Source organism: Sander vitreus, chromosome 1 (genome assembly GCF_031162955.1).
Source record: "Sander vitreus isolate 19-12246 chromosome 1, sanVit1, whole genome shotgun sequence".
NCBI lineage: Eukaryota > Metazoa > Chordata > Actinopteri > Perciformes > Percidae > Sander > Sander vitreus.
In genome coordinates this window covers 9,050,586-9,122,674 of record NC_135855.1, presented here as the reverse complement: position 1 = coordinate 9,122,674, position 72,089 = coordinate 9,050,586, and the positions used below count along the sequence as shown (strand labels likewise).

Sequence of the window (72,089 nt, the reverse complement as noted above, 5' to 3'; positions counted from 1 at the left end):
TTTGTATTGAAATCAGAGGCTGCTGCGGTCGGCCGTACGGGTTGAGCAGAGGCTGCATAGTTTGACCAGCGGGCAGCGGCCGCACACCAGGCTGCCAGATGGTGTTGCTAAGAACTTGCAATGTATAACTATTATCAGACCGGCCCTTGCAGCCTCAAAACACTACCGGCCCACCGGGAAAAGTCCAGACTCTCCCGATTGCCACTCCGCTACTGCCTGCCAAACTGAAGAGATGGGTAGAGTAGCCACAAACTGTAAAAACTGCTGTTACTTTGCATAAAAAGGTACTCAAGTAGTAGTAAAACTAGCATTTAAAATTACTTCTTCAGTTACAGTACAAGGTATTCACTACAAAAACTACATGAGCAGTGAACTTAAGAAAAAATAAATTCACACCGGCACACTGCTGTCTTTTTTCTTCCAAGCCTTTTATTGAAAGCGTACATGAATTATTTAAACCGCAGATGATCTCGGGTAAAGGTAAAGCAGTGAACATACACGTGTTTGTTTGTGACAAAACGATCTCATCCTGATTAGATAACATCCCACAATTGTCCCAGTCTGTATATCTCAAGTGTGATCACACAAAATATTACATTAATATGATATATTACATTTTACACCAATAAGTTAATTAGTATTTTGAATTACAGTCTTTGCTTTTTGTCTCCAAAGGCTTATTATATTATGGTTTAACAAATAAAACTAATCCTGATGATAATACACTGTGCTGGTTATGTCAAAGTATAGAGTGTCAATATATTAACAGTGTCTTAAACTTTGAAAAATATACATTATTAAAGTTCTAAGCATTAACAGACACACTAAGATATTGTTCTGTTTTCTGTATTTTAAAACTATTTACCTGTATTTTATTTCTTTTCCAGACTGTGATGGGCATTGTTGCCATGGAGACGTGTGTAAAAGTAGAGAAAGTAATGATTATCTAGAAGATCTCAAGTAATATCAATGTCAAGCCTACTGCTTTCAGTGAGGTACAGCATGTGTTATAAATAACATTACTTTGCACTGTAACATTGGCTCTAACGTTATGTACACTGAAAGGACTCTCTGCACCTCAATTTATAGGGAATATAAAGTAACGTAATGTTAACTTTCATGCCGTCCAGCTATAAAAATCATTACACATTAAAGACTACATTACCAACATTGTCCTGTGGTTAAAATCTCCTTTAGATAGCCCAGCAGGATGATATTCCTGTGGTGGCGGTGATGATGAGGCCAGCCTGTGGTAACTACAGTCCTGAGAGGGGGAATGGTTACCGTGATGGGGAAAATAACCGTTGGGCGTCTAGTCACCCAATTGTCGGTAGCTAGCACTTTAGCAATGAGTCCCAATGCATTGTTCTCTAACCACTAATGTTAACCTTGACACTACTGGTAACGTTACATGCACATTAGTTTACTGTAATGTTAGCTAGCTAGGAAACTATGGAAGCAAATCTGTTTTTAAATAAAGAAATTTAAAAGCCATTTCATTTCTAGCACTGAATATTTATGCATTGAAATTGCGTATCTACATTTTTTGCCTTTTGAATTTTACTCTTCAAATTTTCAACTTTGACAAGTCTCACCTTTTATTTTTCTAAGTTCAAAAATTTAGAATCCAAAATGCAATATACCAAATTCAGATGCAAAGTAATTAAACTAAATTTAATATTTTCAACTTGCTCAAATTCAGCTGCAAAATGTAATGTTTAAAATCCAGTGTTAATGTCCGGGAACCCAAGGAAACGCAATCAATTTTAGAATCTAGATCGGTAGTTTGCTATAGTAGTCAGCTGGAGCTCTCTCAATAGACTCATGGACAAGTTTATTCCCTCAATCGTTTGTTTAAATAACAAAACACAATTATCCATTTTAAGATAAATGGCAACCTGCGCTTATCTGTCTTTCGCAAAAGCTCCACAAGTGAATGCGGGCATAACGTTAAAAGAAGTATTAGTTAATGTACTTAGTAAACGTTACTGATACTTTTTTAAGAGGATGGTAACAACAAAGTGTAAGTATCATTATAAATACCCTTATGTTCAAACCAACAGTGGGCGTGCAACAAGCATAATTATGCTACATAAATTAAATTGCTGCCACTTCTTATAGACTCAACTGCAGAATGAACATCAACAAAGCATACTCAACCTCTCAGTCCTTTTTAACACTTAAGCCTCAGTTATGCTTTCCACATGGATGGTCGCGTGGACACGAGCTGACCCAGAATCGTGCTGAGGAAACATTTGGATCTTTGTATAATCCGTGCAGGTTTCTTCTTGCGACATACCGATATTCTCCCAAACTGTGGGGGGCAGTGTATTGAAAACTCCATCTACAGCATGATTTCATAGAAGAATTTCATTGTTAAAAAAATGGCATCCCAAAAAGAGGAGCTGCTGTACTATTATAACTCCTGCTGTGAAAGAAAATAAAGAGGAGGAGATGGTCCATACAGCCACTGAATACATTTTGAACATTAATACTTAAAATGTTATGGTGATTTTATGTCTACATTTTACCTTTGGTATGTCATTGGGGGTTTGTTTTTTTATATAAGCCATTACAGGTTTCTACTACACCCTCACATGTATTTTACATTAATTCAATGTGAATGTGTGTGAAACAAATAAACATAAACAAATGGGAAACATACTTATGAGATACAAGTGTGAGAGATACATAAAGAAACTAAAGATAGCTTTTAACTTGTGCTTCCTGTCTCCCTTTCAAAGAGAGAGAAAAGCCTTCTCTTTAAGACTGCTTGGCCTAATTTATGCTTAAAACATGACACTGTGGCCGGGTTAGCTCAGTTGGTAGAGCACATATATTGAGGTTTACTCCTCGACGCAGCGGTCGTGGGTTCGTCTCCGACCTGCGGCCCTTTGCTGAATGTCATTCTCCCTCTCTCTCCCCTTTCATGTCTTCATCTGTCCTGTGGAAATAAAGGCCTAAAATACCCCAAAAAATAATATAAACAAAACATTAATCCCACATATTGAGGTTACATTTCAGTCAGATTTAATGATTATAATTAATTATATGATAGACATTACAAGACTAAACTTAACAAAACAATATCTAATAAAATCATTGCATTCAACCTTACCTTCATCATTCAGCTACTCACTCGTGTCCTGGCACGTTGTCAGAGAGACTGTCACTTGCATTCTTGTCTGGCTACACTGTTTATCTATTTTGGGATGGGGGGGGAAAAACGAGAGAGGAGCTGGGATTACATTTCACTGGAATTGTACTTCTTATAATTTCATGTGACAAATAAGAGTTAGCACAGCTGCACTCAGTCAAATCAAGGTCAACACGCACCAGCCACCTGAACGCTCACAGAATATAGAATCTGTCGCAGTTCAATAGAATAACTTTGAAAACGCCAAATTACTTGCTTTAACCAATTTTGTTTGTTACTATTAAAAACTGTCAATTACTTCCACGAGGATGTTCTCAGCAGACAGATCACAGGCAATGACCTTGGCATTTCATATTACTGGCATCTATAGTGAAGTTTAAGCTGCATGCAAAGTTTATGTTATGTTCATTTTAATCATAATTGGCATTATTCTAAACATTCTAAACTTCAGGGACTTCGGTAGATAACAACCAGAACCTCCGAGCTAGCAAGCTATATGTTGAAAACGGTTTAAAAAAGGTTTTGAAGAAAATATGGATTGTGCAACAAGGCAGGCATGCTTGGTTCTTTCAGCGAACGAGTGTAAAGACGTACAAAGAAAATGTTTACGGCATTTACTCTCTAATTGGGACGTTTTGGGACCGATTGGCGGAGATTTGCAACGGACAAAATACACATGGCGATACACTGGTAAATGCAAATTAAGCTTAACCATGTATCCAGCCAATTTATATAGCTCACGTTACTGTATTGTGTGAACAGTTACCTTTATTTAGTATTGTGTGTGTCATTGTTATGTGTCATTTTCTTTTGCGGGCTGCAAAAGAAGTAGTCCTGTACCCTCTCTCTGTCTGCCCCTGAGGGACCTGGTGGTATTAGTCCTCATTTGCCAATCACTCATCAGTTTTTCCATTATCTTACGTGTCTTTTTCCTTTGTCCTGGATCTGTGGTGGCCTCCAGCCATTGATACATTTTTTCTTTTAATATGCCTGTTGTGCTTTTTTGAGGGGGTGTCTTGATCTTATATATATATATATAATTATTATTTTTATATCTACGGATATTTTATTTATTATTATTTATATTTTGGGCAAAAACACTCCTTTAATTCATTAATTATGATATCTAAACCTTTATTCTTCCACTATGGCCAAATACACCTTAACTGTGGAAAAGGATTTTCGTTTATCAATCATGTCCTGTAAGAACAATAAGATCACCCCCACTGAACACTGATAAGGAATGTGTCCTTCTTTGGGACACCATTCCTCAAAACACCTTCCACTTTAGCTTTACAGATCCAGCTTTCTGGATAGTGGCTACCACCCTCTGTGGGAGTCCAACAGCGGTCAGGTCGAGCCACTCACGTGCCAAGCCCACAGCGCCAGGCGCTCTGGATGTGGTTGAAACACCACTCCCCCAAGGCTGTGCACGCAGTAGCAAATAAAAATCTTCCAGCCAGTACATAGGGCGCCAGTGTGGAGCTATCAGAATCAGTGCGTGACCCTGTTCCCTCACCCTGAACAGAGTGTGAGAAATCAAGGCCAGGGGCGGGAATGCATAAAGCAGCTCACACGGCCAGGCGTGCATTCACGCCGAGGAGAGCTTCGCTCTAAGGGAGCCAACATGTGCAGCTGTCGGGAGCGCAAACCTCCCTGACGGCTGCATGACTGAAATGTTCCAGCCAGGTTGGAGCTTTGTGCTCATTATATGTCTATTTCTGCTTTGCTTGTGTATCAATACCTGGCTGCTGCAATGAGATGTGTGTAAAAATGCAGAATGAAGAAAATGCAAAAAATTATGCAGGCAACATTAAAATCACACTTATCTGTACTGCATCCAAAGAGTTAGAAAAAACAAATCTTTTTGCATTAGAATCTTTCTAGTCAAAATGGTAGAAGGATGCAATTAGCGGCTGGGACATTGTGGACGAATGGACATGTTTGAGTATAAAGGGAAAGATTTGAGCAACATGTGTGTGTGTGTGTACACGAGTACACATTTCAGCTTATGCAACTTGTTTTGTGAAAGAATATTAATACAGTATAAATTGAAATAAAATGAAAAAATAAATCTTCAGTCTTTCCCTTACCCTTATATTTCCTAATATCTAATATTTCCCTTAGTTTCAGGTAACGTAAGTCAAAGCTGAGCCAAAGCTCTGGTTGCAAAGCAGTTGTAGAGTTTTTGACAGCATCAATAATAATTTAGATTTGTCTTTATTGTCAAATGTTTTGGCCTCTCTGGAGTACATTTTAAAAATGTTCAGACAAGCTTTGTTCCAACTTACCTTCTCTGTGTGTTTGCGCGTCTGTGTTGCCTAATAATGAACGTACAGTGACCGAGACTGGTTACATTGAGGCAAACGTTGCGTGTTGCGTCAAGAAACTTCACTCCGTATGCCTGCGCCTCATCCATCCTTCTCCGTGTGTTCGTGTGTCTTTGTTGCCTAATAACTAGTCTCGCTTTGCCAGACCCTCCTCCAAAGCGCGCTGGAGGAGAGTCTGGCTACTCCACATAGCATTCAAGAATGGGAGGAAAAAATGCTCTGGTTTATTGGCATTTCTTTAAACCTATCACAATCGTCTTTGGCAGTGCTAAGCACAGGAGAAAAGCCGCAGTGCCCCCGCTGCTGTTCACTGGAACGATACGTTGACGCGGTCGCCATTTTAGGATGGACGTGCTGCGCTTCCTAATGCATGTATGTCTATCGAGGCAGAGTTATTACAATTAATATAATAATTTCTCGCTGTATTTCCAACCGATTTTCAAGCAGTTTGCTTTGCTACAGATGCCAGACGTGTATTTATGATACACGATACATAGAAAAATGTAAGGTTTTCATACCAAAATACCTTATCTTGTGTAGATAGTAACAGTGTGTGGCTTTAAGCGTTAATATGATTTAAACAGGTGAGTTACATAAAAATTCAACCCCTGTACAGTTGTCAAGAAGGGGGAAATGATCTATAGAGACCAAAACCGTTTTTTTGTACCAGGCTGTAAACATGTTAAATTCTGCTGCGATTTTTTGACATGGGGTCTATGGGGAATAACTCGCCTCAAGCAGCCAATTGAGGAACTGCAGTTTAGCCCTGGAGCTGCCACACTAAAGCTGAACACACACACACACACACACACACACACACACACACACACACACACACACACGACAAACATCATGTTCAGCATCTTACTGATATATTACTAATTACTTAAATAAAAAATACTTTACAAGCTCGCATTCAGTATCAGGACAGTCACTTAACTTAACGTTAGCTTAAAAGAAGGATTAACATTACCTCTTTTGATTTTAAATTAAACGCGTTCATAACATAAAAAAAATTGTAAAACACCTTTTCCATCTGTAATATGTAATGTAATGTTATCCCCATGTTGATTGGTTTTGGCATTTCTTTCGCATGAACATCTAAAAGCAGCACAAAAGTCGGTGTTATTCTCTGAGTCTTTATAATCAGATGTCTGTCCTAAAATGGCGAAGGCACAGAAGCATCTCACAAGCCAAAGGCAGTATTTACGTCTATGGTTGTTGTCAACTGCCCTTTCTGACACCCGGGTTGCCAGACAACACGCAAAAACTTGCTGCAGCTGTGGTAGAAGCAACTGGATAGTACGGTGGCCCTGAAGTGCAAATCACAAAACACAACGGCAAATATGAAAACACTTCAACAAATCATAAAACAAAACGGCAAATAAGAAAAAACAACAGAAAATAAGAAAACACTTCAACAAATCACAAAACACAACGGCAAATAGAAAAACATGACAGCAAATATGAAAACACTTTCAACAAATCATAAAACACAAGGCAAATAGGAAAACACGACAGCAAATGTGAAAACATTTCAACAAATCATAAAACACAACGGCATTACCTTCCACCGGAAAAGGTAGGGCCTATCTAGCAGAGAACGGACCGTCCTGATTGGACAGATGCACTGTCTGTTAACAGGAAGGAGAGGTGAAAAAACACGGAAAAGCGCCTCACTGTCTATGCTTTTAACAGACGGACTAGCCGTTTCTTATTTCAAAACACTGGACGAAATGGTGAATGAAACTGAACTGTGCTGTTCAATTTATTTATTTTTTGTTGAGATTGAGAAGGTGAATCAGCGTCAGTCTGCTTGCGGGAGGAGAATATTCTGTCAGGAACTTTGCCAGCAACGTGCGAAGGTAGGTAACGTTACCGACACTGATAGGCTTTAATGTAAGCAATAGTCGTTTTCTCTTATTTATCCCATGTCAATAAATTAAAAACTTGTGGGAGTTCATGTTTGTAGTATTCATAACACTTACCGGTAAGGAGAATTGCATTAATTAATCTTAATTACATTAAGCTTACAGTAGCTAACCGTTTACATTAGCTTGTAGTTTACTGCATGTATGTAACATTAGCTCATTGTCCAGTAGACAAATGCAGTGCAAAATATGATCAGCAACTACAAGGTAAACGCTACCAGCTAATGAGCTACCACAGGCAGTATGATATGCAGTAAACTGCAAGTGAGAAAGGGTAAATAGTACTGTAAACACACAAGCTACAAGGCTACAACCAACATAAGAAAAGTCATAACATATCAATGGATAAACACCCACTAACACGGTAAAGGTAGGTGTAAGTGTGTTAAATGGTCAACAGTTGTCAGTTAAGACTATGATGAAGAAACTACACCACTACACAGTTACATGAAGTACCTTCATGTTACAGTATGCTACTTGTGATACAATTCTAATGTTACCAGGACAGGTTGGATAACTACTGGCCTAACCTAAAGCTTTCTCCTTCTGTCTGCAGATAACTACTGGCCTAACCTAAAGGTTGGATAACTACTGGACTAACCTAAAGCTTTCTCCTTCTGTGTGCAGTCTTGAAGCAACACCATCATCGGCAGCGGTGTCTGATCACCCTTCATGTTGAATATACTTGTGTACAGTATACAGTAATGTTTGAATAAATGTTATACTAAAGATACACGTTTTGTTAATGTCTTTTTAGAGCTTGTATACCAACGAGTTATTAAAACAGGTAGCATCTGAATATAATTATTCAGTTAGAAGTTTCCTGTGTCCAGGTCATAATTTGATGGAAAAATAAACATTGAAAAACTGTTGGACAGACGCACTGTCTGTCTTTCACGCTCCCAAATCACCCACAATCCTATGCGTGCGGCTTTGCCGGCTCGTTAAAAAAACCAAAACAATGGCGGACATAAGCAGGAGTTGGAGCGGCATCGCTGATGGCACAATTATCATTTAAATGTAAGTATATGTAGTGTTTGCCGTACATTTGTTATCACCGTTAATGTGTTACATCAATGTAAAGCTGAACGCTTTAATGCTGGTACATATTGCTATTATAATTAGGTAGATACAACCAGAGCTAACGTTAAGCTAACTGAACCTATCATTTAACATTAGGCTGTTAGCTAGCTGGGTTGCTGTCTTTTATGCCATTTGTGTTCATAAAGTTTAATGTCCGGTGGCATTTTCATCTCTTTTTATAAGCCGTTACTGTATATGCGTGACGTTAGCTTCACTAGCAACGTTAAATGAAAGCTAAAATGTATGAGTAGTTTCCCATGTAACTACTCGTAAAGTATAACGTTCCGTTATAGCATTCATAACGGTACATATCGTTTTCTTGTGTTTGCTGTCTTTTAACAGGGGACTAAGGAACAAATGGAGGCTGCACGAGCATCACCAGAAGGGAGAGATGAGGAGGAGAGGGAAAGCAAAAGACAAGCTGGGAGACAGAGGCCAAAGAAAGATAGTAGTCCAGTCATTTTAAGCCAAAATGGGGGTCAACCTTGAACAAATTGCAACAGAAGCAAACTCAACTGATTTTTGTATCCTCAATATGTCCTGAGTAAGGGGGAAAAAGCCCAGAAGAATCCCATTAGGGGAAAGTTTAGAAAAAGACACAAATATAGCCTATAAATATGCCTATTCATTCTTTTTCTCACGTGAATAGGGTAATACATAGAGGCAGGAAGATGTACTTTAAACCAGCCTTTATTAATTATTATTGCAGAGATGGGGAACAGGACCTACCTTTTGTCTTCTGCATTCTCCTTACCCTTGTCTCCTCTTCTTCCCTCAGACTCATCCCCAAGAAAACCAAGCCCCAAACCCCATCTCTGCAATAATAATTAATAAAGGCAGGTTTAAAGTACTTCTTCCTGCCTCTATGTATTAATGCTCATGGATAGCCTAAATGGATTCCATTCAGACATTAACATTATGTCTTTTACTGTAAGATGTCAACAAGATTCAACAAGACATTTTCACCTGGTTATACCTAATGTTTAGATCCGTTGTGGTAGTTATGCAAATTAGCACATACATAATTAGATTATGCACCATTTGCCCATGTTAACAAACATAAAAAAATATAATATAAAGATATATTTTTGTTTGTCTTGATATAAATAATCAACTCAGTAATTTTCAGGGTGATATCTAAAGGTTAAAATGTTTACTCTATTCAAGTGAGAAAAAGAATAAATAGGCTATATTTGGATCTTTCCCCTAATTGGATTCTTCGGGGCTTTTTTTCCTTACTCAGGACATATTGAGGATACAAAATCAGTTGAGTTTGCTTCTGTTGCAATTTGTTCAACCTTTTTTCATAAAATGACTGGACTATAGATTATTTGCTATATTAGAGATTGCCATTCAAAAAATAAATGCATTAAATTAACTGGTCTTTAAGTTTTTGGGTGTGTATATAATATAAACAATTTTTCAGTGTTTATTTTTCCATCAAATTATGACCTGGGGCCTGTTTCACAAAACCAGGATAAGGGATTAAGCCGGGATATTCAAGTTATCCTGGATGAATTTAGCCTTGATTTGGTTGCACAAAAGCAGGTTGAATTAAACCCAGCCAATTAACCATGGAGATTTATTCTTTGCAGCTAGCCTGCTCCAGAGCAGGCTAACAGCCAGGCTAAGATTAATCCTGGAGTCTGATGTGTTAAATCAGCTGCTGCGCTGATCCGAAATAAACGTGTTTAACAATTATTCCGTTGTCTTCTGAATGTGTTCTGCTTTATTTTTATTAACATGCATTACTTGTCACTATTGCGGTCACAAATTTGATTTAAATCCTACTATTGCAGTTGTTTGGATGGTAAGAAATTGTTACACATGGACCGGAGATAAAGTGGGACAATGCAGAGGAAAGGGGCTTTTCCTCTGCTGCTCTCCCCGTGAATATGCCCCGTGCTACATGGAGAGGCGGGGGGAGGCAGGGGGATCCTCCCACACCGTGCAAGGAGACTTTTAGCGTCAATAATGACGACAATGGCACCTGACCAAACGTCCGTATTTTTCGAGATGGGAGCGAGAATGTGTTGGAATGCCACAAAGCTTCTTAATCTTTTTATTTTGGTGCCGTCACGCATCTTGGAGCTTGGGACTGAGAAAAAAACATGAATAATAGGCTATATTGTTTTACAGATATGCTTACAGTGTGTATTGAAGTCACTTACTTCTTTTTCTAGTTTTTGTCCAGTCATGTTTGTTCTGTATGAACATTAATTGTAGAAAGATATTTAGAATTATAGCTTATATAGATTTGGGGATATGGTTGTAAAACATATTCTCTCATTATGAATAAGTGTTTGAAATTAAGCCTAGTCCTTAGGGTAAATTACCCGAGGAACATGAATTCCCTCTGCTCACTTTTAAGGCAAAGTAGGCTAAATAATAAAACATTTTATTTATATAGGCCTAGTGCTTTACAGGCTACTCAAAGACACTTTACAGTACAACCAGCACATTTAACACATAAAAACAGATAGCAATAAAACCAACACAAAACAAGCATAGCCTATTAAAAGCAATTAAAACTTTGTAAAAATGTGGAGTGACTAGTAGGCCCTAAGTAGATCTTTTTAAATCCTTACGCATTGTTTTGTCTGTTAGACTTTTTCTCTCTGTCTGATAACAGCCGTATTTCCCTTTTAGCATATTATATGTTTCACGTCCTCGTAATTTCCATTAATAGCTGCTGCTCAGCGGGTTAAACATATGGCGCACACGTCTTCTCTATTTCTGCATCAGTAAATCTGTGATCGATACCGTGGTCTATTTAAGAAAGCCGTGAACGTGCACTTATCCCAGCTATCTACACCTGGCTTGACATAGCTTCACCTTCTCATCCTGGCTCGGCAAACGTGCAACCGATTAAGCCGCGATGAGCGGACCACACTAAGTCAAGCTGCGCTTTTTCAGTTATCCTGGATTTCTTCATTCTACTTTTGTGCAACAGGCACCTGGACACAGGAAACTTCTAACTGAATAATTATATTCAGATACCTGTTTTAATTGTTTAACTTGTTAGGTATACAAGCTCTAAAAAGACTAACGAAACGTGTATCTTTATTATAACATTTATTCAAACATTACTGTATACTGTACACAAGTATATTCAACATGAAGGGCGATCAGACACCGCTGCCGATGATGGTGTTGCTTCAAGACTGCACACAGAAGGAGAAAGCTTTAGGTTAGTCCAGTAGTTATCAAACCTTTAGGTTAGGCCAGTAGTTATCTGCAGACAGAAGGAGAAAGCTTTAGGTTAGGCCAGTAGTTATCCAACCTGTCCTGGTCATTAGAATTGTATCACAAGTATATTTAAGCATACTGTAACATGAAGGTACTTCATGTAACTGTGTAGTGGTGTAGTTTCTTCATCATAGTCTTAACTGACAACTGTTGACCATTTAACACACTTACACCTACCTTTACCGTGTTAGTGGGTGTTTATCCATTGATATGTTATGACTTTTCTTATGTTGGTTGTAGCCTTGTAGCTTGTGTGTTTACAGTACTATTTACCCTTTCTCACTTGCAGTTTACTGCATATCATACTGCCTGTGTCATTAGCTGGTAGCGTTTACCTTGTAGTTGCTGATCATATTTTGCACTGCATTTGTCTGAAAGCTAGAAGCTACTGGACAATGAGCTAATATTACATACATGCAGTAAACTACAAGCTGATGTAAACGGTTAGCTACTGTAAGCTTAATGTAATTAAGATTAATTAATGCAATTCTCCTTACCGGTAAGTGTTATGAATACTACAAACATGAACTCCCACGAGTTTTTAAATTATTGACATGGGATAAATAAGAGAAAACTATTGCTTACATTAAAGCCTATCAGTGTCGGTAACGTTACCTACCTTCGCACGTTGCTGGCAAAGTTCCTGACAGAATATTCTCCTCCTGCAAGCAGACTGACGCTGATTCACCTTCTCAATCTCAACAAAAAATAAATAAATTGAACAGCACAGTTCAGTTTCATTCACCATTTCGTCCAGTGTTTTGAAATAAGAAACGGCTAGTCCGTCTGTTAAAAGCATAGACAGTGAGGCGCTTTTCCGTGTTTTTTTCACCTCTCCTTCCTGTTAAAAGACAGACAGTGCGTCTGTCCAATCAGGACGGTCCGTTCTCTGCTAGATAGGCCCTACCTTTTCCGGTAGAAGTTAATGCCGTTGTGTTTTATGATTTGTTGAAGTGTTTTTATATTTGCTGTTGTGTTTTCCTATTTGCCGTTTTGTTTTCATATTTGCTGTTGTGTTTGCCTATTTGCCATTTTGTTTTATGATTTGTTGAAGTATTTTCATATTTGCTATCATGTTTTCCTATTTGCCGTTGTGTTTTCCTATTTGCCGTGTTTTATGATTTGTTGAAGTGTTTTCATATTTGCTGTTGTGTTTTCCTATTTGCCGTTGTGTTTTATGATTTGTTGGTGTTTTCCTATTTGCTGTCGTGTTTTCCTATTTGCCGTTTTCTTTTCATATTTGCTGTCATGTTTTCCTATTTGCCGTTTTCTTTTCCTTTTTGCCGTTACGTTTTGTGATTTGTTGAAGTGTTTTCATATTTGCTGTCGTGTTTTCCTTTTTGCCATTATGATTTGTTGAAGTATTTTCATATTTGCTGTCGTGTTTTTCTTTTTGCCATTTTGATTTGTTGAAGTATTTTCATATTTGCTGTCGTGATTTGCACTTCAGGGCCACCCGAAGGACAACACAAGGGTTAACTAAAACAATTGGATATGATTACATATAAATTAGGTTTATTGACCATGAATTCCAAGAATTGTAAAACTTTGTAAAAAAAAAAGTTTGTATTAGTGGTTTATATAATGGTGGAATTGGGGAAAGTGTTCATTTTTTCATTTTGACCCGGGAGGATAACACAAGGGTTAAATGGCCCCATATTTACCAGATCTTCATAGAGCACGTTCGGGATGTGGTGGTGGAACATTGATGCACAGCATGGTCATGGCGCTCACAGGGGCATGTGGTCCGCACCAGTTAAAATGTTCTAGTCTCTAGTGCCTTTACTGTCACCTGGGTAAATAAGTGTATATTATTCTTCTGCTGATCACTTCCTCTTTCCTATATTGTCTTACTTATAAAGTAATTGTAACAAAGCTGTGGATTTACTGACAAAGCTATGACACTTGGCTGGATAAATAAAGCTATTTTTACTGGCGACTATATCTTGTAACACATCTTATCTCTGTAACAAAGAGTCTTCTATTCATTCTGTCGTTCCTTTTGGCATTGCCATTTCTTTCTAGCTGAAAAGCTTAAGTGGCTTAAATTAAGTTCTTGTTAACATTGGACACAGGTATCTAAAGATGTCATGTTGTCTTATCAGTCCTACATCCCACATAAAGGCTTTTCCTTCCCACAGCTCCAACTTAAATTGCATGTGCTTGGATTTCCAGATGCTGTGAAGCAATGAGTGTGAGTATCAAACAACAGAATCACATGACAGAATAAAGACATTTAAGAATTTCAACAGTGATAGTTTTGGAATCACAAGTGAAAAGTTAGAACACTCTTAAAAGAAACCTTTGGCAGACAGCACATTAGAATCAAGACCTTGTAAACTCTAAGTGTCAATGCAAAACTAAAGGAACTACAACACATACACTGTGGCTGAAAAACAAGAAGACTAAACATGTAAAGCTCTGCTTGCTGTGTTAGAAGCTGCAGTCAAACTATGAAGCATGAAAGAGCTCCACAAATCAGTTTATTTTCCTCATGCACAAGCTTTTACCTCAAGGTGGCACTATAGTAAAGGTAAGGAAACAAAAACATTAGGAGTCAGCTTCTGGGGACCATGAACATCCAGAGCACATTTCATGGAAGTCAGGTTACTGTCTGTGGCCTCAGTGCTCAGGGGGCAGAAATTATGTCTAAATATATCTGTGGATATTAAGCTCATTAAAAGTGGACTGAATTACTCTGTTTAGGTCTTCACTTCACCTAAGTGTGTAGACAACTTGGATAAAAGTGTTTTGGTCTCAAAAGCTCTGCAGACAACATCCTGCCGAACTTCAAAACATCCAGATTTGATCATAACAGGGACATCTTCATTCTCAAGCATCTCTCTGCAAACTCTATAGTTATTTTAAAAAAAATACTCCAAGATATTACTTTAAAACAGCCTTGAAATCCTTACTACAGTGAATAAAAATGGGTTTCATGAATCAGTTCACTCAGTGTGGTGTGACGTGGCAGTTCTCACCTCAATCCCTCAGGTGATTTGTTCATTCACAATTCTCCCATCACCATATATAATTCTATATAATTTAATACAGCCATAATAATTTATCAGATTCTGAATGCATTTACCTTTTTCCAGCTAGACATGAAACAGTAGAAGTGCCTTGCGGGTTTACTGCAGACATGTTCTACACATACTAGTAACAACAGTATTAACATAAACAGAAGATGGACTCTGAACTTGACTCACTATAACTCAAACAGTGCAAATCAAACCCTGGGAATACAGACTGTGATACAAACCTAAATCAGTCTGACATGATTTTTCCAAATACATGTGGCAACCAGGATTCAATAAAGGGAGAGGAAACAGATATATGTGGCAAGCCAGGAGGCCTGGGAGCTCAGGTATGGCTGTGTGTGTGTGTGTGTGTGTGTGTGTGTGTGTGTGTGTGTGTGTGTGTGTGTGTGTGTGTGTGTGTGTGTGTGTGTGTGTCCGCTGTAAGCTTGTGTTCTGCAGTTAGAGCTCTTCAGCCATCTGCAGCAGAGAGTTGATAGCAGCGTCTTTGTTGCCTTGCTGTGCGTCCAGCACAGTGCGAACCACCTCCTTATCTAGGTTGGGGAACATGTCCTGCAGAGCCTTCAGGTCCTCCTCACTGCACACTGGCCCCTGGCCCCCAACAGCTGGTACGGTTGCTGGCATTGCCATGGGCACCATGCCCTGGTTGTAGACTGCAGGCACTCCTAAACACAGGACACACTGCTGATGTAAGAGCCATCTTAACTGTAGCAGTAACAGTGTTTGAAAATAAACATGAAAACATGCATAAGTACCCAAATATTGTGACGTAAATTTCTAGTTTACAAATAGGGATGCTAATTTACAGTTTTTTTTCAAGACCGTTTCCGACCCTCGTTAATCGATCATTAACCGTTGACAAGCAGGCAACGGAGTCCCAGTTCACAGGTCCGGATTGCTCAACATACTTTCTGCATTCCGTGGACAGTTGCAGACTTTTACTGGTCGTGCAGCCACGATGTTCTGTGCATTGTCGTGGACCCATGTAGCTACTTTCCTGGAACGGCTTGCTTGACTGACACAAATCCACAGCAGTATGTCTGAGCCTGTCTCACGTTAGGTTGTCAGCTGTGTGTCTGCCTGGCATACTTTGTATGTAGGACGGCCAATTTAACCCGCCAGTCCTCATTGATGTATTGGCATGTGTGACGTAGCTTTCCACTGTGAGCACCGTCCAGCAGAGAGAACAGAAAACAGCAGCTTAAAACGCAACTAGCTAGTGCAAAGTTAGCACTAGCAAGTTAACTAGCAGTTAGGAAATATAGTATAGCCTATTTTTCTTTAACAATGCAAAAAAGTTTTAATAACTTTTCTATTTTGTATTAATAATATTGTTTTTAACTATTTAACTGATAGTATTATTTGGTTAAAATTCCTATTGTTGGCTAATGGTTAAACAGTTAATTATTAACATCTCTATTTACAAGCCTAAGCTGTGATAAACCTTATGACATCCCTATGATATCTTCAGGGTTAATTTCAAAGACTTGACAAATCTCCAACGCAACGTGCTGACGTGCTACGGTAAGTATTGTCTCATTTCTGGTGCTTCCGTGTGACCAGAATGCTAATTTTGCTGCTCTAGCTGAACTTTGTTTTATTCTTCATTATAGTGGTTAATTACCTGAACTAGTTCTACTCAGACACTCGTATCTCTCTTACAGCGACTGTCTCGTTAATCTCACAGTTGTTTACACGGTATTAGCTCTGTTAGCTACTTTAGTTTAGCAATGGCTTCTTTCTCTCCCTCTTCTGCTCTCTCTTGGTCGGTGTGCCAAATGTTTAGCTATTCCTCTGCCTCCTTTAGTGATAATGATACATATAATAAATTAGGTTTATTTGCTACTCTGGAGGCGAGGCTTAGTGAATGACCCGGCTCTGCACAATGGAATCTAAATCGTATGCTTCTTTAGCTAGCCAGCACCCTGTAGCTGGTGCAGTCTGACATAGTGTAGCTTCTGCTAGTAGTTTCCCGGGAGAATGGGTGACTGTCCGAAGGAAGCATAGCTCTAAACCGAGGCCCAGGGATGCATATGACTGTGGTTGCTCTAAGCCGAAGCCCATGGTTAACCACCAAACCCTTCATGTTTCTAACAGTTTCTCTCATGGTCTCTCCCCACTCACCCACAGTGACACACCCGCTGAGGAGCCAACTCTGGTTATTGGCATCTCCATTCTGAGAAAAGAGAAGTAGTGGCACCAGCAACCATAGTCAAATGTAGCCCTGAGGCCAGGGCGGGCGATGTTGAATTCTATTTAAAAACTGCTGGCTAAGGATAAAGGTAAATGCGGTAAGATTGTTATTCATGTCGGTGGCACCCAATTACACCAATCGGAGGTCAGTAAAATTAATGTTGAGTCTGTGTGTGCATACACAAAGACAATGTCGGACACTGTAAATTTCTCTGGACTCCTGCCAAACTTGATTAGCGAAGACATGTACAGCCGCATGTCATAATTCCACCGCTGGCTGTCATGGTGGTGCACAGTAAATTATGTGGGCTTCGTAGATAATTGGCAGACTTTCTGAGAAAAAACCTGGTCTGATTAGGGGAAACGTCAAATCAAATGAATACAAAGAAAGTTACTTTATGAACTTGATTTTAAGATTTGTAATTATTTATTTACTGTAAACAAAAGAAAAATGTGTGAATCTGTCATTATTGCACAATTCCTCCAAGTACCTAACTAAAAAACTAAAAATCCCTCTCCTTACTAGAGTCAATATAGTGTTTAGTAACTCCTAAATAATGTTGATTACTCACTATATATATATATATATATATATATATATATATATATATATATATATATATATATATATATATATATTTATTTAAAATGTTGATGTACTCAATGTCCAGTGATCACCGGTTAATGAGACAGCGTTTGCAGCACCTTGCAGCAGTTCCAGTGTGGCTGCTTTCTCTGTGTGGTATGTGTATGGTGAAACTACTGTCTCCCTCGACAGCAACGAGACAGGTCAACCGTAGTACGTCTTTAAGACCCGAGTCCTCTACGATGCTGACAGGTCTGTAGTTAGTTGCCACCCGTTTAGCCCGCTAGCGGGTAGCATCACGTTAACTGTACTACTATGCTTAGCTCCGTAGGTGGTAGCTCGTGCTTCGGTGATATTTTAATTCGGCTTTACACAACGTGTATATGGCTTTCGACTTGTCTACGAGCCGTCCAGGAGTTTTGGAAAATAAAAAGCTCCATTCAGAGTTATTGCTGCTGTCTTTCTCCATCATGCCTGCAGCCTGCAGTAGAAGGATGTGTTAGGAGGAAGTGGCAGCTTGATAAGTAACGGTGCTGCAAAGGGTCAAAATAGTAGCCTGTTAGGCACGACGCAAAGCCGAGTGAAGTGTAAAATAAATTAATAAAAAATGAATCGCGTCGCGTTGGCCCTTAATCGCATCGCGATTAACGCGTTAACGCTGACAGCCCTAATAAAAACCTAATAAAAATTAAAACCACCACTGCAATTGTAGAACTAAATGGGAGAATTAAAGGTGGACTTTTAAATATCAGATCTCTGTCATCTAAAACTGTACTAGTAAACAATTTGATATCAGATAATCATATTGATCTATTTTGTCTTACAGAAACATGGCTGTCGCATGAAAAATATGCTAGCTTAAATTAATCTACTCCTCTCAGTCATATTAATACTTATATTCCTCGAGGCTCTGGCCATCTTGGACTCAAACCTATTCATCAAGCCTAAACCTCAACTAAATTATAATTCGTTTGAAAGCCTTGTTCTGAGTCTTTTTCACTTAACTTGGAAAACATTACAGCCAATTTGATTTGTTATTGTGTACTGCGCTCCAGGTCCGTATTCTGAATTTTTATCTGAATTATTTTATCAAGTTTAGTCCTTAAATCAGACAGAAAATGTCTTCCAGAAAATATGGAGGGTGATGATGCCAAAACTTTCTTCGAGAGTTGGCTCCCAGACATCCTTGGGAGTGAGAACTTCCCTACTCCGCTGCGGATCGAGCAAGCGTATCGCATACCGGCCAACTCACTCAACTCTACGAACCCCACTTCAGCTCCCAGACCATTGATTGCAAAATTCTTGAACTTCAAAGAAAAAGTGCGGGTGATGAACGTGGCATGGAAAAAGAACAAGGTGCCATACGGCAACCGACAGGTTACGTTTTTTTCTGACTTCTCCACTGATGTGCAGCACCAGAGGAAAGCCTACAATGTGTTGAAACAGACGCTACACTCCATGGGATTCCAGTACGGGCTACAGTATCCTGCCAAGCTTCGAGTCAAATACCGCGGAAAAGACATTCTTTTTCAGACCCCTCAGGACGTGGATGCGTTCCTGCAGACTATAGACAGTGGCAATCCCCAGGAGGGACCTGATTAGAAGATATGGTCTTCTTGAGCCTTGAATTTCAAGGTGAGGAGGGCAACTTTAGCAGCGCAATTTAGTCTGTGACGTCTCTATAATTTTACGGTTGACTGATTGAATAGGCTATCCTAGCCTGCATATTCAATATAATAGTCTGTCGATTAAATATTATAAGGAGTGAGCTATTTGAGTTTTTCCCCCATTGGGAATGATTTTGGTTATAACATACAACAATTTACTTTTACAGAAAGATTTAATAAGGGTTGTTAAATATTTGAAGCTAGTAGTCAGCGATAAAAGGGTGTAACGTGAGCTAGCACTGTTTATTTTGCTCCTTTCATGGGAGCTCCAAGCCTAGGAAGGTGACATTTGTTTAGTTTGGACTGTATAGAAGGCAGTCAGTATGTTGGATGTTAACTTTTAAAAGTTTTGCATATTCTGGCAAAATGTTCTACTATATTGTGGTTAGTGCTTTTTTGTGTCTTTCAGTTTCTTTTTTACCCTGCTTTCCATTTTTTGTTATATTGAAATTACATGCGATGTCACAGGAACTCTTGTCCAACTCGGTGCCCCCTGATAGAATATCCTCTAAGTTATTTCATGACGAGTAATCAGATATGTAAAATATCATCATGGAATGTTTGTGGCCTGGGTGGATTGGTTAAACTATAACAAGTTATGACTAGACTTAAACACTTGGGTTCTAAAATTGATTCCTTCAGGAAACACACTTAGTGTCAGCTGAGGTTATTAGACTGAGAAGAAGATGGCAGGGATGGGTCTATGCAGCTAAATTTTCATCTCATGCTAGGGGTGTGGCTATTTTAATCCACAAATCCATCCCCATTCAGATTAACACTACCAGTTTAGACCCCTGGGCTCTCTGTCCTCCGCAGAGGACAGAGAGGTTCTGGATAGACCACTGGAACTGGATGAGTTGTACAAAGCCCTAGCTAATATGCAAACAGGGAAAGCAGACGGTCCAGTGACGATGTGGGGCTATTTTAATTCCAAAGGCCAAGGAAACGTCATCAGGATGCATAGTATCCTGGATCCATGAAATAACTGGACATTAAAAATAAAAATCTGCCTGCCTCTATGGGAATTTAACATATGGGTGTACTCACTTTTGTTGTCAGCGGTTTAGACTACACAGCGAACTCCAAAAACCAGCGATGAAAAAAGTAGGCCTATCTATCATATCTGTGTGAATGCGTGCATATAAACCGGTGGTTCTCAACCTTTTTTGTGCCAGCGCCCAGAATATTAATGATTACGCCCTAATATAGGCCTCTTATTGTTATTACTATTGTTATCAAAAAAATCATATCATTGAATGACCAACAACATGTATTTGTTTCCCAGGTATCAAAAAGCCATGTGAATAGAAATTATATATATTTACAGGTTGTTTTTTTAAATGCAACCATTTGACATTCAGTTTAAATAACAGCAGCCAATCAGAACGACTAGATATGCAACATTCAAACTATAATTAGGTATTATCAAAAGGCCTGCTGCATGTCCCTGGTGTGAACCTCAGCACCTTTATAAGATGACTGTAATTTGAATGTCCTTTTTTGTTTGTGAAGTGACCTTGGGTGTCATGAAAGGCGCTTTAAATAAAATGTATTATTATTACAGACCTGCCAACCTTGAAGAAATTGTATGAGTACAACCCCCCCACTCCCGGGCCCCCGCACGCAGCAATCACCCGAAAGCTTTTCACTCCACTTACACGCTGTGGCTCAGCGGCAGAATCAACGTCATAGATGTAGATTGCATAGAAACTGAAACCGGAGAAATGCCAGATGCAACAAAATGCGTACATAGAGAGCAGCGAATCATACAAGCGTACTTAAGGGTCAAAATGTGTGCCAAGTACGAAAAATGCGTACATGTTGGCAGGTCTGTTATTATTATTACAAACCCTAACAATAGCCAGTCAGAAACAGCTAGCAATATAACATTCAAATCTATTTTTCATTCAAATCTAAATCTATAATCGAATTGTTCCAACGGAAAACAAGCTGGCACTTATCAAGGGGTAAAAGCAGAAGGATTACACACACACACACACACACACACACACACACACACACACACACACACAGAAAAGTATTTTGGTGATGACAAACGACTTGAAGAACGACACCTACTGCAGAATGGAAATAAGTTTACAACCTTTGAAAGTTAGCGAGAGCCCTTTGTTGATGCTTAGAAGAGTATAGGTTAGAAGAGTATAGGTTTGCTATCGCCTGTCTTGCAAGTAAATAGCAGTTTGGACAAACGCAACCCCATATCGCGCTGCGTTTTGAGGTGGTGTGAGAATCCTGTAGCCTGCAGTAAGCAGTACAACATCACTGCCTCTATCGCTTCCACAAGAACGTTTTAAAACACCAAACACAAGCCCTGAACTGCCCGGGAGTTTGTGAAACAGCTAAATGTTTGCCAAACAAAGCAGCACAGTCGATATCTTTTGATCATCTCTTTTCTTTCTCTCTTTCTCCGTGAAATGAAGCTGCCTTCAGGTGCAGTAGGAAACGTTGTGTTCTATAAACGATCTGACGAATTTTTTTTACTGTGAAATATAAAGTCTACTTGTGCTACAGTGGGGGGTTAAAGAACACAAGGACGTCGCGGCGATTGCTTTTTTGTTTTTTAAATCTGAACGCAGCTTCACGTAGTACAGAGCTCATTTAAGAGGGTTAGGGTTAGGGATCTGACGTTCCGTTTCCGTGAAGGCAGCACGGAGCTGCGCCAAACAAAGCTGACAGAAGCACAGAAGAGCTATGATACCCGTCTCGTCCAGTCGCAGTGCTTTGAACTGGCAGGTTTTAATGTTGCAGACCACTGTTTTTTAGTAGTTTAAATTGATTACATTGACAAACATGTAATGTTATTGTGAATCTTTGGTTTAAACTAGCTTTCAAACCAACGTCCCCCAAGGGCACCTCAACGCCCCCCTTTCCAAAATATTGCTTCCAGCGCCCCCCATCATCTTCTGAACGCCCCCTGGGGGGCGGTACCGCCCCTGTTGAGAAACACTGATATAAACTAAAATGTTATTTATACAGCAGGGAAAATAAATACTGAACGCGTCAACATTTTTCTCAGTAAAGATATTTCTGATGGGGCTATCGGCATGACAGTTTCACCAGATGTCCGTAACAATCCAAGTAATCCACACAGATATCAAAACAAATAAGTCCATAAATTAAGTGAAATGACACAGGGAAAAAGCATGCCTTTTTACACCCCTTTTTCTTCGTGTTAAATATTTATTCCCATTATCATTCCACTTTATTACACATAACTTTTGTCATGGACAAAATTTACAAACATGTTTTGATTTCTTTGTATGTGTGGATTACTTGGGTTGTTACTGACATCTGGTGAAAATGTCATTCCAATAGCCCCATCGGAAATATATTTACTGGGAAAAAATGTTGACGCGTTCAATACTTATTTTCCCCATGTATTATTACCAATACATGCATAATCAAACTGTCTGTTAAAACAAGGAGCTCGATGCACCAGGATCGGTTTTCTAGATGACAATGTATGTTTATTTTAAAACAACCAGAGAGAAGCACGTGACCGGCGGCCGCTATGCTTGCAAGAGACTGAGCTCCTACACTCGCCTCCGTATTTCATTAAATAACCAGGTCTATTACTTTTTCTTCGACGCCAAATCATTTTATCTGTTGTCACGGTGACTCTGTGAAACGCCTGTAAGCACGAAAGAGCGGGTCTCGTTGTTGCCTGGGCTGTCTACTCGTTTGGAGAAATTCGCTAGCATGTCTGCGGCTAATGGAGTGGTGGCTAATGTGAACACCATCCATCTTCGGCCGCTTATCCGGTATCGGGTCGCGAGGGTAGCAGCTCCAGCAGGGGACTCCAAACTTCCCTTTCCCGAGCCACATTAACCAGCTCCGACTGGGGGATCCCGAGGCGTTCCCAGGCCAGGTTGGAGATATAATCCCTCCACCTAGTCCTGGGTCTTCCCCGAGGCCTCCTCCCAGCTGGACGTGCCTCTTTACCAGGGGGCATCCTTACCAGTGATCCTTAATGTGAACACGTTCTCTAATATGGAGGAATTAATCGACCGGGTCTTGGAGAAGCAGCTAAGTGTGACCTACAACGCACTGAAGGAAGTGCTGGCCGAAATGAATGCCTCATAGCAACACATCGGGGCAGAAACTGAGAAGCAGGAAAAAATGGTATGTGAGCCGGACCAATCTGACTGCATCACACTCAAGATCCAGCGGCTTCGGCTGCCTGAAGGGATACAACATGAGTTGGCACTGCACGCTGAATGCAACTCGGACTCGTTCATCTGCCGGGCTGCCCTGGGAACGACCCGCGGGGGGAGAGAGTTTGCCTTCGCTGCAGCCGTGTTTTCTGGCTGGAATTAGAAGAGAAGAGGACGCACGGGAGGTCCCCTGTACCGGCCACTGTACCGAGATTGACTGGAGGACGCTGTGTGTAAGTTTTGAAGCCGAGCTTTAAAGGGACACTTAACCAGACTGAAAATACATGATAAATACTGCCTGGTCAGGTTACAGTTTATTTGTTAACAATTAAGCTAGATGGAAAGAACATGAGGGATACGGTCTGTTCAGCTCATAGTCTGCTTATTGCTCCAACTAGATTGGTCTGTTTTTCACACAGCTTAGTCCAGAAATAGTTTGAAGGTGTTTATAATATTGTTCATGTTTAACATAAGAATTCACTAGACCTGTTTCAATTAACCTGTGACTTAAGACAGGTTAAGGTGTAGTTTTGAGCTGGAGTTTTGCGCAAACTGTGTTTGATGTGGTCACACATTTTACAAATGGGGGAGGGGGTCTGCGGTCTCAGAGGGTTAGGGGATTTATTTTACTTTATATGTTTTTGTCACACCTTGCTCAGAGTTCAACCTTTGCTACAGATTTGTCAGCAAAATCCGGTAGGGTACTTAAGACACTTATGCGTTTCAATTTTGAAGATGGCTAAGCTCTCAATCCTTACAGTTACCATCAGGGGGCTAAACGGGCCGATCAAACGAGCTAAATTCCTGGATTATTTAAGAAGTAAAAACATAGACGTGGCACTTATACAAGAGACACTTACGTAAAAGAGATGTAAATCGTCTACAAAATAAATACTTTAAGGTTGATTTTGTGCTCAGTGAGCTTAAGGCAATGTTCCACACGGTAACAATAGAACCTGTTGCGGTTATGGACATTTCGGTTGCCTGTTTGTATATTTCTGTTGCCGTTTGCTGTCGTGTATATTTATTCTGTATATTTCTGTTCCATTGTGTGAATTTATCCTGTTTTGTGTATTCTGTTCTCTGTGTATATTTCAGTTTCCTGTTTTATTTTGATAGTCTAGTTTTCTGTCTTGTCTTGTCCAGTTTTACTTCCTGTGTTTACCCTGTCTCTCCTAATGTGTTTCACCTGCTGTGTCACCTGCCCCTCGTTACCTCATTACCCAGTATTTAGCCCTTGTGTTTCCCTTGTCTCTTGTCAGATTGTTTTGTGTCCATTTTGTGTCTGTTTCGTGTCCTGTTCCTGTCAGTTGTGTGTTTTTCAGCGTGTTTTAATCTGGTGCATTTTCTTTGGATCCCTATGTTCTTTGGATTTCTTTTTGTCTTGGTTTTTGTATAGTTTTTTTTGCCTGTTGAAGCCTCAGGACTCCCTTGCTTTATTTTTGTGTTTTTGTTCAGGAAACCCTCGTGTCCAACCTTCTGCCTGCCTGCCTGCCCTCTCCCTGCGTTTGGGTCCTTTAATCCCTGGGAACCACAACAGAACAATCTGACCAACATGGACCCAGCAGGATTCAAGCCTCTCCTGCATCCACTGGAGCCTGATGGTGAGCGGATTAGTTCTTTTTTCCGTTCCCTTTACAAGATGGATCCCACCTTCGCCTGGCACCTCATGATGGTTCACTGGGAGGAGGTGGAGCAGGACCTCTGCCTTCCTGAGCCTAGAGAGTCACCCACCAGCCTGCCTCCTCCCCAGTCGGCAAACACCTCGGCCATTGGTGCATGGTTTGTCGGTCTGCCTGCTCCTTTGCCGGCTTCCCCAGAAACCACTCTGATGCCACCTGGTCAGCGTGTGTCCCCAAACTCCCTAGTGTCCCCGAGCTCACTAGTGTCCCCAGGCTCTCCAGTGTCCCCGAGCTGCCCAGTGTCCCCAGGCTCCCCAGTGTCCCCGAGCTGCCCAGTGTCCCCCAGCTTTCTAGTGTCCCCGAGCTTTCTAGTGTCCCCAGGCTCTCCTGTGTCCCCAAGCTGCCCAGTGTCCCAGCACTGCCCAGCGTCCCCGAGCTTTCTAGTGTCCCCAGGCTCTCCAGTGTCCCAGCACTGCCCAGCGTCCCCAAGCTTTCTAGTGTCCCCAGGCTCTCCAGTGTCTCTGAGCTGCCCAGTGTCCCAGCACTGCCAAGTGTCCCCTAGCTTTCTAGTGTCCCCAGGCTTTCTAGTGTCCCCGAGCTTTCTAGTGTTGCCAGCCGGGGATCTGGGGGGCTGCTAGCCGCTCCCTTGAATCCCGGCTGGCTAGCAGCTCCCTTGAATCCCGGCTGGCTAGCAGCTCCCTTGAATCCCGGCTGGCTAGCAGCCTCCCAGAATCCCGGCTGGCTAGCAGCCTCCCAGAATCCCGGCTGATGTCCATCCGCCCTGAACCGGTTATGACCACTTCCCCAGTGACTCTGTCGGTCTTGGGCGCCCCTGAGACCGCCCCTGTGACCGCCCCTGTGATGCTGCCGGTCTCCGGCGTCCCTTAGACCGCCCCTGTGACCCTGCCGGTCTCCAACACCCCTGAGACTTTGCCGATCTCCGGCTCCCCTGAGACCACCTTTGAGCCTTTTTGCCCAGTCAGCGGTCAGACCCATTCCTGCCCCTCGTGTCCTGTCGGCACCCCTGTCGACCTCTGTTCTTGTTGCCAGGTTGGCTGACTCCAGCCCTGCTGACCTGCCACCTGGCCCCGGCCCAGCTGCTCCTTTGCCTGCGCAGCCTCCCAAGGGGCTCTGACTTGGCCGACCTGCTCGGCCCCAGGAAGGGTGCTTCCCTCGTCGTCCTGTTTGGTCGCCAGAAGGGATTCGGCTGCGGCGACGGCCGCCCAAGTGCCCTCGACGTCCTGCCCGGCCGGCCGAGTGCCCTCGATGTACAGTTCGGCCACCTGAGGGGTTTCGCCTCCGCCACCGGCCGCCTGAAGGATTCTGCCCTCGCCGCCGGCCGCCTGAAGGATTCTGCCTTCGCCGCCGGCCGCCTGAAGGATTCTGCCTTCGCCGCCGGCCGCCTGAAGGATTTAGCCCTTGTGTTTCCCTTGTCTCTGTCAGATTGTTTTATGTCTGTTCATGTCCTGTTCCTGTCAGTTGTGTGTTTTTCAACGTGTTTTAGCCTGGTGCCTTTTCTTTGGATCCATTTGTTCTTTGGATTCCTTTTTGACTTGGTTTTTGTATAGTTTTTTGCCTGTTGAAGCCTCAGGACTCCCTTGGTTTATTTTTGTGTTTTTATATTATTTATTATGATTTTTTGCGGTACATCTCTGACCTTGAGGACTCTGTCCCAAAAATTCTTAAGATCTTTAACAAATTTGGCTCAATCTCTGGCTATAAAACCAACTGGAATAAATCTAATCTTCTTCTGCTGAACAACAGACAGGTAACGGATCAGCTATTAGTGATACAATACCAACCCAAAGCAAAATTACATATTTGGGCATCACCATTCACGCATCGCTACAGCGAGTTGTCCAGGACAACTGTGAAACTATACTAAGTGTTCAAAGAGATCTGGCCAATTGGTCTGCACTGCCGGCATCGCTACGGTCCAGGATTGCTGTCATTAAAATGAACATAGTTCATCGTGTGAATTTCTAAAGTACAATGATCCCCTTACCCCCACCAATACATTTCTGAAAGAAACTTGATGGTGGCCCTCCCCAACCTTAAAGTGTACCACAGAGCTTTTCAGCTACTGGCCCTCAGAGTGTGGATGGACGCTTCATCTGGGAGTACCATGGGGAAACAGTCTTGAGATGCACCCAATCATTAAATGGCTTGTTGATTCTCTGGTGAGAGGATTAGTTTCCAGGAGTTATGCTAAACTGATGCAAGTATCTGTAGAAGAACTCCCAATATTAAAGAAATGGGAGCGAGAGCTGAGCCCGGAGGGGAACGTAATTAATTGGGAGACAGTTTGGGACAACATTTCCCACTGTTCCCAGAATCCAAATCACCAGCAGATCCACTTCAACATATGCCATAGGACATATTGGACTCCTCAGAAGAGATACATATCTAAAGCCATTCCTACTCCCTATTGCACGTTCTGCCAACTTGAACAAACTGGAACTTTCCTGCACATGGTCTTGGAGTGTGAACAGGTGCATGAGTTCTGGAATAAAACAACATCAATAATATCTGATGTGATAGGATGTCGTATTCCTACTGACCCGATTGTTTTGTTACTTAATGACGACTCTAAATACACCTACTTGGGAGACAAAAAAAAATTTGGCTAGCTGGATCAACCGCGACCAAGAAAATGATAGCTCAGCGCTGGGTCCCCCCCCCCACTCGCTTTGTTTAAAACAGTGGTGACACCATGTCTCTACCTTACAATGATTTTGGTACACCAAACGTAGATTTGCGCTCTGGAGTCCGGCTGATAAACTTTGCCATGAGACTCTGAATATCCAGATCATCCAAAATGAGACACTTCACCGGAGACAAAGTACCGGCGCACTGTAACAGCTCAGCGGGCTCTCTCTGTCACTTTTTGGATGATTTCTGTGTTGGACACTGTGTGGAAACGGGGGGCTCGGGGCTCGGTGGATAAACACACTGTTTTGGGAAAATAACTGATGTTGCATTTCCATACTGTATGAGCGCATAGGGAGCGCAGGACCCCCCCCATCCTCCCCTCCTCTCAGAAGGTAATTTCTCACCGAACAAACACATCAGGCGGGAACTCCTGCCTTCCATTAAGACCGGTTATTACTGCCATATTCACCCCGTCAGGTCTCGGTGCTGCTGATTCGCATGACTCCATGAACAGAAGCATTGTGTGGAAGCGTCGCTGTACGTTCAGAAACTTAGAAAGTTGGTGTGTCACTGGTCTCCACACACGCTTCATATATGGTCCTACCCGCACAGAGCTACATGTGAGCGGGCAGATCAAGATTCAAAATACTTTATTATTCCCACAACAGGGAAATTCAACCTGTCCTGTGTATGCAACCAGTCTATCAGAGATAAATCCAGTTCATGTCCATCAAAACTATCAGGTTTAATCAAGAATGAGAACATGGGTCCATACTTCTGAAATTCCTGAAATCGTGTTGTAAACTTCGACTTAACCCTGCTGATGTATTCAAATATTTCAGCGTTGCTGATGCTGTGTGGACAGCTTTCTTAAGTGTCTTGAAGTAGCGGAAAGTGGTGGTGGCAATGTCGCTTGAAAAAACTGTGCGTTGTACACCAAAACTGTTTGCCCTTACTGTAATGTAATGTCCTTGAGAAAATGGAGTTTGCAGTTCGAATAGTCTTGGCCTTTTTCAGCCAGGAAGCAGGGCTCGACAGTAACGGTTGCCCGGTTGCCATTGGCAACCAGATTGAGTCAATTGTTTCGTGGCCTCTGGTAGCCCCCTTTGGCAACCACCTGTTCAATATTTGTGTTTTTTTTATATATAAAAACAAATCAAAACTTACAAAACTGTAAAATCCTATTTCAAAAGAAGTCAATATTTTATTTGGTTAAAGTTTAAACACTACGTTCGTGCGCAACACAACATTTCAGCTGTTGTGTGACCGCTTTCCACACACGCCCGTTTGCCGTGAAAAGGCAATTTTCTGTTCACGTTAACGGCGCATGTTAAAAGCCGTTGCTTATATGTCACTGGTGCCCGGTATCTACAGGACGGAATAGCAACGCGGATTTTGGTGCCTCATTATGGTGCCACCTAAATGTCTGTGCTGCTCTCTCATGCTCGTGATATGCACACATTGCTGCATATCACGCTAGTAAACATTAATAACACGTTACACAGCAGGTAGCGTTAGCCTACCATGAGCTACAGTAGTAACTGGATTAAACACGGTTAAAATGCTGACAGCTAAATGGTGTAAAAGTGAGACTGTATTTCACTGTAGAGGATTCCAAAACCGGTGACGTACAACAGTCTGCCGCTAAAGCTATGAGCTAAAAGACACAAACTAGCACTTGGTTACTGCTGTTGTCTAAATGTTGCGTTTACTGGTAAACTGGTAAACCTTGTGGTGCATTAAAAGTTATTGTAAAATACACTTTTCGCATCTGTTTTTGTATTTTAACAGCAATTTACCAGTGAAAGTAATTATTGTTAAAAGTTATTGTTATTACACGTTTAATCATTTAAATTCCCCCCTTTTTTGTGCTGATATGAAAACTGATCCGCTCCGTGACTCAAAACCGTGATCCGATCCGTGAGTTTTGTGATCTGTTGCACCCCTATTTGAGAGGGATGGGAAATTATATTGCAAGCCATTATCTCATGGTTTCATTATTTAAATGTGTGGTATAGTTACATAACAAATGAATTGCTCCAAATACAGGCAGTTTAAAACATGGCAACCAAAAGCTGATGCCTAGTTGCCAAGCCCGCAACCACTTCAAAAGGTTAGCGTTGAGCCCTGCCAGGAAGGCCTTAATAGCATCAAAGCAGCCGACAAACCACTCCACAACCTTTCTGCAGCTTAGCCACCTGACAGCTGAGTGGAGAGGGACATCTTTGTATGCGCAAAGATGTCAGTTGATTTCCTCAAGCAGAGACTGGAACTGTCGGTGTGTTAGAGCAGATCACTTAACTATGAAGTTAACAACTTTTTCACAAAGATTTTCTTGGTGTATTATGCAGTGAAGTTTCACGATGGGTTAACCAACTTGTTGCTGATTAATGTGACGGCTCCCCACTGTTTCCTGACCATGATGGGGGCGCCATCTGTTGCTCTTGCTAATGTCAATCCCTCGCTCCTCAAAATGCTCCAGATCCAAATCTCTGGCTATGTCCTCACCTTTTGTTGTTTCAGGCATTGGCTTTAAGCAACAGAGCTCCTCTCTTACAGTCACATCAACATATCTTGCCATGACTGCCAAACATGGTATGTCATTTACATTCACACACTCATCAAATGCGACGCTAAATACCATGGTTTCTTTCAAGCTTATGTTTTCTGCCATTTTATCGATACTTCTGGCTGACATGGGAATGTCTTTTATTCTTGATTTTATTGTCTCTTTGTTTGGTAAGCCATCAACAAAAACACCTGAGATACAGATGTAAGCCTCCTTAATATATTCTCCATCAGCATATAGGCTTTCCCTGTTTTGCAATGCAATTAGCAACGTGATAGCTTGCTTTGGTAGCATGATTTCAGGCCATGGCGAGTACTTTGACGGTGTCAGCTTGCTTCTTATATCTGGACATGGCACATTTGATGGATTCAGCCTACATTCTTGAAAATGTTCTCATGTTTGGCCTCAAAATGACGTTTGATGTTCGGGAACATTATCAAGACATAAGGTGCACACAGCACGCTATCAGTACTGTACTGTCAGTACACATTACTGACAAGAACTGAACATAGAGATTATATTCTCCTGTATTTAGTTTCTCTGCATTGGCTTCTTGTAAAATCCAAAATTGAATTTAAAATCCTTCTCCTGACCTTTAAAGCCCTTAATGGTCAGGCACCATCATAGTACCCCCACTAGAACACTGCGGTCCCAGAATGCACAGTTACTTGTGGTTCCCAGAGTCTCCAAAAGTAGAGCCAGAACCTTCAGCTATCAGGCTCCTCTCCTGTGGAACCAGATGGCCGCCCACCAAGAGCCTAGGTCTGCCTGAGGTTTCTTCAGTAAATGCTTGCTCTTGTGGGAATTGTTAGGTCTACTAGTGTAGTAGTATACTATACTAATTAAATAAGGTTAAATTGAATCTTCCAGAACAACTGTGTGTGTGTGTGTGTGTGTGTGTGTGTGTGTGTGTGTGTGTGTGTGTGTGTGTGTGTGTGTGTGTGTGTGTGTGTGTGTGTGTGTGTGTGTGTGTGTGTCTGACCTGCAATGGGCACATATCCTACTCCTTGCTGATACACAGAGGGCATTAGGACCACAGGCTGAGTCATCATCCCTGCTGGTAAGGACTGAAACAAAGACATAGAGAGAAGAGTCAAGCTTCACTGCTTGTACTGAATGTGTTTTTACCATAACATATCTAAAAGGGACACATGTTGGACTTCATTTCCTGCATTCTGATGATTTTATTCTTCATACATTTTTGATGGAAATGTCTTTTTATGTAAAGTAAAAAAGAAATCTGAATATAATGGAATATAACGCAGTAAGGCTCTCAGACATTCTGTATTGTTTTCTAATATTCATTCTCCTGTAGATCAACTTGTCTCATTCATTCATGTTCTGCTGAGTCAGCACGCGTTATTATGGAACCCACGCAACTTCTAGGCAAGACCCGCCCTTCAAGAGCATTCACACACTACTATTAGCCAGGCGTCCATGCTTATGCAAGGTAACGTAACCCGATCCCCTGATCAATCAGCTATCCTAACCTTAACCACTCAAGGTCAATGCCTAACCCAAACCAATCAAGCTGCTTCATAGGGCGGGACTTGCCTAGAAGTTACGTAGGATCCATAATAAAGCAGTCAGCACACATATAGGCATGATTTACTCTTCCCTTTTCTTTTGTGTCTTTTATTGGAGGAAGTAACCTCTTTAAATGAGAATGTGGCGCCTGTTCACATCAATGATAACGCAATTTCATTTATATACCCCTGGACATAAATAGCTCATATTAGTTTTAGCAAGATTTCTGCTATTCAAAACTTTCTGCACAGTTAAAACATTTCCCACATATCTGTGTTCTCTCAGATTTCGAGAATAAAGTCGTAGTGTATGAAATGTCATCACTGCACTGCATTTAACAAACTAATAAGGATAATTTGGTCACGGATAACATCTCTTGCCTGCGTCCAGGCGCCGTCTTACTCCCTCTTCCTCTTCTTGCAGTTCTTGTACTCATAGAACTGAACATCCAGTAACTATTTTCCGTTTTGTGATTTATTTATTTTGCTGTGACGGCAGAACGTTACCAGCAGAAAGAGTGTTTCTGGTGTTTCTGTGTTTAAGTGTTTTTGGCAACTTCAGTAATATCTGCTGCCTAACTGTGTGTCCAATGAGGACACACAGTGTCGCTCAGAGGAACAACGTTGACCTTCAGAGGCACAGCAGCCTTCAGTGGTGTTGATTGGGTATAACTTGTTACGTGTAATCAACCAGATAGTGCTGTGGGCGGGACATTGAGTAAGACAGAGTGGTAACTACAGACAGAGAGAGGCTGCATACACTAACACTGATTTTCACACACACAACATTATGACCAGTGAGATTTACATGTGTCGGACTTTTAAAGTAAACCTACTTACAGCAAAAGACATCACCAGGTTGATCATGCCCTCCTTGTCGTCACCCTGCCTGCCACTTAGGCTGAACCACTCATCCACCACACTGCCCTCCCTCAGACCTTCAGGGATGGTGACATGAGTCCATGCTATCCTGTCGTCCATGGAGAATGCTCTCTGGATGGCACATCAGCAAAAACATGGAAACAGACTACATGCTCATGAGATGCAACACATGCAAAAAGGTAGAAATAAAACACACAGATTTTTCATGGGGCTGTTGGCAGCAGTTAGTTGTCTGGAACAGAACATGTCTCTTAAACCTGACTGTCGTGTCCTTAGACGCTGTGGTTAATAGAGTGGATGTGTTTTAGTTTATTAAAGCCAGTTACTGTTGGAAAAAAAGAGTACTAAAATATTGTACTCAAGTAAAAGTATTTATTGAACTATATTGGTTCACTAAAGCCATTTACATGATTTTTAATAAATTATTAATCAATAGTCCAAGTGTCCTGTAACCTTTACATTTACATTATAGTTCATTACATTAAGATGATGTCCAAAGGGACTTCCAATAAGTGCATTCAGCCATTTTTACTTTTAGGATAGGTCTACTCTTATGTAATATATGTTATGACTTTCCTCAACAATTAAATATATTAAAAGCCAAATAGTAGATTAGAATAATAATTTAAAAAAAAACGGCAATTCTGACAGATCAACAGTCCCCACAAACATACTGTACGTAATTAGCAGGTCAGATGAACTCTGTGGCCTCTGCAACCTCCTCACCTCATCAAAGATCTCCAGGTAGAAGGAGTCCACCCCAGGAGGCACTGTGCACTGGATCACCTTGTTCCAGCGCGGGTTCTTGGCTCCATTGTGAGCAGTTGGTGTTTCGTAAACTGCATAGCCCAGTCGGACCCTACAGTACGGATCCATCCGAGTCATACCATAGTTTTTAGCCAGCTTGGCCTATACAGCAAAAAAAACAAGGTGGCTTCAGTCAGGTGATAACGTTCAATAAGGCTACTGTCACAGTTGCCCGTGTATGGAGGAGCCTACACATTATTAAGCTATATTACATGATACAGAAGTTCTTGGGATAAGGCCCATTAACCTTTTAGCCGTTTAAAAAGTGCATTGTGATTTATTTTTAATCCCAACCAGTTGTAATGTTTACACATATTGATTTTTAACCGATTCACTCCGATTGATACATAACTATCACTTAGTGATATTCAAATTCCACTACTACCGCAACACGTTGGAATGTTTCTCTAAAGCCGTAGCTGCCCCCTTAACAGTCCCCTGTCCCTTTACAGATTTAGGGAGTCTAGGCAGCTGCATGATAAAAGGAATGTTTTAATAATAATAATAATAATACATTTTATTTAAAGGCGCCTTTCTCGGCACTCAAGGACACCGTACAGGGATACATAAGACATTTAAAAGCAGCAAAAAATATAAATTAAAAAAGAACAAAATAGAAACAACAGAAAGAGGCAGAGCAATTGGCATCAAGTGGAATAGGCAGTTTTAAATAGATGTGTTTTGAGTTGCAATTTGAAATGGGGGAATGAATCAATGTTTCTGAGTTGGGGTGTTAATGTATTCCAGAGACGGGGAGCAGAGCAGCTGAATGGTCTGCTCCCCATGGTGGTGAGACGGGCGGAGGGGACAGGCAGGTGTATGGAGGAAAAGGATCTGAGGGAGCGGGAGGGAGTGGGACGCTGGAGGAGATCAGATATATGGGGGAGCGAGGTTGTGGATGGCCTTGAATGTAAACAAGAGGACTTTGAATTGGATACGGAACTGGACCGGGAGCCAGTGGAGCTGTTGGAGGACAGGAGTGATGTGGTGGATGGAGGGGGTTCGAGTTATGATACAGGTAGCTGAATTCTGGACCAGTTGAAGTTTATGGAAGGATCTGTGAGGGAGGCCAAAGAGGAGAGAGTTACAGTAATTCAGACGGGAAGTGACGAGACTGTAGACAAGGTGGACAGTGTGGGGGGTAAGGGAGGGGCGGAGGCGATTGATGTTTCGTAGGTGGAAGTAGGCAGACCGGGTAATGTGGGGTTGAAAGGATAGTGTGCTGTCAAGGATGACACCCAGACTCTTAACCTTGGGGGAGGGTGAAACGGAGGAGTTATCAATAGTGAGAGATAAAGTGGATTTGGAGAACCTCGGTTTTATTACTGTTTAATTTGAGGAAGTTTTGGGTGAACCAGGTTTTTATTTCAGAGATGCAATCAGTAAGGGAGGTGGGTTGAAGAGTGGACGAGGGTTTGGTGGAGAGGTAGAGCTGGGTGTCATCAGCATAACAGTGGAAGTGAATGTTAAATTTGCGGAAGATATTGCCGAGGGGAAGGAGGTAAATGATGAAAAGTAGGGGCCCCAGGACAGAGCCCTGGGGCACACCTGAAGTGACGGAGGAGGGAATGGATTTAAAAGACTTGAGTTGAATGTACTGAGTGCGTCCAGAGAGGTAAGATGTGAACCAGTCTAACGGAGTGTGGGTAATGCCGATGGAAGATAGCCTGTTGAGGAGGGTGGTGTGACAGTGCAGTGGAGTGGGCGGAAACTGGACTGGAACTGTTCATACAGGTTATTGTGGGATAGGTGTGAATGGAGTTGAGAGGCAACTGTTTTTTCAAGGATTTTGGAGATGAAGGGTAAATTGGATATAGACCGGAAGTTGTTGAAGTTGGAGGGGCCGGCACCAGGTTTTTTCAAAATAAGGGTAATGGCAGCAGTTTTGAGAGATGTAGGGACAGTGCCAGTGGTGAGAGAGGAGTGGGTGATAGCAGAAATGAGGGGGACCAGGGAGGGAAGGCAGGCTTTAACAAGTTGTGTGGGGAGGGGGTCAAGTTAGCAAGTGGATTCCAAAATGAAATAATGAAATAAGGTGTGGTATTTTAGAGATGGAGAGAGTGAGTTTCACTGTAAATGAGAGGAGAAAGTGGTCAGTTATGGGGAGTTCATCAGCTGTAAGGTCAGAAGGGGTGACACCAGAGCAGCAGATTAAGTCCAGAATATGTCCTTTGGAGTGTGTGGGAAAAGTGGTATGTTGCTGACATCCAAAACTCTCTAAGCAGGAGGTGAAGTCTATGGTGAGAGGCAGATTGATATTGTCCATGTGGATAGTTAAATCATCCAGCAGTATTATGTTTGGTGAGAGAGAGGATAAGTGGGTGAGAAAAGCAGCAAAATCATTTAAAAATTCACTGTTCGGTTTAGGGGGGGCGGTAGACAGTAGCAATGATGGTTGGAGTGGGACCAGACAACTTGCAGACAGCAGATTCAAACAAGCTGGAGACAGGCACAGACACCGGCGAGACTTTCAACTTCTTGCAGTAGATTATCGCGAGACCTCCTCCCCGGCCGGAGCCACGGGGTTGACAGATTTAAACAAACCCACTAGGAGTGGATTCATTCAGCTGAAAAAAGTCGTTGGGCTGTTGCCATGTCTCGGTTAAACAAAGAAAGTCGATCGGAGATGAAGTCCTGGATGAGATGTCCCTTGCCTGTCAGTGAGCGGATGTTGAGCAGAGCAGAGCAAAGTTGAGTGAGGTGTTGTCACAGCTAATGGTGGTGCTAGCCGACCGAGCTAGGCGGGCTAACACACTGTGGTCGACAGCCCGGTTGGTGGAGCATGGAGGGCGACGAGAGCTGGACCAGATGGACTTTATTGCTGTTGAGCTGTTGTGGTGGAAATTCCAGCGGAACCCTCGGTGGATGTATCTCCGGCGGGGCTGGAAGGCGATGCCGGGTCAAGGTGGAGAGCCTCCGGCGCAGGTCCAGGCAGGTGACAGCGCAGCCGGAGCAGGTCAATGGCCGAGTACGGCGAGCAGCAGCAGCAAGCTGTGCCAGCGTTCACTTGTCGGCCGTGACAAGCCATGACCAACTTGCATCCTCCGGTCATCAGGCATCACGTCAGACTCCAGCCCCATATAAAACAAAATACGGCGGAAAGATGACAAAATGCGTAGCTATATATAACTATTGAACTTTGCTAATGAACTGAGTACGAAAATCATACAAAATGATCAATGCATTTGCAAAAAAAGAGTAAAATTACTGAAAGTAAACAAGCCAGACAGAGCGGCGTCAATCTTGCCAGTGTCCCCGTTCAATGTTTTGTTCAAGGACTGTCTCTTTTTGGGGGACGGTGAAAACAGGGTAAAGGGGCCTGACCCACTTGAGCATACATCCCAGAGAAATATAGACTCAACTAGGTTTTAAGTGAGCATCTTTTGTTTTGGCGCCATCAATATCTTGCCATAACAAACTTGACAGCTTGAGCGAGAGATACAGTATATGCATCTGGGGAAGACAAAGGAATCTCAGAGTTGGGACGGCACAACACAATAACACATTGTGATTAAACTGTACTGCCTGCCTAAATTCTCCTCAATTGAGATTCTATTAAATGCTTCTTTGTAAGTCAAACGTTTTCCAAACCTTCCTCATGTATGTGAATATCAGTTGTGCTGCTCCTGAGTTTTTCCTTAACACCCACTGTTCTAAACAATCCAGTTTCAACAGTTTGTCTACTATTAGCTCTGCATGTCATTCTGAGCGGTTTTCTATGTCATACCAGGCCATTTTCTATGTATGTTTTTTTAATAGTAAGCGCTGCTCAGTGGCAATGAACATCGCCACTCTCTTTTTACCACAGCTGTTTGCCAAGGTGTATTGATTTGATTGTACTTGTGTGTACCTGAGATCCCAAGAGCAATGCCGGCTGGAGCTGAGCTCCTAGTAGGTCACCCTTGGCGGTAAGGTCGAGGGGGAGGTGACAGATGAAACGCGACTCAAGAAAAAGACCTCAACAGCATAGGATAGGAGCAGGATAGTTCTTCGGTACCATCACCCATGACTGAGCAGCCCTGTTTAGGGACCACACTGCTCACCCCAGTAGGGGAGGGGGCTAGAAAAGATGCCCTAAAAAAAATTGTCTGCCTCATCACCCTCCTGGCTGGATTACCGTGTCCAGTAGGATCTCCTCTATGCGGTCAGAAACAAAGAAAGCTTAATTTTGGTGCCTGGAATGTGCACTCTTCTTGACAATGACAGTGAACTTCCAGAAAGATGGACTGCCTTCGTAGCTAGGGAACTGCGGAGGTTCAACATCAAATTGCAGCCCTTTACGAGACCAAACCCCGATCCAAGCACTGGCATCTGATCGATTACGTTATTGTACATCTCACAAGAGCAATGACAAGCTCAGATGGATGCTGGACAGACCATTGTCTTATCCGATCAACTATGGTCATCAGACTCATGCCCAAAAGAAGAAGAAAGCAAAAACAATTCCGCCCCACCATAAACATTAAGAACCTTAAAATACCAGGCACTATGTGACAGCTTACCACCAGAGTACCCTGATGGCATTGGAGCTCACTGAAAGCCACCATCCTTACCACTGGCCAGAAATGCTGGGTCTTACATCTAAGAATAACAAGGACAGGTTTTAAGTGAGCATCTTTTGTTTTGGCGCCATCAATATCTTGCCATAACAAACTTGACAGCTTGAGCGAGAGATACAGTATATGCATCTGGGGAAGACAAAGGAATCTCAGAGTTGGGGACGGCACAACACAATAACACATTGTGATTAAACTGTACTGCCTGCCTAAATTCTCCTCAATTGAGATTCTATTAAATGCTTCTTTGTAAGTCAAACGTTTTCCAAACCTTCCTCATGTATGTGAATATCAGTTGTGCTGCTCCTGAGTTTTTCCTTAACACCCACTGTTCTAAACAATCCAGTTTCAACAGTTTGTCTACTATTAGCTCTGCATGTCATACTGAGCGGTTTTCTATGTCATACCAGGCCATTTTCTATGTATGTTTTTTTAATAGTAAGCGCTGCTCAGTGGCAATGAACATCGCCACTCTCTTTTTACCACAGCTGTTTGCCAAGGTGTATTGATTTGATTGTACTTGTGTGTACCTGAGATCCCAAGAGCAATGCCGGCTGGAGCTGAGCTCCTAGTAGGTCACCCTTGGCGGTAAGGTCGAGGGAGGTGACAGATGAAAGCGACTCAAGAAAAAAGACCTCAACAGCATAGGATAGGAGCAGGATAGTTCTTCGGTACCATCACCCATGACTGAGCAGCCCTGTTTAGGGACCACACTGCTCACCCCAGTAGGGAGAGGGGCTAGAAAAGATGCCCTAAAAAAAATTGTCTGCCTCATCACCCTCCTGGCTGGATTACCGTGTCCAGTAGGATCTCCTCTATCGCGGTCAGAAACAAAGAAAGCTTAATTTTGGTGCCTGGAATGTGCACTCTTCTTGACAATGACAGTGAACTTCCAGAAAGATGGACTGCCTTCGTAGCTAGGGAACTGCGGAGGTTCAACATCAAATTGCAGCCCTTTACGAGACCAAACCCCGATCCAAGCACTGGCATCTGATCGATTACGTTATTGTACATCTCACAAGAGCAATGACAAGCTCAGATGGATGCTGGACAGACCATTGTCTTATCCGATCAACTATGGTCATCAGACTCATGCCCAAAAGAAGAAGAAAGCAAAAACAATTCCGCCCCACCATAAACATTAAGAACCTTAAAATACCAGGCACTATGTGACAGCTTACCACCAGAGTACCCTGATGGCATTGGAGCTCACTGAAAGCCACCATCCTTACCACTGGCCAGAAATGCTGGGTCTTACATCTAAGAATAACAAGGACTGGTTTGATGATAATGACCAGGCAATTGAAGATCTGATTTTAAAAAAATGGCAGGCCTTTTGTGCATGGCAGAAGGACATCACCTGCCAGACCAAAAGGAAAGCTCACTCCACAGCCAAGGCCTTTGTTCAGCGCAGAGTAAGGGAACTCCAAAACAAATGTCGCAAAAAGCGGTGTCAACCAGTAACCCCGACACGCGCAGAGGCGCGAGGGCCCGTCCATCGCTGCTTGCAACTATAATTAGGGCCCGGACGCCGACAGCGGCGAAGGCCCTATTGAAACTGAAGGAATTATTATCATCATCATCATCATCATCATTATTATTATTGCAAATGAATTGGCTTTTTGACCGGCTTAACAAATTCAAAAACTCACCAAAAATCAAGTCTGGTGAGATTTCATCCGATCAACTTCAAATTTGGTCTGTGCCATCTTAAGACATTAAAGATAAAAAGTTGTTAAAAGAAAAACCTTTCGTCATTGGGCATGGCCGTGGCGTGGCGGCCATTTTGAGTGTTCCCCACCGAAACAGGAAGTGGGTGTAACTTGAGTGTACATTGTCCAACTGGCTCGAAACTTTTCATGACTCGTGAGACTCTAACTCTGAGGACATTTACCGCACAAAATTGACTCAAAGTCATAGCGCCCCCTAGTGGCAACAGGAAGTATGCCCAAAACTATACGTGCTATACTTTAACGAACTCCTAGAGATTTCATCCGATGGACTTCAAATTCGGTCTGTACCATCGCAACAACTTAAAGATGAAAAGTTATTAAAAGAAAAAACTTTTTCGTCAAACGGTGTGGGCGTGGCGTGGGGGGCCATTTTGAGTGTTTAGCGATGAACAAAGAAGTTGTTGTAACTTGACTGTACGTTGTCGTATCTGCCCGAAATTTCTCACCATTGACAAGGGTCCATGTCTGTGGACATCTACAGGCCAGAATTGACTTTTGGTCATAGCGCCCCCGCTGGCAACAGGAAATGCGCCTAATATGACAAACATCATCCGATTTACATGAAACTTGTGTGGTCTACATGTGATACTGAGCCGCCCCCTATACTTTAACCACGCCCACTTACTCAGACCACGCCCCCTTTCATAGCATTTGAACCGTTTAAGGTAGAGTCTTGTGAGGTGTCATTGAACTCAGCAGAGAGTTCCTTTTTAATTGGTGATAGTTTGACCCGCCCCCTAAACTTTAGCCACGCCCCCTTTTCTAACTAATGACCCGTTTAAGGTAGAGTCCTGTGTGAGGTGTCATTGAACTCAGCAGAGAATTCCTTCTTCATTGCTGATGGTTTGGCCCGCCCCCCTATGCTTAGGCCATGCCCCCTTTCTTATGAAAGTGGTGACCCGTTTAAGGTAGAGTCTTATGTGAGGTATCAATGAACTCAGCAGAGACTTCCTTTTTTATTGGTAAAGGTTTGCCACGACCCCTATGCTTTGGCCACGCCCCCTTTTCACAGCTAATGAACCGTATGACGTAGAGTCTTGTGTGAGGTATCATTGAATTCAGCAGGGAGTTCCCTTTTCATTGGTGACGATTTGCAGTGTCTGAGTGCCGTGCAAATGCACGGTCGCAAGGAGCGGCGTCTGCCGGTAACCCCGACACGCGCAGAGGCGCGAGGGCCCGTCCATCGCTGCTTGCAACTATAATTAGGGCCCGGACGCCGACAGCGGCGAAGGCCCTATTGAAACTGAAGGAATTATTATCATCATCATCATCATCATCATTATTATTATTGCAAATGAATTGGCTTTTTGAGGGATGTAACATATTCAAAAACTAACCAAATTTGACGGTCGCATCAAGTCTGGTGAAAATCTACGTATTTTAAGGGTTTCGGGAACAGGCGCGCAAAAATGGCTCGCTAGCGCCCCCTACAAAATTAAAAGAATTTAGCCCCTGCAGTACGTTTAACGTAGACTCACGAAACTTGGTACACATATGTATCATGTCAAGACGCACAGAAAACGTTATGGGAGCCATACCCTAAACCCAACAGCAAGTCCGCCATTTTGAATTGAAAGTTAGTGAATTTTAGAAATTAGTGCGATTTTGACCATTTCCACATGTCGTACTTTAACGAACTCCTCCTAGAGATTTCATCCGATCAACTTCAAATTTGGTCTGTGCCATCTTAAGACGTTAAAGATAAAAAGTTGTTTTCGTCATAGGGCGTGGCCGTGGCGGGGTGGCCATTTTGTACGGTGCGCCGCCGAAACAGGAAGTGGGTGTAACTCGAGTGTACATTGTCCAACTGGCTCGAAACTTTTCATGATTCATAAGACTAACTCTGAGGACATTTACTGGACAAAATTTACTCAAAGTCATAGCGCCCCCTAGTGGCAACAGGAAGAAGGCCTAAAAGTCAAGGTGCTATACTTTAACGAACTCCTCCTAGAGATTTCATCCGATGGACTTCAAACTTGGTCTGTACCATCTCAACACCTTAAAGATGAAAAGTTATAGAAAAACTTTTGAGTGTTTAGCGATGAACGAGAAAGTGGCTGTAACTACAGTGTACATTGTCATATCTGCTTGAAATTTCCCACAATCAACAAGAGTCCAGGCCTGAGGACATCTAGAGGCCAATATTGACTTTTGGTCATAGCGCCCCCCGCTGGCAACAGGAAATCAGCCTTATATGACAAACATCATCCGATTTACATGAAACTTCGAATGTGTGGTCTACTTGTGATACTGAGCCAGCCCCTATACTGTAACCACGCCCACTTAGTCAGGGTACGCCCCCTTTTATGGCTTTTGAACCGTTTAAGGTAGAATCTTGTGTGAGGTATCATTGAACTTAGCATAGAGTTCCGTTTTCATTGGTGATGGTTTAGCCCCCTATGCATAAGCCACGCCCCCATTCATAACATTTTAACCTTTTAAGGTAGAGTCTTGTGTGAGGTATCATTGAACTCAGCAGATAGTTCCTGCTTCATTGGTGATGGTTTGGCCCGCCCCCTATGCTTAAGCCACGCCCCTTTCCATAACTGGTGACCCGTTTAAGGTAGAGTCTTATGTGAGTTATCAATGAACTCAGCAGAGACTTTTTTTTTCATTGGTAAAGGTTTGCCCCGACCCCTATGCTTTGGCCACGCCCGCTTTCAAAGCATAGACTCTTGTGTGAGGTATCATTTAACTCAGTGAGTTCCCTTTTCATTGGTGACGATTTGCGGTGCCTGAGTGCCACGCAAATGCACGGTCGCAAGGAGCAGCGTCCGCCAGTAACCCCGACGCGCACAGAAGAGCGAGGGCCTGTCCAACGCTGTTTGCAGCTTTAATTATTATTATTATTATTATTATAATAATAACACATTCTATAACTAATTATATTCTTTTTTACCAATGTCTACTGTGTATTTGTGGTATTCTGTTGTGTACATTGTTTTTCTTTTGAGCTGCTGTAGCAAAGGAATTTCCCCAGTGTGGTATTAATAATCTTTTCTTAACACCATTTTATCAAAACGTGTTGGTTCCTTGCTTCACAAGGCGCAACAAAAACATTTTGAGTCTGTCATGTCTGCTAGCGAGACAACTTAGACATGCACAAGCCTCCCGGGCCATTCACGGGATCAAAGACAAAACTGGCAAATTAATTGCATCCCCTAAAGAGATTAAAGTGCCCATATTATGCTCATTTTCAGGTTCATAATTGTATTTTGAGGTTGTACCAGAATAGGTTTACATGGTTTAATTTTCAAAAAACACCATATTTTTGTTGTACTGCACATTGCTGCAGCTACTCTTTTCACCCTGTGTGTTGAGCTCTCTGTTTTAGCTACAGAGTGAGGCATCACACTTCTATCCCATCTCTGTTGGGAGTCGCACATGCGCAGTAGCTAGGTAAGGACTACTAGCTAGCTACTACTACTAGATAGCTAGCGGTGCTAGCTGGTGGCGCTAGAAGCAGCACTAGCAGACGAGGGACATGTAAGTAGTTATATACAATTTCTTTTGTAGATTAGGGTGAACTTTTGTGTGTTGTAGCAGTGTTTTGCCATTGAGAACAAGGTGGCTAACCGCTAGCCAAACACCAAATGTTTCAGCCGATGACGTAGATAGCCTTGCCGATTTTGAACAGAGACTGAAGATACATTCAGAAACCCGTATCTCACTCAAAACAGCATGGATGTTTTTTTCCAAGTTTGTATACGTGTGGAAGCACCAGAGACACAAAATAACACCCCAAATCCCAGAAAAAACCCCTGAAAATCCTCAGTAAAGTGATGTCCAACAGACTGTGCGATGACATTCACAAACTAATACACCCGGAACAATCAGGATTTGTGCCTGGTCAGCATATCTACGCAAAACTGGATTACCATCATCTACATGTCTGTCAACCCCAAGCCTCCATTATCACCAATGGGGAAATATCGCAGCCGTTTAATTTACAAAGGCAAGGCTGTTCTTGCTCTCCACACCTATTCAATCTATGCATTGAAGTGCTTTCCTATCTAATTAGGGCAAACCTGAATTATAAACCTATTCAACTTTATGCCAAAGACCACCACCTGTCACTTTTCGCAGACGACATAACATTATACATATTGCACCCCACCCTCCTGCATATAATTAAAGAATTTGGTAGCTTGTCGGGATACACCATTAATTGGGGTTAAAGCGAATTGCTTCCAATATCAGATGAGACAGATTTTGAATTCTTACGTACAATGACCTTTAAGATTCTGGATGATCAAATTAAATGCCTAGGTATTATTGTGACACGAAAATATAGTAATCTGTTAAAGTCCAACTGGGATACTAAGATTCAGCAGTTGCGTCATAACACTGACTTCTGGAGTACTTTAATAGGTCACGTTAATGCGATAAAAATGGTGACGCTCCCCAGATTCCTCTACATTTTTCAGTGCCTACTGGTTTATATACCAATATATTACTTCAAGAAACTGGAGTCCATGGAGGCAAATCCAAACCTTTCTCAAGTTGCCCAAAGTCTACCTAGATAGCCCTATTGGCAAAAACATGCCTTTTCTCCGAGTTTAAATGAGCCAACTTTTTCTGCCTGGAAAGATAAAAAAATATATAGTCACAATTGGTGACCTATATATTGGAGGGAAATTAGCATCTTTTACCAACTGCGTCAGTCTCATTCCCTACCAGCATCACATTTTTTCAGATACCTCCAAATAAGAAACTACGTTAGAGCTCATCTCCCGGGTTACGAAAACAAACCTATAAACACCATACACACGTGCCTTATACGTCATAACGCTAACAGTAAGGGGTTATTCTCGTTTCTATACTCACTTTTGCTAGCCCATGTAACCCTATCTGATACTAAAATAAAGAAAGCTTGGGAAGAAGAAATGGGAGTTGAAATCACTATACCTGGAGTGCAATTCTTCCAATGATCCAATCCAAAAGTTCTATAAACACCAGACACAGGCTTATACAATTCAAGATTGTGCACAGGCTCCACTTTACAAAATCAAGGCTCCATACTATATACCCTAACGTCTCACTCCTGTGTGATAAGTGTAAACAGAACACAGGTACGCTACTCCACCAGCTATGGCTTTGCCCTAAGCTCCACACCTTCTGGTCATTAATATTTGACTACATCTCAAAGGCTTATGACAAACCTATTAGACCAGATCAATTTCTTGCCTTGTTCGGCCTATCGGTGACTTCCAAACTGGATAACCACATTGTCCAAGCCATCTCACTTTGTACATTGCTAGCGAAACGCCTCATTTTACAACAATGGAAATCTGAATTTATCCCCACATTCCACCAACGGTTGAGAGAACTGGGCAATGTAATCCATATAGAAGGCCTTTGATATAAGCTTGCTAATCAAGAGAAGGTTTTTTCTATAAGTATGGAAATCGCTTCTTGACAAATCGTCGATAACCCAGCAGTCGTGAATTGATTTACACACCTCATGTGCCTGACTATCACCTCTATGTACCTCACTATCTGTCATATCAAGTTGTTGCCCACAGTGTATTGCCACTTTTTCTCTTTTTCCTGAATTACTGTTGTTGCCATGTTAGTTCAGTTTTGTTATTTATTTAAACTTTTTTCTGCCCTTCTCTCTCAATCCCAGTATAACATCCATTAGTTTTAAGTGTATGTGTATGCATGTCTATCTACACTGTGTGTGTATGTATGTCTGTAAGTTTACGAGTATACATGTATGTGGATGTATGTATGTATGTATTCGTCTATATATTATGTGTGTGTGAGCGTGTGTATGTATGCGAGTATGTGGCTATGCATGCATATATGGGTACATCTAAGGGGGAGGGGGTCTTCCCGTTACAATTTAACTACTCCTTTTTGGTTTTGGTTGCTGCCCGTTTCATTACTGGTTCTGTAATGGTTTGCTTGCTTATCTCAGGGTTTGTACACCTTTTCCAAGGTCAAATTCAAGCACTTTTCAAGCACTTTCAATGTCCATTTTAAAACTTTTTCATAGTCAAAATTATTTAGTGTTTTTATCACATTAAAAGAGATAATGCTATTAACAGCCAAAATTGTGTTTCGTAAAGCAGAAGGATAAGATATTTAAGCAAAACAAGTTTTATTTTTCAAAATATATCACTGTCTAAGTAGACTTTGCTTGCCATCTAACCTGCCTGAGTCAATGTAAAAACAATTACCCCAAACAAAATCACTCAACAGGTTCACTTCCAGGAAAACAGTTGCTGCACCCTCTTGATTTTGCTCAAAGTTTATGCTACCCTTAATGTCAGTCTTTTCACACTTTTTTTTCCAAATCTAGGGCATGCCGTACAAACTTGTAATGGTTCAGTCATATTGACAGGTTTGTCTTCTACCCTACAAAGTTTGGGCTGCCTATGAATAATATTTTACATTATATTAATGTCCAAATATTGCTTCCCAGATAATGTGATTTTCAGTCTGTAAAACTGAAGTAATTTCAAGGGCTGAAAATGTGAAGACATAGATTTGAACAGAAATATTTTACAGGCCTTGGTTTTGGGACACATTCTTGATATAGACAAGGTTTGAACAAAATCTGAGACAGTGCAACAACAACAATCTGTAATTCCATTTTAAACCTGAAGAGACTGACAGGCACCTGCTTGATACATAGCCTATATTAATTATAATATATATATATATATATATATATATATATATATATATATATATATATATATATATATATATATATATATTTCATTGCCAAGACATGTACATTTATCTACTGGAATAGAGCAGTATAACTATTGCATAAGGCCACCCTCAACCTTACAGTAGGCTACTTGTATGACACTTGTGATGTAACTTTGGCTATGTTCACTGCATATTCCACAAATGAACGTGCCATAACAGACATGCAATACCAACATTACATTATCACACCAAGTACTCTCAGTCACTTAGCCTGCGAATTCCTAGCTAGCAGTTACTAGCGTAAACAAATAGGCACTAACGTGTACAGTAGGCTACTTCAGTTGGCTTACTCGAAAAGTCTGGCTTACCCTTCATGTGACTCGAGAGCGCAGACTTGCCCATTGTGAAAAGCTGCACATCTTTTTTGCAGACTTTACAAGAGGCAACTCGTGGGGTTTGTCCCCGTTTAATCCATAATTTGTATTTTTCATTTTCCAGCCAAAGTTCATTGAAACAACAACAACCGCCCGGCGATATTACGAATCCCACTATGGCCACGCCAAGACCCGCCCTTCAATAGCATTTATTGGCCAGGTGTCCATGCTTACGCAAGGTAACGTAACCCCATTTGTTCAGGTTCTATCCCCTGACCAACCGTCTATCCTAACCTTAACCACTAAAGTTCAAATGCCTAACCCCAACTAATCGAGCTGCTTCGTAGGGCAGGTCTTGGCGTGGCCATAGTGGGATTCGCAAATTTGCCTCCCGGCATGTCACACATGCACAAGCGAGCAGGTTTCATTTTAAGCTCTCCAACATTTTATTTCTCCTTTTAATAAATGAACTATTCAGTCAAATAGGTATTTGTTGTGAAAGAAATACAGTTACAATTTCAAGCATGTTCAAGCATTTTATCCAAAATATAAGCACTTTTCAAACCTTGAAAACACAACATCAAAATTCAAGCATTTTCAAGGATTTAGCTAGCTAAAGCACACGTACGAACCCTATTATCTGGACATTTCTTGTATTGCCACCCCGTAGTCCATGGGGTGCTGCTGTAATGTATGTGCTTGTCCTGGAAAAACTCAATAAAGAGATTTGAAAAAAAAATAAAACATCTTTCCCATGTTTTAAAGGAAAAGGGTTCTTGAATCTGTTTTCATGTCGGTCTTGTCTTCGGTAATGTGTTTTATAGACATGCATCCTCTTCAACTCTTAAATCTCTGGACTCATCACTCACTTTGCATTGAGTTTATAACCGGTCATGTCTATGGCAAGTGTTGGGTGGTCTTCTCTCCAAGAAAGACGTGATACTCACTGGTATCTCTTTATTTATAAGGCTCTTGTTGGGAAACTACCACACTACCTTACAGAACTTCTGTTACTCAAAGGAACATTATCTGACTCACTCTGCTGACTGGCTTTTGCTTCATGATCCACAAGCTCGGTCTGAACTTGGAAAAACTGTTAATAACTTTAGTGCACCTGACTCCTGAAACAAATTACAGCACTTCCTTAAAATCAACTCACCTTTTGGACAATTTAGAAATCTGGTTTTAATCAATCAATCAATCAATCAATCAATCAATCAGTTAAACATTTATTTATATAGCACTTCACAGTAACCAGCAGGTATCCAAAGTGCTTCACATCAGAAACCAAGACTAAAACACACATCATATAACATATCATACAATAGAAAGAATGAAACATAGAATCAGTAAAATCAGAAAAGGTTACATAGAAATAGGAGAGGGAAATTGTCACACCACAACTACGTATTAAAAGCCATTCTAAACAGAAGCGTTCATATATATTTTTAAAAGTAAGAAGACTCAGTGACCCAGTCACCAGTGGTGCTATTAAAAACCTCCTTCACTATCCTGGCAGGAACAATGTCTTAAGGACAGTTGGTAGGTTTCATGTGTTGCACTACCTCAGTTAGCAATGTCAGAGAAACTGGCTGAAATTCCCCAAACACAGCAGAGTGCACAGGAGCAGCAGGTAAAAACACATTAAAATTAGCACTGGCATTTTGCCTGACGGATGCTACTTTGTCGATAAAATAATAATAAATTTCTCACATGTATTGATTGAAACATCTGTTGGAGCAGAGGTGCATGGATTCACAACAGAGTTTATCACATTAAATAACACTCTAGGTTCATGGCGACTGCTAGCTGTGACAGAAGAGAGATGCTGCATCTTCACCACCTTCACAGCCTTCTGGTATGTGGCTAGACTGTCCCTTAATAAACCCAGAGATACATGCAAATTGTCCTTCTTCCACCTTCATTCAGCTTGTCTGCAGTGTTGCCTAAGGGCCCTAGTGGTGTCATTCAGCCAGGGGTCCACCTTAGGTTTAATAGATTTAGTCCGAACAGGGGCAATAGAGTCTAAGATTTCAGTGCAAGTAGAATGGAACACAGAGATAATTAGGCCTGTAGCGACGCGTCGATGACGTCGACGTCAAATTTACGTCAACGTCGTATTTTTGTGTCGCCACACACACTTATGACACACACACATCGGAGACCAAAACATTGCAGAATGGAGGACGAAACAGCAACCTCCTCACGTAATTCCCAACAAAGCCCTGTAAAAAGCCCCAATAAAAGAAAAAGTCCTAAAAAAACAGCTTGCCCTTAATCATCGAAGGTATGGGAATACTTCAAATATAGTCCCAAATGTAAAGGTGTCGTTATTTGCGCTCTTTGCCAAATGGAGTTGGCATACCACACCAGCGCAACAGCAATGTGGAAGCATCTGAAACGGAGGCACCCCACTGTCACTCGTGAAGGAGACAATAACAACTAACGTTGCCTAAATTAATTTCATGTTTGTGTAGTGTGTTGTGTAGCCTGAGCTCTGCACACTTCGGTGGTGCTAGCTAACTATCTTAGCTCTCCGTGCAGTTTGTTCATGCTAGGTTAGTCGCTAACGTTAAAATTAGCTAGCTACTGGTGCCTAGACAGCTGTGTTTAACTAACGTTAGTTGTCATCTAATGTTGGCTTGAATCATAGCTAGCTTACAGCTGCAGAACACAGCTATCTATAGTAGCTAACGTTAGCTACTAACCTAGCACGAACAAAATGCACAGAGAGCTAAGATGCGTTGGTTAGCCTAGCACCACCAAAGGGCACAGCTGCATTAGCATGTAAACTTACAGAATAGCAGTTAAGAGAGTCAGTTTGATTATGCATCAGGTTTTATGTTGGGACTGTTATATTGCGTTAAACACTCTCAGGAATGTCTATACTGTGCACTGCACAGTGTTTGTTTTTGCACTACAACTTGATTTTTTTGAACAAGAGAGTTATGTTAGTACTGTAAAAGAGTAAACAGGCTCGCCTTTCATTTTGTATAACAGTAAAATAAGTATTTTATTTTGTGTAAAGCAGAAGATTTTTTGCTGTGCAAACTTGTTGTTTGATAAAGTATATTATTATCGTAATATAGTAATAATAATCGTTCAGCTCAAGAGATAATGTTATCTGGGGAAGAGGGAGAGACCAGACCATTCTTTGCATAAAACTGTGAGCCCACAAATGCAGACGCAAACTCTCCAGCTGAAGAGGAGGTGATGCAGCGGCTCCTAGAGGCTGAGGATATAGGCTTACTAGCAGGTGGTGGAACACTGATCTCAAACCTGATGGGGAAATGATCTGAAATACCAGTTTCTGTTATTTCTCCAAGTGAAATTGAAAACCCATAGGAGATGATGAGCTCCAAGGTGTAGCCAAGATGATGTGTCGGCCCTTCCACACATTGATTAAGGCCAAATGAGTTCAAAAGAGTTTTAAAATCATGAGCAAGTGGGTTTGAGGGACAACACACATGGATATTGAAGTCCCCACAAACCAGGAGCTCGTCGTATTTAGGAACAACATCAGCTAAAAACTCAGAAAACTTGCTCATAAAATCCTTGTTGAGCTTTGGTTGGCGATAAAAAACTGCACACAACACAGGAGAATCCAGATCAGCCACAAACAGCTGAAGTTCGAAACCAGTATAACAGAGTGCAGGTAATAGCCTGCATCTGTACTTATCCTTAATGAGAGTGGCCAGCACCCCACCTCGACCTGACACTCGCGGGGAGTTGTGGAAAGAACAGCCAGGGGGAAGGAGCTCTGAGCAGACGCTGTCGTCACCTGGTTTCAGCCAGGTTTCTGTCAACAACAGAAAGTCCAGAGCATTTGATGTAAAAAAGTCATTCAATATAAAAGTCTTATTCGTGAGTGATCGAGTGTTGATCAGCGCCATGCTAATTGAGTCTGTTGGGAAGCACGACTGAGCGGGCGGAGATTCCCATGCACGCAGCCTCGCTTTGAGCGCTTCCTGTTTCAGCAGCGGGGGAGATGGGCACTAGGAGTCGGGTACAGTCGACCGGAGCCACCGGTAACTGTGTACCGGAGAACGCCGCGGATTGCAACTGATGAACTCTGCGGAAAATCTGACACAAGGATGGCCCAGATCGCTGGTGGAGGTGGCGATTATTGCGGCGCAGCAGGCAGGGATGACGCCGTAGATAGGCCGGTATGGACGCCAGGAAGGGCGGCGGGGTATTTGATTGACCATCAGAGCCGTAGATCGGCACTTTCGGCGCCATCTTCCTTTGCCAAAATTGAATACATTTGAATAAATTGAATACATTTTTAAACCTGCAAGCTTCTTGTGGCCAGGTTGGCTCAGTGGGTAGAGCAGAACACTCGGCGGCAGCAGAGCACAACAGGCCAAGGAGTAGCCTGCTGCCACCAGGCCCAGCTGCAGCCAGCTGCCACAAGGCCCGGGATCCAGCATCAGCCTGCTACAATGGCTACTGCTACCACTACCACTCTATCCACCCTGGCCTGTGAGAGCTGCGTCGGTTTTAACGACGACAGTATACTGCTAATTAAGGCAAATAAACAAATAACCAACCTTAAAGAAGACATCCAACAGCTGTCCGAGGAACTTTGGAAGAAGGACTCCTTACTGTCCAGTTACATCGATCTGGCATGTGGACAGTCTCAGAAGCTGGCTTCGCTCGACTCAGTCTTGCAGGACACTGTGGCGTGGGACACTGTCACTTGTCAGCGGCCCTCCTCCTGCTCTACTCCACATCATGAGTCAACTTGGGTGGACGTGGTGGCCCGCTGTCGCAAGAAGGGCTCTGACGGGACCGTCTCTCCACCTCTCCTGACACTCTCCAATCGCTATGCTGCTTTAGCTTTAGCTGGTGAAAACCTGGTCCACCTGGTTGGTGCCTCTGCGCCTCCTTTACGACCGGACCAGGTCGCATCCACAACGCCTGTCAAACCCGTAGGCCACACTCCGCTGGTAGCGGAAATGCCGACAGACCCAGTGGAAGTCAGCTCGGCGGCCTTCCTCTGTGACCTCGACCTCCGCGGCTCTGCGCAAGATTCTTAAAGAGGCCGTGCTTCGGCACTCTGGGGGGCTTCCTCGACCGGACCTTGCAGGTAATCCTCTACCCGGTACCGATGTCGCTGGCTAACAAAACTCTCCTATCCTGTCATCCAGTTTAGTCCGTACACCTTCCTGCCAGCAGCCGTTCGGCTCTCACTTTCCTCGCCCCCTTTTTGCCCCCACAACTCTGATAGTGGGCAATAGCATTACGAGGAACATATGCTTTTTCAATGCCATAACACGTCTTCCGGGAACAACAGTCGCAGTCCTCCTGGACAAACTGCCCGGTCTACTGCAGTCTCTCTCCTCCTCCATAACTCGGGTGATAATCCATGTGGGCAACAACGACATGGCATTTCGGGAATCTGAGCTGACAAAGAAGGATTTTATCGACCTTTTTAGCCTTTTAGAGCGCTGCGGGAAATCTGTGTTTATCAGTGGTCCCCTGCCAACAGTCTCCCGCGGCACAGAGCCCTTCAGCCGACTACTCAGCCTAAACATCTGGCTCCAGTCCACCTGCTGTGCCCATAACTTCAGATTCATTGACAATTTTAACCTGTTTCAGCTAACATACAGCACGCAGTACAGTCCGCCCCATGTGATGTACTGTTTACACCACACACCCCCTCCGAGTCTTCTTCTTTCACTACCACCTCTTTCTCTCAGGACAATGTTAATAGTGTTAACCCCCCCTAATTGGTAATTACACATTCTCTGCTCTATTCTCCTATACAGACTATTTTAGTTACAGTTAATTTCTCGCATAAAACAGTTTCAGAAATGAATTTAGTTGTGAAATAGCAGACGAAAAAAGCAATCAATTCTAGAATCTAGATCGGGAGTTTGCCAAGGCAACAACTGGAAACCTTTTACAATTTTCGTCTGCTATTTCACCACTCATTTCCCCACAACTTTATCTAACTATAAGCGCGGTTCAATCATGCGAGGCTCAGCTGCAGCTCATCTAGAGATTCGGCATCATTGCCGCTACAGGGCTTAGCGATGTACCCCAGCCCCGGGCAAGAGAAGGAGACAGGCTGCTACGTGCTGTAGCGGCTTTTCCAGCAGGCTGAACCGGCTTCCTCCCGCCCGGGCCACATCGCTACCTGGATGTGTGACGGCTAGACGAAAATAAAGGGACACGCCGAATCTCTATGAGCCGCAGCCGAGCCGGGAGATTCTGGAAGCTGTTTCAGACCCTCCCACCAGCCGTTGGGCCACGCCTCCTCATTTAAATTGACACCTGTCACTTCTAAATGAAAAGCTTAATGTTAATTCGAAATCTAAAAGGTGAATCTTAAAATGTCAATGTCAAACATAAAATTCAAAAGATAAAATGTCAAATTGAAAATTATAAAAGGGAAAGGCTAAAATAAAATTTTCTTTTTTTCTATTTGAGATTTTAATTTAAGTATTTCCATTTAAGCTTTTACATTTCACATTTAATTATGGCATGATTTTTCCTAGTAGTGTATTAAAATAATACTAATTTTAATTTGATCTAGCTTCATTTTCTCTTTGGACTTTCAATTTGAATTATGAATAAATATTCCCTCCATAGCAATCTGGTTGTGTCCCTTCGTATTTTAAACATGCAGTTGTTCAGCCACTACTAAAGAAAACCAACCTGGATACCTCAATTCACGCAAATTATAGGCCCATTTCCAAGGTGCCTTTTATTTCCAAAATTTTAGAAAAAGTTGCTAAACAGCTCACTACTGTCTTGAATACACACAACATTTTAGACAAATTTCAATCTGGCTTCCATCAAAAACACTCAACCGAAACCGCTCTTTTTAAAGTGTCCAATGATTTATTATGTCCCCTATGTATAATGTCCTCTGATATGGGTGAATGCTCGGTTTTGGTGCTGCTGGACCTAAGCGCAGCTTTTGATACAGTGGATCATAACATCTTGCTTGATAGACTTAAGCACTGGGTTGGTATCTCAGGGAGTGCCCTGGATTGGGTCACCTCTTATCTTTCAGATAGAAGTTGTTCTGTGTCACTTGGTCCCTATTGTTCAGAAACTGCTGCCCTTTCCTGTGGGGTGCCTCGGGGTTCTGTGTTAGGTCCAATTTGATTTGCTTTGTATATGCTTCCCCTAGGACATATAATTAGCCAATTTGGAGATATCCACTACCACTTATATGCAGATGACATCCAGCTATATGTCTCTTTTAACCCGGATGAGACTGACAAAGTGTTGGAACTGCTCAAATGTTTGACTTCCATCAAGGATTGGCTGTCAAACAACTTCCTGCAGCTCAATGAAGATAACACCGAAGTCCTTATTGTTGCTCCGGACACTACAGCTTCCAAGGTTACTCAGCTCTTGGGTCCCTTTCTTCAGCAGTACAGTCCAAAGTGAGAAATCTTGGTGTTATATTTGCTAATAACATGTATTCATATAATAACATGATCATCATATCAAATCACTGACCCGCACATGTTTCTTTCAATTACGAAACATTGCCAAAAGAGCTGTTGTTTCGCATTCTGAGCTCGAGATGATCATTCATGGATTTATATCATCCCGGCTTGATTACTGCAACTCCATTTTCACTTGTCTTAATAAGTCGTCCCAAGGACCGTCCACAACTAATCATTACATTGGCTTCCGGTCAAATTCAGGATCCAATTTAAAGTTCTTGTTCTGGCTTATAAAGCTTTGAATGGTCTGGCACCTGTTTATATCTCGGACCTGCTCCATCCGTACACTACTAACAGGTCCCTCAAGACTTCTAACCAAGGATTACTTGTGGTCCCACGCACTCGTTTAAAAACTAAAGGTGACCATTCCTTTGAAGCAGTGGCTCCAAACCTGTGTCGAAGTTTTTGATCAATTTTTACTTCTTCCAACCATATGTTAAATGAAGAGTCAATGTACATTTACATATTGCAATAATATCCTACAATGAATCATTGTGAAAACAAAACTTTCTAGATGTTGTGTTGTTACTTTGGCCAGGTTATCATCAAAAAAGCAAATTAGTACATTCATGATTGTGTCCATGTTGATATTAGCTGCTTCATGTACATTTATTAAAAACGTTGCATTGTATAGCTTTTCATATAGCTAGACGTCTAAACTCTGGGAAAAGGCCGCTATGTTTAAATACCTGCCATGCTGATTCCAAACAGACAGCTTTGTCAAGGCAGTTTGGGCTTCAGATAGCTTTTACACAGTGGCCATCGTTAATGACAAATCGTGTTCCGCTATGAACGTGCACACACATATTGTTTGTATCATGGTCGGTCAGTGAAGGCGCAGTCGCAGCGGTAGCGGTCGTTGCCAGTAACTTACTCGTATGACGGAGTGCACGGACCGAAGCTTTGTGACTAGCAAGCACTTTCTTACCGCTGCTGCCGTACAGTATCTTTCTTGAACATGCGCTGCAGAAGCAAGCACCCGGCTCCCTCAATTTGAGGCATCAAGTGCTAAACGGCTTCCCGTCTCCACCCTTTTCCTCTTGTCCTCTATTCATGCCCAGTGCCATTTGTTTTTAACTCCTTTCTCAACTAAAGCTGTATCTACATGCTCCAAGTTTGATAAACTTTGCCTCCATTTTTTTTAGCCGCGTTACCACGGAGACCACACCGCACTCTGGCATCTGATTGGCTAGAACTCGTTTCATTGGTAGGTGGAAGTTTGATGATTGGTTAAATCCAGCGCATCAAAAACAAATCCCATGTGGACATTTTAAATTTATTTATTTTTCTAAAATAGTCATACGCCAATCGGGCACCAGGCCCGAGTACTTAAGCCCTGCGTTAGTCAGAGCTGCGTTCCTCTCATATGATTGGTAGGTGAAATCAATTGACTCGAAAATAATAAACCGCATGCAAGTTCCCAATTTTTTTTTTTTTTTCCTCACGGCCGCACGCCTGAGATCCGGCACGGTGCCGGAATACTTTAAGCCCTGCAAATATCGAGACTACTTAAACCTGTCTCCAATTAGTCTTATTGGGTGAGCTTAAATTGACCTTCATGGGACCGCTTTAGACTGACTTTTAGGTACATTCAAGTCAGGTGTTGGAGTTTAATCTCCACATTTCTCAGTACTATTACTATATCGAACATGACTCAGGTTTGCAGTGTAATCTACAGTGGCCCTGATAGCTCAACACACTGCAAATTAAGAAAACATCATCACCAATTTGACAACACATGTGAAGCAATTCGATTTAACGCTGCATGTACAGAAAACACAACATACTACAGAAGAATGCTGGATGTTGAAAATCTGATTCTAAACTGGATTGCTGGCTTAAAAAGTTTAATAATACCAAAACTGTATGAAAAATGTGGAATATTTTAAATATCATATCCATATTGGTAAAAAATGTATTAAATGAGACAAAGTTATATCTCTAACAGCAAAGCTGAGCTGTGTTTACCTGGACAACAGTAATGCTGAGTCGCCCTACAGTGCCTATTGAGCCTCCAAACTGCAGCTGCCTGGCTGCCTGGGCGTCCAGCTGGACCTGCTGCTGCTGCTGGGTAGGAGTGATCCTCAGGAAGTCCTGGGGAAGCTCCCCAATGTACACCTGAATATATATACAAACAGGGATTCAGACGGACATGCTATGCAAAGACAACACCTGAGATAGGTCAACACTAAAACTTTATATACCTAGATAAATGCACATATTTACTAGGGGTAGGAATCTCCAGTCCTCACAATACGATATTTTTTTATTTATTTAACTTTTATTTAACCAGGTAGGCCGTTGAGAACAAGTTCTCATTTGCAACGGCGACCTGGCCAAAAAAAGCGTGGGCATGCAGGACAACATATAGTTTCACATTCAATACAATACAAGAATACAGAATACAATAGGCTACATAAAAGTACATAATTAAGTGGGCAGAATTAAGTGGGCAGAGTACAATATATGTGAATAGACAGTCTAAATAAATATTGAGATGTAGTAAAGACTCAGTGTACAGTTAGTGTAGAGTGTGGTCTAGAATAGTGATGTAGAACAGTAATAACACGATGTACATGAGTAGGCAGACTATATAAATGCTGAAATGTAGTAAAAAAGTCAGTATACAATTGGTGCAGAAAGTGGTCTAGATAGTGATGTAGGTCTGTAGATGTACAAGAATTGTATAACAATAAAGGTGGGGAGAAAAGGTGAGCATGCCCGGGCAGATGATTAGTGCAAAGGAGCGTAAACAGATATAAAAACAGATATAAAAACAGTGCGAGGATGTGCAACTGTGCGACTGTGCAAAGGGGCAAGACAGTGCAAAGACTGTGCAAAGGGGCAAGACAGAGATAATGGGATAAGGGTGTGTAAAACAGAGCTTGTATCATAACAACACTCATGTCACGATACAATATTATTGCGATTTTGCAATTTATTACCTTTTTTCCAACTTTAAATTTTTTCCATTTTCAAATTATGTCCCCAAAAGGAAACTTTGTCAACATCTGTTTTATCTAAAAAGATACATTTCTCTGTTTGTTCATCTCACTTCAATTTTATTGCTGCAAATTTATTGCTGGGATTGTCAAGAAGACATACTGACCAAGACATATATAATAAAAGATTGATACTTCGTATCGATACAGTATTGCCATGGAAAATAGTGCGATACTATGCTGTATCGATGCTGTATCCCCCACCCCTAATATTTACCTCCGCCAAGGAGATGTTTTTGGCTTGGTTTGTTTGTTTGTCTGTCAGCAGGATTAGGGAAAAACTACTGGACCCATTTTCATGAAACTTAGTGGAAGGGAGCAAGCATGGGCCAAGGAAGGACCCATTAAGGTTTGCAGCAGATCCAAAACTTTTTATTTAAACGTGATGAAACTACAGATTAATTTAGCTGAGGTGATCCCCGAGCCCTACAACTGACAACCCACATGCCAACAGGTGAGGACTCAGACATCTTGCCAACAGCCCAAGAGTCAGGGAGAGACAGAGGTAAGTAGTGATGAGTTACATTTACTATGTTAGCCTACACGTAGCCTACTAAGTAATTGTTGAAGTAGTTTTAATGCTGCATCATTTTAACTCTTACCTAAATAGATTTATTGAGAAAAAAAAAATTACTTTTTTTGTTACATTACTTAAGATTTATTAATTGTTTTATTCATGTATGCATGTTATGCTGGCACTCCGTTATCCTACTGCAGAATAATAACTAACTAACTAACTAACTACCACACGTTCTGCAGACAGGAATTGTTCTGGTGTATCCGTTAGCAGATTATCCGATCAGGAGAGAATGACGTGACTTTTAATCACAAACTGACCATAAATACAGGAGACATATATGTTCACTGCCTTACCTTTACCCAGGAGGTAATCATCTGTGGCTGAAATGAGTCATAATAAAATAAAAGAGGTGGGGGGAAAGGCAGTAGTGTGCTAGTATTCTTAAATTACTTACTACTCAAGTCCACGCCTTTATTATGTCAAAGTTGACATCTAACGTTACTTAAGTACAGTTTTTTTGCGTCTCTAAGTTACACACCACCTAGTCCTAAAACTACTAACAGGCAACGGTCTCAGTAGTTTGGTAACTTTTAGAACAAGGTTACTGTTGTTGTCTTAACAGCCAGCACTGAATCAGAGCGGTGTATTGACGTTATGCTAACGATATAGCTAATCCTAACCTACCATTATAGCTCGTTATAATACCGCTAACGTTAGGTGATAGTGTCAGTGTTGTAGACGGCTCTATGTGGCTGTACAGACTGAAGGTAGTTAACTGTCAGACATGTTGATAAACTGCAGTCTAACAACACAGAGCCCACTGTGTAACGTTACCTGTCCCCGCTGAGTGCTAATGGTGGTCGCCATGTTGTGTCTTTGCGTTGATTATCACGAGTCCTCTTTAATCAAAGACGCGTTCTTAACAAATCATATGTTTAGTTAGACCGATGCTCGGATTAGACTTGACCCATGGATGTATAATAAAAATAACTTGACCAAGGAACCTCTAAGTTTAGTTTCCTTGGACCTGACCCGGAAGGCTTTTTTTTTAAAGAAATCTTTATTAACAGAGTTCCACATTCTTGAGGAATGTCACTGCCCGATGTGAGTCGAGTGCAGACGTGAGTCGCGCATTTTCATAAACACGCTTGCTTTTGGCTTGGTCTCTCTTATTTAAACATAACTTCTGGTCAAACGTCCTTGAATTTATCCAAAACAATTTCATTACGGATTTCTCTTTTGTTTAAAGGATGTTTTCTTTGGTGTGGTTGAGCTTAAGACGGATAAGGAAGGAAAATATTTCTTAATTAATCTTTTATTTCTACTCGCTAAATATCACATCCATAAATGTAAGTTCAGGAGCTCTAAACCTTTCTTTCCTGTGTTTGAAAATGAAGTGAATGAATACTTTGACTCTATAAGATATTCAAAGAACTGTAAAGCTCTGAAGACTGTTCAGATATACTCAACACTTGTGACATCATGTGACTGAATGATATTGGAACTCTAACTGTTAAGTGATGCTATGAATTGGACTGCTTGTTGATTATCATACTGCCTTCCAGGCAGCGATGCCTGGAAGGCAGTATGATAAGGCAACCTGATCTCACAGAATTCCGTGAAATGAACACGGCCCCTTAACTCAAAATCTGTGGCAGTTTCACGGAATCGCTGAAAAATTCCGTGACTTGGTCTACGCACAGATTCCCTGATTACAGCATGTTTCTTTCTGCCAGTCATGCTGCCACAGAGAAGCTGTATAGCTTTGCTATTATTGGTATTTTTATTCCAATAACTGCTGTTTTAATCAACATTTATTCACCAGATATTATCATGGTTTATTTGTATTTCTTTTTAATGTTATTATTTCGGTCTACTTCGGTCAGGCAAAGCTGGATTGCTTTGTTGTTTATTGATATTTTAAAAACTATAACGCTACATCTATCAACATGTATTTAGATGTTATCATAGTATACATTTCTTTATTTTAATAATATTATTTTGGTCTTATTACCCATGAAATATTACAGTATGCTGTAAAACAGAACACGATATGATCTGAGCTAGACGCATTCAAAGCCGATTTCCCACAGTGCAATGCGGGCATTCATTTCAGAGAATCAGACAATGATCAGCGGGTCTTTAACGCCAGTATCGCTTCAATGTGCATATATATAATCAGTGGTTTAGTCACCAGCAACAACACGTTGCTCAGCTTTGTTCCAGTAAGTTATGCACCGTAATAAAATGTTTAAAATAGGGCTGTCAAAATAACACGTTAATTTCGATTAATTAATCTGAGAACAAATAACGCGTTAAAAAAATAACGCAGATTAATCCATTCCATATTGACGTTTGACCCGGAGCCATTCTAGCCACCATTGGACTGTAAAATGAAGGCGGCAGACGAGAATGTTCTGCCTGGATTATTAATTGGAACATTTACTTGTAAAAATCTTCTTCCTGCCAACCCTGGCTACCGAAATCTGGGGCCACTGATATGTCTGCGCTTCTCTCTGATGCTCTGAAACACAAACACCGCTGCACATGACGCTAGTTAACACTATACTCGACAGCAGCTAACGTTAGTCTACCGCTAGCTAGTAGCTGGATTAAACACAGTTAAAATGCTGACAGCTAACGCTAAACGGTGTTTGACTGTGTTTTACTGTAGAGGATTCAACACCGGGATGTAACAATCTGTACCTGCCGTGCGTTCAATGAAGCTGGTAAACTACAGCCTCGTGGTGCATTTGAAGTTATTGTAAATGTCCTTTCCCATCTGATGGTTCAACAGCAATTTACTACTGAAATTAGTTATTGTTATTGTTATACATTATTATTAAATCATTTCATTTTGACCATATGGCCTTAGCAATAAACAAGCCGTTCTTTAATGCCACCAACTGTTGTTTAGTACCCTTTTTTTTTCTTTTCTCTTTTTACTTTCCTAAAAAGTATCGGTTCAGGCACCGTTAATTATGTATGCGATTAATTTCGATTAATTAATCACAGAGTATGTAATTAATTAGATTACATTTTTTAATCGATTGACAGCCCTAGTTTAAAAACATCCGCGGAATACTCCGGAAGTGACGTGGTACGTGCCGCTCGGCGGATAAGAAGATAAAAAATAAATAATATTCGTAATATTGATGTTTTTGTCTAACGTTGTATTTGAGGATGTAAACAATGAAGATATTAATAATAATAAAATACAGTTTCATGTATTTGTCTCATGTATTGTGACAACAAAGACAATCAGCTGAAGACTCCGGAAGTGACATAGTAATTACCGCACGGTGTCTGTGAAAGCTTGCTGCACGTTGTAGCCTACGTGAGAATTTGTGCAATAAATATACCAATAATGAAAAAATAGTGTTTTATGCTTATGTTTGACTTATTTGAATTTGTTTTGACTTGTTCTGTTGTTAAAAACAAAAAATAAACTACTTACAAAGAGAAGCATTTTTTGTATCTTATTTTCCATGCATCATTATTTAAAAACGCAATTTTCAAATTTTGTAGTTGATGAATGTTAATAGCAAAGACTAAAGGGGAAAAAACATGAGCATATGTATGTGTGGGACTTACTTTGATTTAACATCACACTGCATTATTAGTTGTTTTAAATAAATTACTTTTTTTTTTTGTTACATTTTTTATTAGCCATTTATCATTCAGACATACAGAACAGATTCCACAATATGAACCTGGTAATATTGGATGGTGCACAGAAAAGAGAAACACAAAATGAGCAAATAGCTGACTTTTTTGAAATATCAATTTATGGTAGGCCTAACATATTAATTATTATATTCAGAAGATGATCCTCATATCAATCACCATGGTTACAGCTTGTAGCCATATAACCTTCAAAATTAAAAAGGGACTAGTTCACAAAGATGTAGCTTTGTTTGGGTATGTGTACATATACAGCATGTGTTTTGGCGTTTTTTTCACAAACTGAGGAGTTGGTTGTGATGTTGTGACATGGGTCAGAGGGTATCAGAGGTCATAAATGATGAACCAATCAATCGGCTCTGCTCTATAGGCACCTTGGTATTTATATGGACAACACCTTTGGCTGGAAGGCCCGTGTTCAAAGTGTGTGTTATTTAGAGCAGACACTCACGGTGAATCAGAGGGTTTATGTTATACAAGGCTGCATTACAGAGCATATTCATATGTCAGAAAGCATGACAATATCTAAAAACATCTCATTTCAAGTTTGGTTGTCAGGTGACTGTCATGAAGGTTGTGGAGAGGAATAGAAACCAGTCTCTCCAGGCAAGCACAGAGAATATGGTCTGATCTTTATTCTCCATGCCCAGTCCATCATTTAGCAACAGAAGGTGTTACACACATAGGACCAGCTGTTATAGAAAGCTCTGGACCTCAGCTGTCATGTAGATATGGTCACCAAAGTTTACCCACTGTCAGCACTGTCAAATTTGGTAATAAGCTATTTTCACCTATTCAACAATTATATTTTTAAAATCTGATGACACCAGTGTGTTCCCCATCCCAAAAAAACCTAGGGTGTATCCAAAATTCTACACTGCCAACTTCTAATTATGAGAAATATACCAATATATTAAGAAACTACAACTCCCACTATAGACGGGCCCCAGAACCTGTTACATAGCTTGTGCCCTTGTAGTTCTTCCGGGGTGGGTGGGGGGACATGTTCAGCTCCTGTGTTTCTGCTGTCGGCCGTGAATGGGCTTCATTCCATTTCAGATTGCTGCCGCCCGCCGGCCGGCCGAGCAAACAGTACATGAGACAAATACATGAAACTGTATTTTATTATTATTAATATCTTCATTGTTTACATGCTCAAATACAACGTTAGACAAAAACATCAATATTACGAATATTATGTATTTTTTATCTTCTTATCCGCCAAGCAGCACTTACCACGTCACTTCCAGAGTATTCCGCTGATGTTTTTAAACGTTTTATTATGGTGCATAACTTACTGGAACAAAGCTGAGCAACGTGTTGTTGCTGGTGACTAAACCACTGATTATATATATGTACATTGAAGCGATACTGGCATTAAAGACCTGCTGATCGCTGTCGGATCATATCGTGTTCTGTTTTACAGCATACTGTAATATTTCACCGGTAATAAGACCAAAATAATATTATTAAAATAAAGAAATGTATACTATGATAACATCTAAATACATGTTGATAGATGTAGCGTTATAGCTTTAAAAATATCAATAAACAACAAAGCAATCCAGCTTCCCTGACCGAAATAGACCGAAATACCAATAACAGCAAAGCTATACAGCGTCTCTGCGGCTGCCCGACTGGCAGACAGAAACGTGCTGTGATCAGGGAATCTGTGCGTAGACCACGGATGATGCCTGTCGTTGACTTACATAGGCATCGCATCCGTGGGCCCCTCACGGAATTTTCGGCGATTCCGTGAAACTGCCACAGATTTTGAGTTAAGGGGCCGTGTTCATTTCACGGAATTCTGTGAGACCAGGTTGGATAAGGCAATGGTTAGGTGCCTTGAAGCAAGCCCCCAGGAAGAGCGCCAAGTCTAAAAGCCACCATGGGCTTAGCGGATAACGGTGGTACTGCACCCCATGGCCCAGAAAGACTTTTCACATAGACTTTGCATGGCAAAAGAAACGTCTATATTTCAGCGGATCATTTGTTTCGGGGTATATCAACTTACCAGCCCGAACAAGTAAAGGGTCCTTGTTTAAAACGTCACGTTTTTAACATTTTTAACATTCACAAGAAGCAAATCCAGAATTGTAAAGCCTGTAGCATGGATGAGAGATAAAGCTATGGATGTATTAAGAGAAGCTCTGTTCACCAAACTGCAGGCTAACCTACTAGCTAGCTAGCTAGTAGCACGACATAATAATTACATCTCCTTGGTTGTCTAAATGCATCTATCGTTTATTTAGCTAAGCATGTAAACGACCAGGAACAACGAAAACACAATGTTTAACGTTAGTGAATATTTTAGACAATGAAACGGCGAGTTCATGAGTTCGCTAGCTATGTTTACCGTGGATGTAAGAGACACGAGAGAGAAGCTCATGAACGCACATGTTGCTACCGGTTGCTATGACAACACAAACAAATTGTTGCTAGTGCGCATGTCCATCGTGAGCCAACCAGCGGTATGGGCCAGCAATGTGGAAGAGCCGAGCTCCATGTTTGCTTTATGCGTTTTTGAGCACTCTCATTGGAATGTACTGGGCTTCCCGCCGAACACTGTATCCAGTTCTCTTAATACATCCATGCCTTGAAGTCAATGGTCGCAACGCTGCCTTGAAGTCGACGTTGGGGGCTTAAAACACCATCAAGCATCTCTTGCGTAGCCAGCAGGAAGCAGCAGACTGCATCAAGATTCGTCAGTCACTAGCCCAAACTAGCCTACATGTCTCATGTAATGATGAATGAATTGTAAAAATGGATATCCGGCAATTTTTTAAGCGCCATCAAGACAGCAGCCCTCCCCCTGATGACAGCAAACGGCCTCGGCTACAAGCCCAAAGTGAGTGAGCTCGGAAAACAGTACTAAACTTCATGTTTTTTAGGTCAATTTGGTTCACAGTAGATTCATGCCACTGACTCAAGTCACCTCTACCTTTTCCCATTAGCCCATGTTACAAGTAAAATTCTGGATATATTGTCAGATAAATAACTGGATGTAATTTCATGCATTCTCTGGCATTTAAGCCACTGAAAGTTAGTGACAACAAGCTCCCTTTGCTAGTCAGCTAGTTAACGTTATCGCTCTAGCAGTTCGCGGTTTCGCAGTTACGGTAAACGTTTCTATGGTAACAGCGAGTTGGACCAATCAGAAACGTCGCTGTTAAATTTAGGATTGTGGGTAGTGTAGTTTTTCTCCATAAGATTGCGGATAAAACATGTTTTTCTTATAACAAGGTTGATTTCATACAGACTTCTAGCTTCTACAGGAGCAGAAACCACAACCACGTAGCTTGTGGTCAGTCTACCTCGGATGGTTTAGACATTATGGCTGATAATCTGTCTAAATCCTTATGGAGAAAAATCAATGGGATTTTTACTTCCAGAACCGGATGTGGGCAGGACTGTTGAAGTCTTTGGAGAAATTAGTTAGGGCTAATTTACTGTGACTACCATTTGAGATGATTGCCGGGGGAGTCCCCCCTCCCCTTGCCCTTCTCGAAATAGTTCAAATGAGAATGTGCTGAGGGACATTTTTGGTTTTATTGTTTTTTAGTTTTGCAAAAGCGTCTGTTAATGTCGGGCAGCCATTACGCTTGTGGAAACTACAGTGCAACTTATATTGTCTTTCTTCTGTTAATTACAGAAACTGAGTTTTCTTTAAATTAAATTATGTGGCACCAGATTCATCCTTCTGTCGTCAATCTGCACCTGCTACATTAGCAATTGGAAAAAACTGTAATCAACAACTATTTTGATAATCGATTAGTCGGTTTGAGTCATTTTTTAAGACAAAAGTAAAAAATTCTTTGTTTCTTGTTAAATGTGAATATGTTCTAGTTTCTTCTCTCCTCTGTGACAGTAAACTGAATATCTTTGAGTTGTGGACAAAACGAGACATTTTAGGACGTCATCTTGGACTTTTGGGAAACACTGATCCACATTATTCACATTTTATAGACCAAACAACTAATCGATTAATCAAGAAAATATTCAACAGATTAATCGACTATGAAAATAATCCCAAATCCCTAAACCCTAATCATTATGTACAAGTGAACTGCATTGGAAGCCCTGGATATGAGCCTCCCTCTCCATCTCTCTTAAAGATGTTTGTTCTCTCTGTTTTGTCATTTAGTAAACTTTATAGATTTCAACCATATTATTCCTTCTTGAGTCTCTTTAACAAGAATTTAGATTAATGTATGAATTGAATAGTGATTGTGTGACCTATGATGAGGAAACAACCAGTGATACCCTTGGTAGTACCATCAAATGATAGCCTATAGCGATGTCATCAGGATACACATACACCGGTAGGCAGTGGCCCACCTTACCGGGTGACCGGTGGTCCACCTGATCACAGAATGTATAGTTTACCCACCTCTTTTTTTACCACTACACCTCTGGGTATGACACGTTATGCCGTAAACCGTTTAAATCTGAGCATGCGCGATTTACATCTGCACTTGACTCACATCGGGCAGTGACCAAGCCCCCAGGAAGAGCGCCATGTCTAAAAGCCACCATGGGCTTAACGGATAATGGTGGTACTGCACCCCATGGCCCAGAAAGACTTTTCACATAGACTTTGCATGGCGAAAGAAACATCTATATTTCAGCGGATACTTTTTTTTGGGGTACATCAACTAACCAGCCCGAACAATTAAAGGGTCCTTGTTTAAAACGTCACGTTTTTAACATTTTTAACATTCACTAGTAGCTGAATCCAGAGTTATTAAACTAGGTATGACGAACGCGCATAATGGACACGAGCAGACCCGTGGGACTGTGCCCGCCCGCTCACATATCCTTCACTGGTCTCCGTCCAGAGCAACGGGATCTGTTGATCCATTCTATATATGTCAATGTCAACTTTCAGACAGGTTGCTCACGTCACATTTACGTCGTATCTCTCTCTCAGTTGGAGGCTGCGCAGTAACGCTCAGCCATCACCGGAAAAGTGCTTCTAATATCCTTCACTGGTCTCCGTCCAGAGCAACGGGATCTGTTGGTCCATTCTATATATGTCAATGGTCATGGAACACTGTATCCAGTTGTCTTAATACATCCATGGAAGGAACATAATGTAAATTATGACAATAACACATGTTCTCTTACCACAGCTTCTTAATCACTGTGTGTAAGAATAATAGGTAAGAATACATAAAATAGAAATAAATTAAGAAAAAAATAATAAAACAATACAAAGCGTTATTTCAGCTTGTATTAAATTAATAAAGCATCAAATTGAGTTTAGGTACTGTCCATCCAGGGCTATATGATGGAAATTACTTTACAAATATATTCATCAAGGGGGCGGGATTTAGTATGTTTGCATTTTTTGGATGAAAAACTTCACCAATAACATTATATTAATGACAACTTCAAAAGTTTTCACCAGAAGAAAACGAGACGAGGAACAAAGGATTAATAATTGGGTATTATAGCGGGAAGGAGAAATAAAATGAAATACTTTTGTGCTTGATTTAGTTTTTTAACTGTATTAGGTGAAAATACTTAAAACAAGAATCTATCAATAGAAAGATTTTCACAGTTAAGAAAATTCACTTCTTTCATTTCACTTCTAACAAGTGACTCCGTTCAAAGTTTCATGTTGTGCCGAGCCTTCTTAGTGTTTTAAAAATAGTGATTTTGATGCTATCATAGTAGCCCCTAGCTCTCCCATTCAAAAGGCCATTTGACCCGAAAACGAGAATACATTAAATCTTAAAAGTGGCGCTTTGACCCGAAAACGAGAATACGTTAAATCTTAAAAGTGGCGCTTTGACCCAAAAACGAGAATACGTTAAATCTTAAAAGTGGCGCTTCCATCCTAAATAGGCTTTTAAACGAAAGTTTGACTCGGGTACATTCACAAAAAGACCATAGGTTGCATTTTGGCGAGAGTTACGCTTTAAATTGACTGCATATATATATATATATATATATATATATATATATTGCAGCCCGGTCTCACGGCTTTTCGTGTCATCACAAAAATTAATCTATTCAAACGTGCTGCGATTATGATTCAGGCCTTTTTTACGTGCAAGGACTACGAATTCCTACCCTATGTATTTTAATGGGCAGTGTGTATCGGCGCTAAGTGGTGACTGAGGGACAGCAGTAGAAGAATATGAGCGCTTTTATGCAATATTGTGAAAATATAGGCCTTCTACACATTTCTGAATTCACATTATAATAATAATGGGTTGATTCCTTATCGTTTTTGTTTGCAAAGCTGGTCATCCTTTCCAAACTAATGTATTTCAGGCCTTTTTTTCGTGCTAGGAGTACGATTCCCTACCCTATGTATTTTAATGGGCAGTGTGTAACACCGCCTCTGTCGGCACTAACTGGTGACTGAGGGACAGCAGTAGGAGAATATGAGCGCTTTTATGCAATATTGTGAAAATACACGCCTACTACACATTTCAGAATTCACATTATAATAATAATGGGTTGATTCCTTATCGTTTTTGTTTGCAAAGCTGGTCATCCGTTCCAAACTAATGCATTTCAATTGGAAGCATATTCATGATATGAGTATGTCTATTAACTATATATTTCGTGTTTCCACAACGTTTTTTTCTGTGTCTGTCAGTCAGGGCTGAAGCCACATCGCTTTGTTATAATTTATATCTTTAAAACTACAACTGCTACTTTATTCAGCATTTATTTACGAGATGGGTTTATGTATTTGTTTCTATTGTTACTACATGTGTCTGTGTTAATACCAAGAAAGTTGCGCCTATTGCTTTATTGTTCTTATTGCTATTTTAGGACCATAATAGGACCTTTAATCAATATTTATTCAAGTCATGCTAGCATGGATTTTATTTAATTATGTTAATGCTATTATGTCCATCTAATTCCCATATAATTAATACAATATATTATATTACGGGACGCTATAAGCGGAGCGCATTTACAGTGTATATCCCACAATGAAATGTGTAATATACTCAGTGACGGAGACGTTGTGCACTTCACACTGTGTTGCTTTATTCTTTGCTTGCAAACCACATGTTAACAACAAAAAGCCACCCAGAGAAGTACGGTGGCTGAGAGTAAACCTAAAGCCACACTTCTGAACAGTGCCCCTAGCGCTACACCAAAACATTACATCTCCCCCTCTTCAGAGAAGGACATACTGCAATTGTAGATAATGTAACAGCATTCTATAACAAGGCTAACATTAGCACAAACCTGAATTAAGCCACCAATTCAAATATTATATTGGCACATAACCAATGAAAAGAAAGTGTGTAACTTAACTTGTTGCTATAACTCTCACAGTAGCCTTACTTAGTAAAGTAAGTCACAGAACATGCTCAATTCCTGTTAAACATTATAAAAGAAACAATCACATATCCAGTCTTTGAAGGGGTTTGACCACTCTTCCTCGTTTGGTGGTGTATGACCCGGAAGGATGAACTTGGCCAGAGTCTAGGAGATTTCCAACAGGTGAAGGCAACACTCCACCAGGGAAGAACACCTCCTGGCCGTAAGCAGCCTCAGCTGGCTCAGTCCAGGGCTCATCATTCGAGAAGTGACGTGACTGATTTGCTACAGCTGTGCTCTTGCAAAGTTGTTGACTGTTACAGCAAAGCTCTTTGCCGCCACAGTCCACAATGTATGATTTCGGCGCACTGTGTTTCTCAACAACAACTGCTGGGGACCACTTTGATTTCCCAGGGTACGGTTCAACTCTGACCTCTTGTCCAGGTGTTAGTGGTGGGCGTTGTTTAGATGCTCTGCTGTTGTCATAGTAGAACTTCTGGGACGATTTGGAGTTGTCCAGCAGATGCTTTATCTTGTGGGACTCATAGGACTTTGGGACAAGCAGCTGTTGAGCTGTAGGCAGTTTGTTTCTGGGCCTTCTACCCATCAGCAATTGTGCGGGGGACAAGCCTACAGACTCAATGGGGGTTGTTCTGTAGTCAAGCAGTGCTAGTTGTTTGTCTTGAGCTTTGTACCACAGTCTTTTGAGTGTTTGTACTGCTAGCTCGGCCTCTCCATTAGAGTGAAGAGTGTTAGGTGATGATGTGCGGTGTGAAATGCCATAGCTCTCACAAAAGCTTATGAACTCCTCAGCTGCGTACTTTGGGCCATTGTCCATTCTCAATACAGCGGGAATGCCATGTCTGCAAAACTGAGCTTTCAGTGTTTCAATGACTACGCTGGTCTGTAAGTATATCTACTTCAATGAACTTTGAGTAGTAGTCCACAAGCACTACATAATGTTTCCCTTCCCACTCAAAAATGTCAGATGCCACCTGCTCAAAAGGCAGTTCTGGAGTTACTGTTGGTTGTAGTGGCAGTCTCGGCAGTCTGTTTTGGAACTCTGCACACTTACTACAGTTTCTCACCATGTCCTCTACTTCAGCACTCATACCTGGCCAGTAAAGCACTTCACGCGCTCTCTGCTTGCTTTTCACCATCCCTAGGTGGGACTGATGTATGAGCTCCAGCATGCGGTGTCTCATGGTGGGCGGCACCACTATGCGCAGTCCTTTGTCCACCACTCCATCACATACTGTTAACTGGCTCCTTGAATCCCAGTATGGCTGAACAGCAACAGGAACGTCTCTCCTATGTTCTGGCCATCCCTGCTGGATTATGTGCTGTAGGAGGTTTAGCTCTTTCTTTGTGCAGTCTTGCAGTTCACTTACTGACACTTACATAGTTTAGCATAGAAACACACTCTAAGCCGTCCAGCTCAGGCGTGTTGCAGGTCAGTTGAGCCCTTGAGAGAGTGTCAGGCAGCTCCATATCCTTTCCTCTCCTGTACTTGACATCTAAATCATACCATTGAAGGCGCAAGCGCATCCGCTGTATGCGCATGGGGGTTGAGAGCAGCGTTTTTTTGAAAATGTCCTCGAGTGGTTTGTGGTCATTAAAGACAGTAACCTGCTTGCCAAATATGTAATGATGAAACTTTGTGCATGCATGAACAATAGAGAGCATTTCTTTCTCTATTTGAGCGTAGCGAGTTTCGGCGTCCGTCAGCGACCTGGAGGAAAAGGCGACAGGACGGTTGTCCTGCAGGAGCACAACTCCTAATCCGCTGCTGCTTGCATCACAAAATATCACTACAGGCTCAGCTGGATCATAGCACTTTAGAACTGGAGGATGAGAGCGCAAGTCTTTTAGCCTGCCAAAGACTTTTTCCTGAGCTGGCTGCCATGAAAACTCCACGTTGCTTTTAATAAGCTGACGAAGGGGCGCGTCTTCCTCACTGAGGTTAGGAATGAACTTTGACAGATATGTGACAAACCCCAGGAAGCGGCAGACTCCTTCCTTGTCGGTGGGTGGAGCCATGCACCTGACTGCTTCAACCGGATTTAGCCGGGTCTGGCTTATGACCACCTGCTGTCAACATACGGCACCTCGCTCTGTCGAATGTGGCACTTTTTGAAGTTGAGCCTCAGGTTGTAGCTTGTGGCTCTCTCAATAACTTTGTGCAGAATTACATCATGTGTTTTCACATCGGGTGCTGCGATTAGAATGTCATCCATGATGGCTGTGGCACCTGATATTCCTTCCAGCATACCATCCATGATCCATCCATCCATCCATCTTCATCCGCTTATCCAGGGTCGGGTCGCGGGGGTAGCAGCTCCAGCAGGGGACCCCAAACTTCCCTTTCCCGGGCCACATTAACCAGCTCCGACTGGGGGATCCCGAGGCGTTCCCAGGCCAGGTTAGAGATATAATCCCTCCACCTAGTCCTGGGTCTCCCCCGAGGCCTCCTCCCAGCTTGACGTGCCTGGAACACCTCCCTAGGGAGGCGCCCAGGGGGCATCCTTACCAGATGCCCGAACCACCTCAACTGGCTCCTTTCGACGCAAAGGAGCAGCGGCTCTACTCCGAGCTCCTCACGGATAACTGAGCTTCTCACCCTATCTCTAAGGGAGACGCCAGCTACCCTCCTGAGGAAACCCATTTCGGCCGCTTGTACCCTGGATCTTGTTCTTTCGGTCATGACCCAGCCTTCATGACCATAGGTGAGGGTAGGAACAAAAACTGACCGGTAGATTGAGAGCTTTGCCTTCTGGCTCAGCTCTCTTTTCGTCACAACGGTGCGATAAATTGAATGTAATACCGCACCTGCTGTGCCATCCATGATGCGTTGGAAAATCTCAGGGGCACATTTAACTCCAAATGGTAGCCTAAGCCACCTGAATCTGCCAACTGGTGTGTTAAACGTGGTGAGGAGCAATGAGTCATCACCTAGTTCTATCTGGAGAAACCCAGATTTGGCATCCAGAACAGAAAATACCTTTGCGCCTGGCATGGAGGATACAACTTCCTCAACTGTGTGCATGGGGTAGTGCTCTCTTTTGATTACCTTATTTAGGTCGCTGGGATCTATGCAAATCCTTACGTTCCCTCCACGTGTGACAGCGACCATGGAGCTGACCCATTCAGTGGGCTTTTCAACTTTGGCGATGTAGCTGTTTCCTTCCATTTCCTTTAGTTTCTCTATTATCTTTTCCTTTAGCGCAGCTGGTTGCCTGCGCACAGCATGCACAACACCTTTAGCATTTGGCTCTATTTTTATGGTGTATTTTCCTGGCAGCGTCCCTGTAGTACGTACCAGTTC

General features: G+C 41.8%; 1 protein-coding gene across 2 annotated transcripts; it reads right to left on the bottom strand.

The window, feature by feature from the left end:
* Nucleotides 1–13,964: 13,964 nt before the first annotated feature.
* tollip (toll interacting protein) lies at nt 13,965–58,831 on the bottom strand. 2 transcript variants are annotated; one of them, XM_078260968.1, is made up of 6 exons: nt 58,622–58,831; nt 56,234–56,383; nt 33,387–33,569; nt 32,619–32,771; nt 31,235–31,319; nt 13,965–15,453 (listed from the first exon to the last, which is right to left on the bottom strand). In XM_078260968.1, the coding sequence occupies exons 1-6, from the start codon at nt 58,652–58,654 to the stop codon at nt 15,230–15,232; spliced, it is 828 nt and encodes a 275-aa protein (XP_078117094.1). In that variant the 5' UTR covers nt 58,655–58,831; the 3' UTR covers nt 13,965–15,229. The 2 variants fall into 2 exon arrangements, with proteins under 2 accessions (XP_078117094.1, XP_078117175.1); XM_078261049.1 differs by lacking the exon at nt 58,622–58,831 and adding an exon at nt 58,141–58,176.
* Nucleotides 58,832–72,089: the final 13,258 nt, after the last annotated feature.

Bases quoted from the DNA above. Each gene is read 5' to 3' on its own strand.
- tollip (XM_078260968.1), bottom strand. From the start codon at position 58,654: ATGGCGACCACCATTAGCACTCAGCGGGGACAG. The intron at 32,772-33,386 runs GTGAGGAGGTTG...TGTGCCATCCAG, and splicing joins ACCTGGAGATCTTTGATGAG to AGAGCATTCTCCATGGACGA. The intron at 15,454-31,234 runs GTCAGACACACA...TCCTGTGTTTAG, and splicing joins AGGATATGTGCCCATTGCAG to GAGTGCCTGCAGTCTACAAC.